Source organism: Eumetopias jubatus, unplaced genomic scaffold, assembly GCF_037043125.1.
Source record: "Eumetopias jubatus isolate StellerSeaLion01/CBP00866 unplaced genomic scaffold, mEumJub1_p1.0 scaffold_10, whole genome shotgun sequence".
In the NCBI taxonomy this organism is placed as follows: domain Eukaryota; kingdom Metazoa; phylum Chordata; class Mammalia; order Carnivora; family Otariidae; genus Eumetopias; species Eumetopias jubatus.
Window position 1 is genome coordinate 119,475,593 of NW_028274816.1, and position 71,719 is coordinate 119,547,311.

The 71,719-nt window shown below is 44.9% G+C and overlaps 2 protein-coding genes and 1 pseudogene across 2 annotated transcripts; 1 reads left to right on the top strand and 2 right to left on the bottom strand.

The window, feature by feature from the left end:
* Positions 1–24,888: 24,888 nt before the first annotated feature.
* LOC114214020 (C-C motif chemokine 4) lies at positions 24,889–26,738 on the bottom strand. Its single transcript, XM_028109445.2, has 3 exons — positions 26,479–26,738; positions 25,855–25,969; positions 24,889–25,278 (listed from the first exon to the last, which is right to left on the bottom strand). Exons 1-3 carry the CDS (start codon positions 26,552–26,554, stop codon positions 25,191–25,193), a joined length of 279 nt encoding a protein of 92 aa, XP_027965246.1. The 5' UTR covers positions 26,555–26,738; the 3' UTR covers positions 24,889–25,190.
* Positions 26,739–36,518: 9,780 nt separating this feature from the next.
* LOC114214019 (C-C motif chemokine 3) lies at positions 36,519–38,453 on the top strand. Its single transcript, XM_028109444.2, has 3 exons — positions 36,519–36,698; positions 37,425–37,539; positions 37,927–38,453. Exons 1-3 carry the CDS (start codon positions 36,623–36,625, stop codon positions 38,015–38,017), a joined length of 282 nt encoding a protein of 93 aa, XP_027965245.1. The 5' UTR covers positions 36,519–36,622; the 3' UTR covers positions 38,018–38,453.
* A 12,173-nt stretch (positions 38,454–50,626) lies between these two features.
* LOC114213874 (C-C motif chemokine 3-like) lies at positions 50,627–51,600 on the bottom strand (annotated as a pseudogene).
* Between the last annotated feature and the right edge of the window lie 20,119 nt (positions 51,601–71,719).

The following is a 71,719-nucleotide window of genomic DNA, read 5'->3' on the forward strand; positions in this document are numbered from 1 at the left end:
AACACAATATACCTATCAAAAATTGGGGAGGGGGATGGAAGGAACACATAAAAAGTAGAGTAAATGTGATGAGTATGTTAGAAAGATTAAATGGGAATGAAAAGATGTTACTTCAAATCAGCTGCTGGAGGTAGCGGAGTGGGGGAGAGGGAAACAAGAAAAGTTTATTATTACTATTACTCATAGTAGGACACCTGTAGATAATAGCCTCCAAAAAAGTAGGGACTGAGAGTAGTATTAAAAATCTTGGTATAAGGTTACCATTACAACAAAAATATAAACCTTTCTAAATACAAGACATATAGTAAAAGAGAGAGAAAGGGACAGAGGGAGAGATCATACAAATAAAAGAGTGAAATAAAATAGTAAAAGACCATATATCTAACAAAGAGGGAATAAAACTATACCAGTAAATAATAACAAAAGGGTAGGATAAGCCATACAATTAAAAGGAGTTCCTATCTTTTAGAGATAGATACAGAAATAATATGTAAAGAAATAACGTCTGGAATTTGCTTTACAATAACACGGGATGAAGGGAAGCAGGCAGGATTAGAGGTGAGAAAATGATCACACGTTGATAATGGTTGAAGCTGGGTGAGGGGTATGGGTTCTATCCTAAAACTAGGGAAATTAAAACTATCCCAAAACTAGGGAACAGAAGACTGTTCTGCCTGCTTTGTGCTTAATATCTCCCATAGTTAAAAGTTTAAAAATAAGATATGTTGAGGGAATGTTCAAAACATTTTAATGAGCAACGTGTTTGTATTCACAGACACAATAAGTATGGAAAAAAATACATTGAGAAATGAACAATGTTTCTCTGGGCAATGATATTGTGGGTGCCATTTATGTATTTGTTTATATAGTTTTGGCTATAGAGTCTTGTTTTTCAACCATAAATATGTATTTGGGGTGGTGAAAGTTATTCTTGTTTTAGATATTTATTTATTTATTTACAGAGCGAGAGCCCGTGCACATGCAGGCATGTGCATGGGTGGTGGGGTGGGGCAGAGGGAGAGTGAGAATCTCAGGCAGACTCCCAGCTGAGCATGGAGCCCAATGCTCAGCTCAGTCTCATAACTCTGAGATCATGCCTTGAGCCAAAATTAAGAATCAAGAGTCGGGCGCTTAACTGACTGAGCCACCCAGGCACCCAAAAAGTTATAACTTGGGGCGCCTGGGTGACTCAGTCGGTTAAGCATCTGCCTTCGGCTCAGGTCGTGATCCCCAGGTCCTGGGATCAATCCCTGAGTCGGGCTCCCTGCTCAAGAGTTCATTACTATTTAACACGTTTTTGGAAAGATGGAGCAGGACCAAGCACGTGTTCCTGCTGGACTGAGGAAATCAGGCAGAGCTCTTACCCTTACCTCTTTCAAGGGCTGGTGAGCAGACCTGGCCACTCCCACTGCTGATGCCCGTCCTCCTGATCCACGGTCCTGGTCTTTGGGGCACTGCTCCACACAAATACTTTCGTTATCAAAAAAGATTCAGCTGAAACTTGCATGATCCTTGTCATACTAAAGTTTGAGAAATACTGCTCTAGTCAGGACAACTGAGTATGTCAATTACACTTGTGGTAGATATAACCATGTAAACAGGTTTTCAAGGGTTAGAGGCAGAAGTGGGGAGGGAAATTGTCAGATGATACATTTGCATTTTGAGGAAAACAGTGGCCTGATTGGGGCTGCGCCGTAGGAAGAACAACCTCCCATTCACGCGGAGAACTGCCTGGAATTCAACATACACAACACACATTTTATGGGAGAGGGAATAAGGGGAGGATGGCAATGGTCCAGGTATGTAATCAGGGCGGTAGCAGTAGGTATGGAAAGATGTAAAGGAAATGTTGAAAGAAGAGTTGACAAAGTCTGGTAATTGATTGCATGGTAGAGGTGGGGTGTGGCAATGCAGCCAGACATTTCAGACGGTACAGGGAGGAAGAAGAGAAAGAAGGCAGAGAAGAGGAAAAGTAGAAATCGTATTAGAGAAGCCTCAGCAGCGTTTCAGGAATGAAAGGGTCCTGAACAATGTCAGATACTGCAGAGATATCAAGGAAGTTGACAATTGTGGAAAATTATTAGATTGTCCACCAGGAAGGTATCGGTGCCCTTGGAGGGTAGCAGTGTATGTGTGGTGGGGGGAGGTATTGGTGGCGATTGTGATGGTGCTGGTGGCAGTGGCTGAAGTTATCCTGTAAGGGCTCAGGAGTGACGGGTGGTGAGGAAGAAAGACACAAAAGGTAGAAGCAGGGTTCAGAAAAATGATTTCTCAGGAATGAGACGATGTATCAGGTGATGGGGAGTAAGGAGGGCAGTTGATGGAATGAGCACTGGGCGTTCTATGCAAATGATGAGTCACTACATTCTACCCCTGAAACCAATAATGCATTCTAGGTTAACTCACTTGAATTTATTTATTTATTTTTAAATAAAAGGTATTCAATCGGCAAAGAAGAAGTCAAACTCTCTCTCTTCACAGATGACATGATACTTTATGTGGAAACCCTAAAGACTCCACTGCCAAATTACTAGAACTCATACAGCAATTCAGTAATGTGGCAGGATACAAAATCAATGCACAGAAATCAATTGCTTTCTTATATGCTAACAATGCAACTGTAGAAAGAGAAATTAGAGAATCGATTCCATTTATAATAGCACCAAAAACCGTAAGATACCTTGGAATAAATCTAACCAAAGAGGTAAAGGATCTATACTCTAGGAACTACAGAACACTCGTGAAAGAAATTGAGGAAGACACAGAAAGATGGAAAAACATTCCATGCTCATGAATTGGAAGAATAAACTCACTTGAATTTAAATAAAATCTAAAAAAGAATGAGCAGATGTATCTGTTTGTAGGTAGAATAAATGGAGAGATTGTGGGGACACACAGTAGCTGTTGGTGCAGGGTCAAGAGCAGGAGCTTGAAGGCCCACAGAGTGCAGTTGGAGAGGCTGACCGTGGCAGAAAGGGAGGGAGAAGGTAGGCAGGCACAGAGATACCAGCCTGAGTATGGGTGGTGACAGTTAAAACATGCCCTGGTATCTACTGATGTGGACTGTTCTCCACGTTTACCCACCTTCACTTCCATCCCCTCTTTTATACTGCACACGGCCAGCCCTATATTTCCCACTTTGTGGCTCTCTTGTTCTAAGACGGGTGGGGCTGGTCTTTGCCTGGACTTATCCACTGCCTGGAGCTCTGTGCTGAGAATGAGGAGGACCCCAAGGGCTCTGTGTGGTTTATACTTCTGAGATATCCTGGCCACTCTGAAACCAGCATCTGAAAGGCCACAAGAACCAGATTCTTAGAGATCTTGCTTAAAGTTCCCTGTATAGTTCTTAAGTTTTCAGAAAGTCGCAAATATAAATGAGAGTCGGTGAGCTGATGCAGGTCATTCGTTACCGACCCCTGTGGCTTTCTTGACATGACCTTATAAAACGTCCAACCCTAGAACAAGAGAGGACTCATGACCCACAGTTTGGGGGTCAGTCCCTAAGCCTCTGGCATTCTTGGGGCTTCCCTGGTGGAAGAGCCGTGACCAGAACTGCCTTCCAAGCATTGAGTTGAAGTCAATTCTGTGTCCTGCAATGGGATGCCGGAGCCACGGCAGAGTAGTAGAGAGGTCCAATTTCAGGTCTTAGCTAAGGCTCTTAGTGCTGTGTGTCCACGCAAAGTTATACCTTATGAGTGCCTGGCCAGGTATTGTTTCCTTTTCACTCTAAATGAAACTGCATTCTCAGTTAAAGTAGTCTTAACTATCTCTGCCATGCCCTATTGACTTCCTTCTCCTCCAGAGCATTGACCCTACAGAACTCCAAGTAATCTGTAGACCCAACAGTCACCCATGTTGGAGTTGAGAGGCTCTCTTCTTGGGCTCAAGAGGAAAGAATCTGGCATAAAGGAGAACTGATGTCACAGCTTGAGTCCAAAGGCAGTCTGAAGGCAGAACTCCTAGTTTCTCAGGGTACCTCTGTCTTTTTCTTTGATGGTCTTCAACTGGTTGGATAAGACCCACCCACATTATTATATCTGCTTTACTCAAAGTCTTCTGATTTACTTGCTCAGGTGAGTTACATAAGGCAATCTACAGTGTCACAGCCTAGAAGGAGTTGCATTAATAACACCCGTGCAGGGAGACAGGTTCTCTTTGCCCTTGGCTGAGAAAGTAGACCCAAATGAGTGCAGGTAGCTGGGCTTAGAAGATGTCAGTAAGAAGGGACTGGAAGGCAGGATATCTTCTTTGCCCTGTTGACATCTCCATCATCTAGAGGAAGAACCCTCCCACATGGTACTCAGTATATCCTTGCTGAGATGCTGCTGATTATAGGAACTCCTGCACAAACCTTAATTAGTCACAATGACCCAAGATGGATAGGGTTAAGCAAGAGTGTATTCAGAATAAATATTCTATAAAAGGAACCACCGGGCAATACTACTGAAATCTTCAGAAATCAAACATTTATTGTCTGAAGAGACATCCAGTGCTGTGGTTCCAGATGCAGAGAAAGGACCAGTCAGGAAAGGACTACAAACTTGGTCATTACACTTTGCTGGCTTAACTATGCCCAGTGGATTCCTATCCACCTTGCTTGGCATGGCAATGAAGGCCCTCCAGATTTGGTCTGGAGCCCCTGTTAAAGCCTCCTCCAGTCCCCCTGTGCCGGTACCCTTCCTCTCCCAGTGCTCCAACCCCCCGCGCTCCCCATCCCCAAGGCCACTGCACACTGGTCCTGCTGCCTGGATAGTTCACCTGGCTCTCCCTTTACCTGGGGACCTCCACCTCATCCCTCAGCTTCCAGCTCACATACTTCGCACCACCTAAACATTTTCCCAACTTCTTGGGAAACAAGAAGCTCATAATTCCCCTTTCTGCTCCTGCAGAAGTTTGCACAAACCTCTGCCATAGCATCAGGCAGGTTATATTATAATTACTTACATGGGTCTGTCTTGCCGAACTTGCCTTGTATGTGTTCTTATTCCAACACCAAGCACAGTGTCTTGGTGGCCGCCAGCAATCAATAAGGCAGAAGGAACCAATCTCAAGGATTTTTAATCAGTGTCCTGGGAACCCAGGAGCATGGTCGTGTGTCTCAGTTGAGCAATTGGGCACAGCTACCTCCCTCCCTAGGAGGAGGGTTCTTTATTCCTTCCCATGACCTTTGTTAGGTCGGACAATTCCAGTTTTCCCGCCTTCGCAACCAGCTGCTCTTCCTCAAGACTTCTGCAGACTTCTGCGTGTAGAGGGTGGGTGGGTGTTCCTTTTGCCTGAGATGCTGACTAGGGGCCCATCCTTCACCCACAAGCAGATCTCCAGTTTCCTTACATTCATTTCTCGGTGGACAGCAACCCTGTAGATCAGTCCACAGTTTACTGTAGTATTTCTTACCCTTTCAGATGGTGGTGTCCCTGGAATAAATGATGATCCTTCTAGAGTCAAGGCTCAAAAGAAACCTATACCTCCTCAGAGGAGATACATATTCTGTCCCTCATGACCACAACTGCAACAAAATTCATTCAACCTACAGGGAGGCTTGGAAAGAGAACATCCATATGGATACGATGAATGGAAACTCATGCCTAATTCTGTGAGATTCACATAGGAAAACCAGTCTCAGGTCAAACGTTGGGTTACCTTTCTTAATCTCCCCCAAGGCTGGCTGCTGGAAAGCCCTCAGCAGACTGACCTGCTGTACCAAGTCTGTAAGCCCAGGCACCTCCACCCTCCCAAAAAGGAAAGCCCCCAGGATGAAGGTGGTGCTTAGCCTCACATCAATAGGCAGTGTGGTACACACACAGAATCCAGCCCAGTTTATAACTTCCATTTTGAGGGAATGCAGCTGGGCTGTGCTGGATATATGAGTGGTACTGAGTAACATCTCATATCCACATAGTAATCTGGCTCCTTTATTCTGTCTCACTACAGAGGGAGAATTTTCTGTCTGGTTCAGATGCCTCTTCAGAGAGATAAAAATGCAAATCGATTTATAGCTGGAAAACTTGTCAGCCAATTTCCTTATCAGTTTACTGTCGTCTCACAAAAGGTTTCCTGGTACCTTTGAGAATTATGTTCAAGGAATTTCTCATGAGGGTCAAAAGTGAAGGTCTATCAAGATGTGGTCCATATATACAATGGAATATTACTCAGCCATCAGAAAGGATGAATACCCAACTTTTGCATCAACATGGATGGGACTGGAGGGGATTATGCTAAGTGAAATACGTCAAGCAGAGAAAGACAATTATCATATGGTTTCACTTTTATGTGGCACATAAGGGATAGCACGGGGGACCATAAGGGAAGGGAGGGAAAACTGAAGAGGAAGAAATCAGAGAGGGAGACAAACCATGAGAGACTATGGGCTCCGGAAAACAAACTGAGGGTTACAGAAGGGAGAGGGGGTGGGGGATGAATATTAAGGAGCGCACATGTTGTGATGAGCACTGGGTGTTATATGCAACTAATGAATCGTTGAACATTACCTCAAAAACTAATGATGTACTATATGTTGGATAACTGAACATAATAAAAAAATAAAATTAAAAGAAGTGAAGGTCCAAGCTATATAGCATTCGAGCCTGTTTCGGCATTTGATAAATAAAACATACCACGTTCAGATTTTCCATTTCAAGTTCCCGGGAAGGCTCATCCACCATTCCCCTTGCCATAATTAATGTACTTACATAAGTAGGGATACAGCCTTGGTCCTTAGCTTACCTTTGCACATTTGAAGGATACTTTTTCAGCAGAAGCTAACCAAACCTAAAAGCTAATTGGAGGTCTTATTTGTCCTTAAAAACAGAGCTCTGTGTAAACAATCTAGGATTAAAACACAAAGTGTGGACTTTCTCACAGGTCCTGTGGGGTCTGTGCTCAGAGTGTCTACCTCACCGAGAAAGTTGTCCTGAAATGAAATGTGTTTTCCAATTCTGTGTCTAGCACTCCCAACCTGAGCCACTCACCAACTCCACATGCCTCTCCAGACAGCTCATGCCCCACATACACCTTACACATGGAGGTTTGGTGAAATGATTATTTGGGCGTAGGGGGAAGGAGGCTGGAAACAAGCCAATCTTCTGTGTAAACTGAGGGGAGCTATTAAGTGTAGGGGTGGACAGGTTTTTATTGGTTTATTGGTTCTATGGGCATTGTTTTTCTTTTTCTCAATCACTTTGCAATGAGTGGTTATAGCTTCCGAGAGAATAAGGCTTTTGGTTCATTCCACCGAGAGAAAGGCTCTTTCAGGATCCGTGATTTTTTCCCTCCTCGAAGTCAAGGGCTCGTTTGGGATTAAAAAAACAAACTTTGAAAGATTCTGCCTCCCAGATGATACCTTCCTACAACAACCTGTTCACAGACTTCCCAATAGCCAAAACCAGAGCGAGGGGAACATCCTAATTTTTACACCCTACAATTTGCACCAGGGCTATGGAATGTTCTGCCTTGAATATGCTCAGAAACTTGGCATTCCAAAGAGGCAAATCAAATAATTACACAATAAGGAGTACTTGGAAAAAATCTTTTCCAGCATGGGTTTTTTTTTTTTAGATGACTTTCTTTTCTGAAGGATGTATGGGCAGAAGGTGAGGGGAGAGAGTCATAGCTACCCAGCCAGACTGGAATCCGAGCCTCAGAATCCTGTGAACCTGTAACACGTTTCTGCTCTATTAGGTAGAGTCAACCATACTTCATACACAGAGTTGGGGAGTGATGGGTGGTCAGGAGGTGACACGTATAGGCTGTGGGGAGAGACAGCCACCCCAATGGTGGTGAATAGCTTAGGCCAATTAAAAAGTGCTGGAGGTATCACAATCCCAGATTTCAAAATATACTGACAAAACTCTAATAATCAAAACAGTATGGTACTGGCACAAAAATAGACACATAGATCAATGAAATAGAGTCCAGAAATAAACCCATGATTTTATGGCCAATTAACCTAAAAAAGGCAAGACTCTATAATGGAAAAAAAGGCAATCTCTTCAACAAATGGTATTGGGAAAACTGGCCAGCTACGTGCAAAAGAATGAAACCAGACCACTTTCTTATGGCATATACAAAAATAAACTCAAAATAGATTAAAGACTTAAATGTGAGACCTAAAACCATAAAATTCCTAGAAGAAAACATAGGCAGTAATTTCTTTGACATTGGCAATAGAAACATTTTTCTAGATATGTCTCATCTGGCGAAGGGGGAGAAAAAAAGCAAAATAAAAAGCTTCTGAGCGGTGTAGAAAACCATCAACAAAACTAAGGCAACCTACTGGCTAAGAGAAGATATTTGCAAATGATATATCTGATATGGGGTTAATATCCAAAATACATAAAGAACTTACACAACTCAACACCAAAAATAACCCCAAATCACCCAATTAAAAAAATAGGCAGAGGACCTGAGTAGACAGTTTTCCAAAGAAAACATACAGATTTGGCCAGCAAACACAAGAAAAGACGCTCATCATCAGGGAAATGCAAATCACCACCACAATGAGATTGGTACCTCAGAACTGTCAGAATGGCTAAAATCAAAAACACAAGAAATAAGTTTTTAGGAGGCGGAGGAGGGACAGTGAAGTATCCTCCAAACTGAGAGGGCACCTTGAGACCAAAAAATGAAGCAAGTTTATAAAGATATAGTTTATAAAGATACTGTAAAGGTGGCTCAGTTGGTTAAGCGACTGCCTTCGGCTCAGGTCACGATCCCAGGGTCCTGGGATCGAGCCCCGCATCGGGCTCCCTGCTCGGTGGGAAGCCTGCTTCTCCCTCTCCCGCTCCCCCTGCTTGTGTTCCCTCTCTCGCTGTGTCTCTCTCTGTCAGATAAATAAATAAACATCTAAAAATAAATAAATAAATAAATAAAGATATTCTAAAGCTGGAAGTGAGTGTAAAGTGAGATAGTACTTTGTATACGGGCCTGTGTGAGGTTGAGTGTTAATTATCTTCCCCTCGTTTATATGGCTCCCCAAATCTGGGTGACCGCAGAGTCTGCTAAGCCTTTATGCACAGCCTTGTCTATAGAGTGAATAAGTAACAGGTATTTTAACTCTGTGGAAGTCCTCTCGAGAGTGCTGCCACTGATGTGACTCAACCTCAATGCTGTCCAGTCTCTGTGTCTCTCCATTCCATATTTCAAATTCCCAGGAGGGGAAAAACATCAGCTTTATCAAAAGTCTCTATCTGGTTCATTCAGCTAATGTCAAGGAGGCAGCCCTTCAGTGGAGGAACCTGGGCACCAGAGGACTGCCTGTGGGGAGTTGCTCTGGTCTTCCATTTACTTCTACCTCCACCTGTGGTGATCTGAAAAGGATTCCAGGGGCACATCTGGATTCTATCCATACTGCCTCCAGCCCCTATAGTGACCAACCACGCTTTTTTTTAAAAGATCTCTCTTTTCCTCTGCTACTCCTAATAGGCCACGTATCTTTAAGCTCAACATTCCAAGATTTACCCGTCCTGGAGAGAGGAAAGGGGTCATATCTTATTTAGACCCACATCCGGCTGCCTGGCTGCCCCTATTTCACACCCATTTACCCCCACCCCATCTCCCTAGTCTTGCCCATGTATTTCCAGGAGTTCCCGAGGTGTCCGCATGTGCTCACCAACAAGCCCACTCGTGACCTTCTCATATGGCCTCTGTGGTATGCTCTGGTCTCCACAAAGCCACTTGAGCCTGCCCCCATTGTCAGGATCCTTGCAGGCATGCCACTCTGTGCAACAGGCCACTCTCTCCAGGTAATTCCAAAGCTAGCAATCCCCCCAAGTGCCAAATGGTGCCTTGTTTCCATTAGTCTTCACATGGTCACACCATGTTCTGGATGGCAGTGGGGAGACTGCCTCTCACTTCCCAGGCTCAGAAGTCCTGTGACATACTGAGTAGAGAGGATAGGTAGAAAGCCAGTTCCTGCATCTCTCCTGCCTGTCTCTAACATGGCCACCCCAGACTTGCTAGCAGGTTCTCCCCTCTGATTCATGTAGACCACCTCCCAGGAGAGCATGGCTGGGGCTTGTCAGACCAGGCAGTCGGGGGCTCCGCTGGGTGTCGTCTAGCCTTGAGGGAGTGAGGAGCGTCCTGGGACAGGCTCACCCTGAGGGAGAGAAGGGACTGGAGTAGAATTCAGCACAGTAAAAATAGGTTGTGGTTGCCGGAGGGGATGGCAATCCATCTGGCTTGGGGACCATAACCTGGATTTGTCCCCAGTCCTTACAGATTATGCCTGCGCCCGTGGGGCCACAGGACTGTAAGAAAAAAACAACAGGAAACACTAAGCCTCTGGTTTCTCTGTTCTCACTTCTGTCCTGAGGTTAAGGGGCAGCTGTTACCTGTGATCCCTCGGGCCTCAGGGAAACTCTAGTTCCATGCTTAGAGAAGACACCCTGTCCAAGCTGTTTTTTAAAGCCTAGGTTCTGTGAAGGTGAAGCAGGGCTGAAGGAGGCTGACCTCCCTCACGCCTACAGAGCTGGGCCAGAGTGTGTCTCTGGAAGCTGAAGCCCTCCAGCAGCTGCCAAAGATAACACACACCTGTGTGTGCCGCCTTCCCAAACAAGCTCTTTGGGCCAACAGCAAGAGCCCTCCCCATTCAGCAGACGAGGCCACTAAAGATTAAGGGCCGCCACGTGAGCAAATGAAAGAACACGGAGTAGGGTGAGCAGAACTAACCTCTAGGGAGCACCTTATCCACACCCAGAACTTCATGGGCTTCACCTCACTGTGCCAGCCCAACCGTGACATCATATTGAGCACCTCCAATTCACAGATCAGGACTCGGTCCCAGCTCAACTTGTTCATAATTACTGAGGAACTTAGTTGCAAGGCTGGGTAGGAGATACACTAGTTCTGTCTAACTTCTCAGGGCATGCTCTTTCCTCCACACCCCCTCCTTGCCTTTTCCTCTACTGCTGGTCCCCACCAGGGCTCAGGGGCACCTGTCATGTTGCAGGGGGTCTGGGGTAAGGAGGAGCTGACATTCCCTACCACGGCCTCCCAAATTCCTTAACTTGACTCACCTGTTGAAGTTCTTCACTTGCCATACCACCCGAGAGACCACCGGTCAACACTTGTTTCTGGTGAATCAGTCTCCTGCTATTCTATATAGGGGGGCAAGGGAAACCATGCCTAGATAGGATTATTTTCTTCCCCGCTTACCAGCTTTTATAAGACATACATAAAGTGAATTAAAAGTCCATACTTCACAATTACACTATGGTCTTTATGATCTTGTTCACGCAGCTCTCACCTATGGACTTGCGTTGTCTCCCACATAGCTGTTGGTGGGAATACTCCTATCTTGGGAGGCTGACTTTGTGGGATGTATGGCCATGAAGCTTAGGTCATGTCAACCCTGATCATGGGAGGCTAGGTATGGGGTGTGCAGGAGAGGAAATATTCTCCTCTATCCTTTTGGGTCCCTGGCTGGGCCTAAGAATTAAACTGACATAAGACAGATTCACAGGAGAAAAAGTATACAAACTTTATTCAAATGTTTACATATAGATGGGAGCGTTCACAAGAGAATGAAGATCCAAAGTGACCAGAAAAGGACACTTTTATACCATTTAGACAAAGAAACAATAAATCTGTCTAGAATTGACAAGACAAAGGAGTTGGGCTGGGGTAGTACATGGTGAGGTGACTATGATGACAAGGGTTAGTTCACGAAGTTTGTTTGCACAGATTTCCCAGATTTTTCCAGTCTCTGATGATGGGAATGTCTTCCTTCCTACTGGTATAGGGAAGGCACCTTTCATCTGGGAGTTTTATCTCCTGCTCTCAGGAAGAAGAAGGAGGGTCAGAGTACATATTCTGTCTTGATAATCTCCTTTCTGATGTAAGTGGAGTTGGATCTCTCTAGGTTGTATTTGTGGTTTAAGAAAGAATGTAAATGCATTAATGTAAACATAAGGGTTTACAATGAAAAGTAATTTTCCTCCCCATCCCTGACTTTCAAGCTCTTCTACCCTGTTCCCTCTCTAGAGGGACCCCTATTGTAATTTCTTGGGTTTCCCTCTAGAAATAGTCTCTCCCCCACCCGTACCCAATAATATTCTGAAAATATTTTAATTTAATGCTTGCATTAATGTCAAGGTCATTTGGAATGCATATTGGGGCTGATATGTATTTGGTTAAATTCAAGATACACACCTGAGCTGTTTTCTGATCTTCTGATTATACAATTTTTTTCTATCCCCTCTATTTCTGTTCCTTGTTTTACCATGTGGCATATAATCTTATGCTAATTGCAGAGATGGGCAATTAAAAGCTTGCATTTCCTAACATCGGGAGTCGTTTTTTTGTTTGTTTGTTTGTTTTGTTTTGTTTTTTTGTTTTTAAGTAGGCTCCACATCTGATGTGGGGCTGGAACTCACAACCCAGAGATCAAGAGTCCTATGCTCCACCAACTGAGCCAGCCTGGTGCCTCAGGCACCTGGGGTACACATAGTTCCATGAATACACATGTCTATTCATCAGGAATTTACCCTTAGTCACAGTCATCTGCATGTCCTTCTTCTGATACACGTTGGTAGAACACAGTTTGGGGGGTAGAAAGCAACAGTTGTAGATTTTGCATTCTCTCAGGAGAGTTGCAATCATTCTCCGGTAACTTAGTCCTCCAGAAATAGTAGATGGATTACTGTATTGTACTTGCATTTGAAATTTCTCACTCTTGTTTATTCTGGGCACTTATTTCCTATCAGCTTGTAACATGGTAGCATTGATTGGTACAGATAATATAATATTCATGTCATCTGATTTCATTCCCTTAGTGTTGTGAACATTAGTATTCAGTCTAAAGGGATACAATTATGTCAAGAGCTCCCTGGTCTTGTTTTACATTTGTTTCATTATCCATGGAAGGGATTTCTTTTGTACAGCAGTCTTTATTTTGTTGGTGTTAACTAGAATGAAATAAGCAAATATGAGGTTGATATAAATGTAACTTTTTAAATATTTTTTATTTTACAAATAATCATTGTATAAACTTTGAAAAATTTGGAAATGTATAAGGAGGAAAATGAAAATCATCTGACCTGAATAGATGTTTCTCAGAGGAAGACATACAGATGCCTAACACATACTTGAAAAGGGGACAAATATCACTAGTCATCAGGGAGATACAGATTGAAACCACAATGAGATATAGTCTCACACCCATTAGAGGGTCTATTATCAAAAAAGAAATAAATGAAAAAAGAAGACAAGTGTTGGAGAGGATGTGGAAAAAAGAAATCCTTGAGAATTGCTGGTGGGAATGTAAACTGGTATGGCCACTGTGGAAAACAGTATGGAGGTTCCTCAAAAAATTAAAAGTAGAATTACCATATGATCCAGCGATCCAACTTCTGAGTATATAGCCAGAAGAAAGGGAAACAGTATCTCGAAGAACTATCTGCACTTCTATGTTCATTGCAGCATTATTCACAATAGCCAAGATAGGGAAACAGCCAAAATGTCTGTCTACAGATGAATGGATGAGAAGGTCACACACACACACACACACACACACACACACACACACACACACTTAAATACTTTTGCAAGGGGAAGGGAAGGATTAGAACACGCTATAAGAGCTAGAAAATCTGTGCACTCATTTGTGTTATATCATAAACCATAGTTTTCTGAAATCATGTCTTTCTTCATTTTTTTGCATCTCGACTAAGGGTCAACAGATGTTTTCTGTAAAGGGCAGATAGTAAGTACTTTAGGCTTTACAGGTCATTTTCTCTGTCCCAGCTACTCAACTCTAATGCTGTAGGGTAAAAGCAACCAGAAACAATGTATAAACTGGTTAAGTGTGGCGAGATTGTGGCGAGATTAAAATAAAACTTTACAGACACTAAGATTTAATTCCATATAATTTCACTTGTCACTAAATATCATTCATGTGAAGTGTAAAGACCAGTCATAGCTCATGGGCTATATACAGAACCAGATGGGGGCTAGACTTGGCCTGTGGGCTGTAGTTGATGGATCCCTGATCCAGACTATCTGAAAACAAATAAAAAATCAAAGTTGTCATCTTCTCTCAATATTTTAGGAGTTTAAAAATAAATATATTTTGAATAGAGTTCAAAAATGGGGGCACCTGGGTGACTCAGTCGGTTAAGTGTCTGCCTTCAGCTTGGGTCATGATCCCAGGGTCCTGGGATCGAGACCCACATCAGGCTCCCTGCTCAGCAGGGAGTCTGCTTCTCCCTCTGCCTCTCCCCCCTGCTCATGCTCTCTCTCTCTCTCTCTCAATAAATAAGTAAATAAGAGTTTGAAAATGTGTTTTCAGGGAAAAACTCCAAACTTACTTTCAGATAGTATTTCATTTGTCTGCCTCTCTTCCTTCCCTGAGACTTCCCCATGGCCTTGGCAATAGCTGAATCTTTGCAGGCTGCTCAGTCAGGGGCAGCAAGTCCAAACCAAGATCTGTTCAGAGTTAGATGCCCTGGAAGCCTAGATGTAATGTGAAAATCCAGTCTGTGTGGCAAAGGCGAGAGTCAGAAAGGAAAGCCCCAGGAGGAGACCCCAAGTCCTAGCAGGGCCAGTCAGAATCCTTGTCAGGAGTAAAGAGGGGGATCACATCCACATTCTAGAGCCATTGTTGCCTTCAGCTTCTAACTAGACCTGTTCATGAAACCCAGACTGTTGCCAATTCCCTGGGCATATTTGGCCTGGGTCCACTCCTGACACCAATTTTCACACAAATTAATCCTTGTGAATGCAAGCCAAAGAACCAATTCTGACCAACTTGAGAGAGCAGGAATTTTGGAAAGATATTTTTACCCAGCTCACAGAAACAGCAGGAAAGACTAGTGAACCAGGCTCAGGTAAGTATCAGGAGCCAAAATGAAGCAAGTAGCAACAACAGAGCCAAGCACGGGTCACAGCAACAGTCTGGCTGGGAGCTGTCGCTGGCACATCTGCTGTCGCGAATTGTTTTCGACTACCCCTAAGTCTTAGTGTCACTCCCTATAAATCCACATGGTCAGAAAAAAACGTCGTAATCCGAAGCCCTACCTTCCAGGAAGTAGGGAGAGAGTGTCTAACTCATATCAATTTCCATAGGGAGAAAATGCAGTTTTCCCCTAAATATAAGAGGGGGTTGAATGCAGATGAGAAAAATGAGAAGTTCACAAAAGAACACCAACAACTTTCTAAGGTCTTCAGAACTATCTGGAAACATCTGTCGAAGTTGTAGGAGGCTATTCTCAAGTATCTTTGCAGGGGAGGGTCATACCTTGGCATTCAGAATGACAGATAGAGGTGAGACTGTTGAGAATATTTTAAGGGTATTCTCATGAACCTCCATAAATGGCCAAATGAGACTGGAGCATGGAGGCGTTTGGGGCAGGGCTGACCAACCAATAAAAGAAGATACCAATGCTAATACACCCTCATTCCGATGCACAGGCTGATGAGGCCATCAGACATGGGAGTTATAAGATGTATTATATGAGAAGCAAGAGAGACAAGAGACAAGCAGATATGGGAAACCAAACTCAGCAGGCTACATTGTGGAATCTAGGTGGAAGGAAGTAAACTCTGGGGGATGGAGCAGTCAGCTCAAAACATCTTATTTTTGTTAGGACTCCTCTGGAAGATCTAGGTTTATCCTCTACTTAGGTAATGTCTGAATCAAAAGCTCCACCCCCAGAGCCTACCTCCTAACTGTATCGTTACTCTTCATCACTCCAGGCAGGAACGGGCACTTCCCAACTTACGCCACTCAAAGTCCCACTTCTCAAGGGTCAGGGTCACTCTGCTGGGTTTAGGCATCCAGTCCTGCTAGGTATCAGTGTGTTGCCTTAGAATGGAGTATTTCCACACTTGCTCCTGCCCCGGCTCCTTCTGAGTCTTGCCCTATCATGACATTTCCTCTTCTTAGCAGCTACCACCAGTTTTCTAAACTCTTCAGCAAGCTGCTCATTCCTCTTTAGACTCTGGCTCAAATGACCTTCTACCAGCCACCCCCCCCCACCCCGCCCAGATGCTACAACTTCTACCTATCACATCACCTTCCCATCCCCAACAGAGGGCCCACACTTTTCCCATCATCTGAACTGCTCTTCCTTCCTCTGGAAAACCTCATTCATCCTTTGAAGCTCTCCTGTAGATGTTCTCCATTCTCTGACAACTTGTCCAACTCCCCAGGCAAAGGCAATAACTCCTCCCTTTGCTCCCATGGAACTTAGTAGAAAATCTGTACAAAGCACTAGTCATGCTGGGTTATAATCCTTTATATAGGTGTGTCTTCCTGACCTGGTTGTGCTTACCTTTTTATCTCAACTCCAGCATAATTCCTGCCTGACACAGAAGATACTCAATAAATTGGGGTACCCTTTCCTTTCCCTCTTCCCTACCAAGATCACCCATTTTCCAGGAAGAGTTAAGCCTCTTTGGCGGGGAAGGGGAGGTAGGAGGAGGAACCCTTGGTTAATAATGACCTATGATTGTGTAGGGTCATGGTGACTTGTCCCACTTGAGCCCCTCAGGGCTGTCCTGGGGTAGGGCTTCTCTTCTAGGAGAGAGCCTTAGATAATGCAGCCAGGGGTTCTGCCATTTGCTTCCGGCCCCTTTCTTTTGGAGTTATCCAGACATCTGTGTGCTATGGACATGTGAGTGTCTGTCTGCCCCAGCAAAGTCCACTGGGGAGTTGTCCACCCCCTTGGACAGCTCTTGACTGATACATACCCACCTGGGGAACAGGATACTTGCAGACATGACCACATCCATTGCTGCAGCATTTCATCGCCCGGGGACATGATAGATCTCCCGAGCACATTTCAGCACAAATCCCAAGGATTCCTTTCGGCACCTCTGGGCAGACGCCGGGTCTTTTTTGCCCTGCAACATACAAGGGTTTCTGTGGGGTCTGGAGTGGTTACTAAGACAGTGAACTGATGCTGGAGGTCTGGAGCTCTCATGGCTGGTGGGACTCCCACCTCTTCCAGTTCTTCCTTCATGTTCTGATGCCCCCTTCAACCTCGGTGGCTACATGCTCACTCTTAGGCCCCCATTTTACAGCTTGGCCCTACGGAGAATGTTCTCCCTGCTCCAAAGGCTGCTCAGTGCCAGCAGGCAAGAAACCTGCACTGCCATAACCCTCTTTATTCCACCTCATTACAAAATCTCTGATCACAGACAGCCACCTCCCTACCGCACACCTACCCCGTGTTCATCCCAGAGCTACCCCTTAACCCAAAGGCAGTGACAGGTGGCCGTGAAGTCAGTCCTTCAAGGGAATCAATGTTCAAAGATCCCAACTGGACAGGACCTTGGGGGTTGAGAGAGGATCCATCCTGATGGTTGGTGGTCTCTGACCCCGCTGCTCTGGAAGCAGAGGTTCCTGGAGAGAGGGCTGTGTGGGTGAGCAGGGTGAGCTGAGCTACAGGAGAGTACTAAGTGTTTGTAGGGGCCTGAGTAAGAGGTCCACTCTCTTTCCTATCCCAGTTACAGGATCTCAGAGAAAGGAGCATAGGGGTAAAACCCCAATGACCATGGGAGTGAAGACAAATCCTGCTTTGTCCTTGGTGGTCAGAGCAGGGGCAAGCACCTCAGGACCACCTCTGGGGAGGCCTGGACAAGCTACCCTATGAGCAGAGAAATACTAAGCAAGCCCAGGAGAGGAGGGCTCAGACTAACCCAGGTAGTTAGTTCACACCCAGCATCTCAGAATATTTCAATGCATAATGGGTGCAAGCACCAGGAATGACTCTTCAGTCTGGAGGAGGGACTAGGGAACCTGGAGAGGACAGGGCAGCTCAGTACAGGGCACAGATCAATGGACCCGGGCACACAGAGCACAGAAAGGGCAAACCCTGATCACAGATCAATGGACCCGGGCACACAGAGTACAGAAATGGCAAACCCCGATCCAGCCCCAAGGTGGCTGGCCGGATCCCAGGCTGCTGAGTAGTGTGACCTGGGTGAGTGCAAGGAGCCAGGTCAGACAGCCCCAAAGAACTTGCAGCGGAAGCCTCCAGTATGCTGTTGGCAAGGGGAGGACTCTCTTTTCCTCCTCTAAAAGGGACCCGGACATGACTCTTATCATCTACCCCCATAATCTTTGAAAGTTCATTTTTTACAGAACCCAACTCATGTATTAACTCTTGTGATCAATAATTCAAACAATATAGAAATATCCAGAGTAATGTTCCAAGGGAGGTACTGAAATGTTAGCAGTTTGTTGTGTATTTTTCTAAGGTCTTTTTCTGTGTTTTTATCTACACACATATGTGTATATACAAATATATCATTTTTTTGCAGAAATAAAGTTATATGTATTATTTTGCTTTATTCACTTAACATGATATCTTAGCTTTCCAGGTATCTTTTTTCTTTTTCTAAAAATAACTACTATCTAAAATTCCATTATTGAATGGTTCATAATTAATTTAACCAAGATTCAATTGTTGAACATTTAGGTGGTTTTTTGGTGGGGTTGGGTTTTTTTTTTTTTCTGGTTATTATAAACAATTTGCTGTGTATATACATCATATACTTTGTATATACTTCTTTGTTTATATATGTCAGTATTTCCCCCAGATTAGATGCCTAAGGATGGAAATACAAAGGATGTATCTACTGCAGCATTGGAAGATATTGCCAGATTGTCCTCCAAAGAGACTATACAACTTACACTTCCTCCCACAGTGAAAGAGACATCGATTCCTCCCAAACTGACCCAATACATTTGTAATCTTGCTTCCTCAAGTTAAAATTTTTTTTAAAGATTTTATTTATTTATTTAAGAGAGAGAGCATGAACAGGGGGCAGTGGGTGAGGGAGAGAGAGAACCTCAAGCAGACTCCACACTGAGCACAGAGCCCAAAGTGGGGCTCGATCTCACGACCCTGAGATCATGACCTGAGCCAAAATCCAGAGTCAGAAGCTTAACCAACTGAACAACCCAGGTGCCCCCTCAAGTTAAACGTTTAATGGACTATTTCAAGCTGTGTGTTCTCATAATCCCCATTGCATGCATCCCAATTGGGAATGTGGAGCAGGGAAGTCTCACCACAGTCACGCAGAAAAATTTAATTAATGGAAATTACATAAGACAATATAATCTCTGGTGTTGATTACTTCGAGTTTCCAGTAAGAAGCAAAGGGTAATGATGGCCTGAGACAGTTTTGCACAAGCATGCATGTCAATATTGGCAGCTGTGAGGTTGCTAAGGAGGGCCTCTTCCATAATAATGGGAGTACTTGACCTTGGTTAAGCAGGACTGTTTGTCAGGCCCTGTGTTTGTCTTCACATCCATCCTCTCAGCCATCTCTCCAAAGCCTGTGGGGTTACTTCCATTGGCAGCCCCATGTCACAAATGAAGAGTCTGAGACTCAAAGAAAATCCGTGCCTTGCAAACACTCCAAACCCACTTCAGACCCACGGCTGTGTAATCTCCAATGGTGGGGTCCAGAAAAGCTCCCCAGATGTCTTTCATGCACATGGAAGTGAGGAACACATCACCCACCTCATAAAACCCGATTCCTTTGTGAAAAACAAAACAATGTCCCTATGAAAAGCTGCTTTCTACTGCTCTAGTGACGATCACAAATCTGGGAATTTGGCAAGTCCTCATGACGTACTATCACTTGAAAGGGCCAGGTGCCTGCATCAGCTGTCAGACATCCATAAAAAATTAAAGGAAAAGACTGAGTCTAGACATTGGGAATTCTCAGATGTCCTCAGTCTGCAAAACCCATCCTTTATACCTGTAACCATCAGTTTTATTCCTTGGTGTGTTGTTTTGTTTTTTTTTTTCCAGGATGGCATGTGAGATCCTGGGGTACAGCTGCTTCTATGTCTAGACTCCTAAATTGGCTGGAATTCCATTTTTCCTAGAATTCCATATCCCAAAGAGTCATTTCTCATCCCTGCCAAATCCTTCAAACACCTAACTGCACACTCAGCCCACCAGTCCCAGGCCTTGTTCATGGTGCAGTTTTGTCCTTCGGCATGACAACCCGAGGGTGAACACCAAGACATTTTGTTACAGAGCACAAGACTTGGCTAGGTCAGAGATGATGACACTTAAAGTCAAATGGCACAGATCCAGCACAGATTCAGCCAAGGACGTCTCTTTAATACAGGCGGGCCTGTTTGCCTGTCCACATCACTTTAAGTGTATGACACATAATATTTTGAGGAATTACCAGGTGTCTTCCCTCCCTTCCTCACTTCCTTACACTCACTCCCATTCCCCTGTAGGGAAAGCAGTGAATTATAACCTAGACTCACTGCCTTCGGGGGAGAGTGGACACCGCTTAGAGAGACAAGCCCATTGAGTTCCTCAGTGGGTTTTTCTTAAAACTCTAATTGACATAATAGTTCTGAAAGCACAGACTTTCCATTTCAAGATCTGGGCTTTCTGAGAGAAAGGGGTTTGAGTGTGTGTGTGTGGGGGGGGAGTGTGTTTGCAAGGCCAAGCCCCAAAGGAAACTGGGTTACTATCATAAATGATAGATGTAGTTTTAAAGTTCATGATTTAAGAGCTAGTTTCCCACATCCTGGGAGAGAAAACAAGATAGACACTATTAGCAGAATAAAGTGAAAGGCATGAGACTAAGAGTTAGCCATCTGAGAATGATCCTAATAGGGCCCAGCACTGCCCAGGAAGAGGCTGGACTGTAGGGGAGGGGGAGGGGAGCTGGACTGGGAAGAGGAGTAGGGGAGGGAGGCATAGTCCAAGATGGCTGGCAGCCTTCCCAAGAAGTCCCAAGCCCTGTGGGCTCAGAGGAGCTTAGGGTGAGACAGAAAGGACAGAGTCATGGACCTGACCCCAGAGGCCATGACAAGACAAGGGACCCCGCAGAGGGTCTGATGCCCAGTGGCCAGAGGCCTGAGACACACCTCTGCAGATGTCAGCAGAGGCCAAGGGACAACAGGGAGCTAGATTCCTGCACCCTCCAGTGTGATGAGCCTAACCACACCAGTGTTCCAGAATGACGATGGACCCTGGGAAGAATGGGAGGGGAGAACGGGAAGAAGTATGGCTCATGGAAGACTCTCAACTGGAAAAAACATCAGGAAGTAATTGTGCTTACCTTGTGGCCAGATTAAACTTTCTACCATCAAAAGAAACAGGCGCTGAGGGGTTGGGTTCAATTATGGAAAAAATAAAGTTACACTTTTGTACCTCAAAGTCTGTGACTTTGAAATTTACAAGCATCACAGTCACCAGGCAGGCTTATGGAATTTACCAAGGATGTTTCTAGAAACCCTTTGTATAGGGAACTGAGTAATGGGGAGGAGAAGATAGCATTTGCAAAGCTCAAGGAAGTGTTTTATGTTGGAATTAAATTTGTCCAGCTGGCAAGAACTTTGTAAAGCCAGAAGTGTAGGGGTGCCTGGATGGCTCAGTTGGCTAAGTGGGGAGTCCCCAGACCATCCTATTGGGATCAAACCTGTCTTCCCCTAAAAAAAAATGTGATTTTCTCTTTTCTTCTGAATGTATATATTTCACACAATTTTCATATATCTAAAAATGAAACTACTTAAAATATAGAAAAATGCATTCACAAATTCGTGTCTCAATTCCTACATCTTTTTCCATTTTCCTGTCTGCCTGGACTCAATGGGAACCCAAGAGGAGAAGCGTTTAGAAGGGAGGACGGGGGGAGACAACTGGAAAAGAGAGAGGACAAGGTCCTCAGGTCTGTGAAAGGTGTGTGTGGAAAGCAGCTCAGAACCACCATGGGGCGGCTGGGCTCAGCCATCAGGAAGAACTGTGGTTTCTTCCACCATCTGTGGCTCATTTTATATCCTCGGTCACTGTTTCTGCTGGGTCAGCTCCTGGCCTCCTAGGAGGAAAATGCCTATGTCATGGGAGCATAACCGAAGACTCTGGGTTGGAGTGGGATGGGGAGAGAACATAGAATTTGCATGAACCAGAACATGAAGGAACATACCCCTCCACCCCCATCTGGAGAGGGACATGGGGGACGCAGACAGTGCAAGAGAGAAACACACGGGGCTGCATTTTTCCAGAAGTTGCTCCACAAACGGTAGCTCTTGTCTCCTGTCCTTCATCTGTTCCAGTTCTGGTCTCTACCCAGAAACCGGGCAAAATAAGTGGAAAGTCAGATACCAACTCCCTGGCCTCAGGCTAAGAAAAGGAAGTTTCATGAAGAAAGGAGACAGGAAGAACAAGTCTCTTATTTCGCAACAGGTGAAGTCCCACATTACCTTATGGAGAGGATTTCACGCTGTCCTTGGGAATTCCAGGCTGAAGCGCTTCTTCACTGGAGTACTCGGGTCTCTGGCAGCCTTCCCTGGAGCTCTGGCCTCTGAGGAGCATAATTCTTCCCTTGCAATTTGCGCAGGGGCAAGGAGGTGTGGGGCAAAGGGCTCCGTGTGAGCGAGGAGACCCAGATTCTGGCCCTAACTCTGCCTCTCTAATGGTGAAACCAGAGACAAATTGTGGCTCTGCTCTGGGCTTCATTTGACAAATGAGAGGATGGACTCCTCCAGATAGGAACCCAAGACCCCCATCCCCACCCCGCAGAAGGCCAGAGTGTCTCAAGAAGAGTCAGGCTTCCTCGTAAACGAGCTGGGGGCGGTGTACCCTTCGTGAAGCTTCAGCCTTCATACTTAGCTGTGGGAGCAGACCCTCCTCTTGAGATGCCTCACTTCATTATAGTGCATTGCCTTGGAATGTGTCCATTGCACCTTGAGTTTCTCCTGCAGAGAAATTGGTCTCATCTTCTAGAATGTTCCATTCCCTTCCACACTGAGGAGGGGGTGACTCTTCAGCTGGTGATTGTATCAGTTTTCTATTGCTGCTGTAACAAATTAATACAAACTTGATGCCCTAAAACCACACTTGCCGGAGTCCAGCTCCAGCAGGGAAAGGGTCCTTGAAGAAAAGGACGGCGTCGACGAGTGAGGAGACACAGACATAGGATCAGGTTGCGAGCATCTCCTCCCGATAGCCTCGGAGGGACTTTATTCACACATTAGAATATTTCCTTGTTTTTTCCATTCTTTCATTACATATGATTTTATTTTTTACATCTTATCACAATCATCTTAAATCATTTTGGATTTAAAAACAAAGGTACTAGACAGAGCGTGACCGTGCGAGACGAAGCGTAACCTATCTGCTATTGTGTGCTAATGCGGAAAAAGTTATATTTTTACTCTTGCTTAAAGATTATCTAAAGTTTATTCTTGCTCCCAAGGCAACTTACAGTGTGTGCACCCTATCCTATCAAAGTAACATGGGGAGGTCCCTGTACTGTGGGAATGACATGAGATTTTCCTTTCCTAGAACTCTGATGTTTCAGAGGTGCCTGAGGAATCTCATCAATAGGGACTTTTACTAGGCCTGGATCCAACAGCTCCCTTAAGTGAAACTTATTAAAGAGCTCCGCATTGCTCATGTTAGATGAATTACGGACTGGAGGACATTGGGTATTTTTACTTCTTGGCCCATCATCAGCCTTTTTGGAATCAGTTTCATTGTGATTGCTTACATAGGCATAACTAAATTTATAAATCATTTTATCATGAAACCCCAGAAAAAATCCCATGATTATAAAGGTTGCCACAAATAAAATGAAAGGAAGTAGCAGGAGCCAGCTGTGGAGTCTCCTGATTTTCAGGATTGTCCCCCATACTTGGACTTTGTCAAACAGCATGAGTAGCTTGGCTCGCGCCACACACTCATTTGTTCTCTTAAAGTTCTGGAGTTCAGAAATCCAAATCCGGAAATCAAGGGTATCAACGGGGCTGCACTCCACCTGGAGGCTCTAGGGGGAAAGCCATTTCCTTGTTTTTTTTTCCAGCTTCTAGAACGGCACTCTTGCATTCCTTGGCTCGCGGACTCTTCCTCCATCTTCAAAGCCGGCAGCATAGTATCGGCTGTCAGATTGCCTTCTTTTCTCTGTAGCCAAATCTCCCACTGCCCCCTCTTATAAGGATACTTACGACTACATTTAAGGTCCGGTCAGATAATCCAGGAAAATCTCTCCACCTCAAGATCCTTTACTTGATCACATCTGCGAAGTCCTTTTTGCTATACAAGGAAATCTTCACAGCTTCTGGGGATTAGGATGTGGACATCTTGGGGGCCATTATTCTGTCTACCATGGTGATGTATACCTTGTCTCAGGCCCGGGGATTATCCATTTTCTCTCTCAACCCCTCCCCTCAGAATCGAGTATGTGTATCTTTCATCCAAGACCACACCCTACCTTCCACCCTACTTCCAACCCCCCCTCCCTTCACTACTTTAGCCTCTGTGCCTTTAGGACAGTGCCATCCAATGGAACTTTCCACGATGATGGAAATGCTTTATATCTGCACTGTCCAACATGGCGGTCATGAAACACATGTAGCTAATGAGCACTTGAACTGTGACTAGTGCAACTGAGGAAATGAATTGTAAATTTTATTTAATTTTCATTAAATTTAATAAAAATTTAAATAGCCACTTGTGGCTAGTGATTAATATATTGGACAGCCCAGATGTAGGCAGATGAAAAGCAAAAGCCAAGCCTAGTCAGGCTCTGGGATAATGGGGGTGGCTAAGTGCAGGACAAGGGACAGAATTGTCTGTTGGCCCCAGAGAGGGGCCATCAGATAGTGATGATAGGGCCATCCTTTCATGATGCTCCCCCAGCAGACCTACAAGCCTTAGCAAGGCATGTCACATCTCTGCCTCTGTTTCCTCCTCTGTAAAATTGGAGATAACCAGTAGGGACTTTAGAAGGGTGTTAAAATCCCATTGAAAATGTTAAGTGAGATCATGTCTTTAGACATATTAGCCCATAGTAAGCACTCCATAATTGCTCGTTCTTATTGTGTTTGGAAACGGTAGTTTGTCCCAGTCATAATACAAGGCAATCCCCTTCAACCCCAATCAAATTAAAATGCAAAGAAATTGTCTATTGTCTACAACTTTTAAGAAGTTTTATTTTGAAAACATATGGAATCAGTTGCATCATCCATACATCTACAGTAGCAGAGAAACAGTGATGGTCGACTATCCCCATGGGGGACAAGTGTGCTTTGACAAAACAAATAATAGAAATAACTCCAAATACAATAACACAGCACAAAATAAGATTAAATTAAGAGAAGGAATGGGCTACAAAGAAGAGTCACGAGTGTGGAGAAGGTGCGTCTCGTGAGAAGCGTCGGGCTCAGGTGACGTTCCCTGGAGACCTCCTGCACCTGGAGCTGGAGCAGCTCAGTTCAGTTCCAGATCATTCATGTATTCCTGGACCCAGGGCTCACTGGGGTTAGCACACACTTGTCTGCCCCTTTTGGTTTGGAATCTGTGGGACAAGGAATGGACAGATTAGAATCCCATGGAACCTTGCCTGTGGAAGCTATGTATCTTCCTCTGCTTGACCATGGTTCACGTTGGACAGCTCTAATAGATGGGGAAACCCTTCCTGGGCTGGTGCTAGAACAGGACTCCTTATAACATCTACTCTGGATTTAGCTCCACCTCCTGTGTTGCCCAGATTAGGAACAAATGAGTTTTGCAATCAATATGGGTACATCACCCTACTCATTCTCTATTGCCCCTAGCAATGACATTTCTGTGTGTGTTTCTAAGCATGGTTTAGGAAATCAGCCCACATCTCCTGTCATCCTTTTTACTTTCCCTGGTTTCCTGGCTTCTGGCTAACTTCCTCTCCCAGAAACCCCCTTCCTCTCCCTTGGATCCTACCCAGCCCCCTCTGGACTCCAGGTGACTTCATGACTTGGTCCTCACTGACTTCTGGAAGGGCTTCAGCCCTGAGACTTGCCTCCCTACTGCTTGGTTCCATCTTCCCCCAGAGGGCCCCTTTTCTAATCCTGCCCTCACCCTTGCCTCATAGAGCAGCCCCAGGCTTGATACTCACACCACGGCTGGCTGGGAGCAGAGGCTGCTGGTCTCGAAGTAATCGGTCACAAAGTTGCGAGGGAGCTGCCTCAGGGTGTAAGAAAAGCAGCAGGCGGTGGGAGGGTCTGAGCCCACTGGAAAGAAAGGCAGGGGTGAGAGAAGCTCTACAACCTGTTAATTTTGGCTTCTAATCATAGATATTCAGTGACCATTTCTGTAGGACGACCAGATCCCAAAATATGGTCCCTTGTATCCAATCCCACTCACCCTAAGTAGGAGTATTATTCTGAATAGAAGACCATAAGAGAAAGCCATGAAAGAATTCTAGAAGATTGGAGCTGGACTGAGTCTCAGGGCATGTGTCTAACTCCCTCCATTTTACAGATGGGGAAACCAAGGCACAGAAAGAGTCAGGAACTGGCTTAAATGAGTCTACTGGTTGCCATTTCTTAAGAAAACAGGAACTTGACTAGTCATTACTGAATGTCTACTAGATTCTACATTTAAGAGCAGGCTACTTGGAAATCTTCCTGTCTCCCTTCTGTCCAATCCCTAGATTCACTGTTAGATCAGCCCCAACTAGAAAAGTCAGCACTGCCTACACCATGACTCTAGAAGTTAGCGGCTGGAAGAGCGGACTTACTTGGTGCTGAGAGCGCCGGGGAGCAGAAGGCAGCCATGAGCGCAAGGAGAGGAAGGACAGTCACACACAGCTTCATGGTCTTGGCAGTGGAGAGGCTTTCCTGGAGCTGAGACTGCAGAGCCCAGAAGCTTCAGAACCCGACTGTGTTCTGTGCTGAAACTGATTTGGGAACCCCTCTTTATAGGAACCCTGAGGCCTCGGACAGAGTTGGAGGCACAGGAGGGCAAATGGAATTTCCAGGGTAGAGATGATGTCATGGTGCCAATACGGAAACTAAAGCTAGCTGACAGTGAGAAGCCCTTCACAGCTTCTCTTCCTCAGGGCCATGTCATCACAGAGGAGGGGGGCAGTGGAGAAGTGGGCCGCACCATAGAGGGAAGTGGTACACCAAAGGCAGTGATCAAGACTGTGGAGAGAGTTGCAAACCCAAGAGGAAGGATGAAACATTCACACCTGCCAGAGAGGCTTGTAGATGAGGACTGTGCTGCTCTCGGTGGTTGGCGCCTCCAGAAGCTGGAGGCTTCGCATCAGTCTTTCCAGGGCTGCCTGGCCTTAAGCAGGAAGGGGTGGCCAGGACTCCATGTCCCATTTCTGGGACTCCTTCTGCTGAACTGAGTGACCTTGGTGCCCCGTACATTTTCTTGGACGTAAAGAGAGAGTCCAGCATTGAATGTGCAGAGGACCCAGCAGGGCAGCTCAGGAACATTTACAACTTCTACCTCTTGGAGATTTACGAGGGGCCAGGCACTGGGCAAGCTGCCACATACACATGGCATTGAACCTTACCATACCCCTGAGCAGGACTGGGATTCTTCCCCTGGGGCCATGAGGATCACACAGCAAGATTCACTATCTCCAGGCCACACGGCTGTTAGGTGGCAGTGCCAAGATTTGAACTGAGATTCATCTGATGCTAAAATCTGTTTTTTTTCCCACCCCATTGCCTCCAGTACAAATAGAGAATGTGACCACAAAGAGAGAAAATGTTGGCCACTAGGGCCAATAACACACACAAAGACCCATCTTATTAGGGCTGAAATCAGGAAAGGAGTTTGGGTCAGTCTGTTCTCAAACAAGAAGGGAACAGAAAAGAAATAAAGATTTCAGTATGTTTACTTGACTCATAATAGAAAAGGAGAAAAAGCTCAGGAAGAATCAAGTTTGGAAGACCCAAATAAAGAATGTTCCTCTAGTGTAAAAATGGGATGGGATATACCTAGCAATGAGCTTATCCACGTTATGGATAAAATGTGTAATCTGAGCACATGGTAGTTGCCCAGCCATCCGTAGGGAATTCCTTGCATTCATGGAAAGCTCTGCCTGGTTGGGAAGCTGCTGTTGACCTGTGGGTGACCACCTGAAGTTTACAAAGACCAGGAATACAGTAGTGCATAGAGTGGGACACGTGGGGCAGTTAGAGTGGTTGGATCAAGATCTCTAGCCACTGTCAGCTCACCCACGCTGACCCATCTGCTCACCCCCAGCCTCACATGGTTACCTGCCTCTGCCCCGAGAAAGAAGAATGAAGAGGGGAAAGGGGAGAGCCAGGCCCCCTGGGTGCTATAGAAATGTGGGCTAGGAGGAATCAGGGCAGCATTTTGGAGTACTTTGGGGGCTACTAAATAAAGTTCAATGTTATCCTACCTCGTCACTCCCCAACCACCACCACCTACATACGCACAAACTCTACTTCTCTCCTCCATCCTCTCTTTGTCCTTTTTTTTTTTTTTTTGTGCAAGTCTTGCTTCAAATGTTCCAATCTTTACATGGACCTCTATCTCCAGCTCTAAATTTCTGCAATCCCTTGTATCACATATGCTAGTATCTCTCATGGTCTCTCCTGGTTGAGGAAGTTTCATGTTCATGCATCAAGCGCCTTGCTTTAAGGGAAGGAGGATATGTCTTACATTCCCCCAAATCTACGGACTTTGTTATTCATGGCATTTCCATTCAACTCAATTGAGTAATCATCTGCTGTTTGTCAGGGCAGACAGAGCTGAATGAAGCCCCAAATTTGCACTCAAAGAGTTCTTAGTCTAGTGATGGTATTGATGGTAACAGAAATAACAATGCCATGAGATGGAATAAGATAAGTGTCACATTAGAGGTAGAAACAAAATGTCAGAGAGCCCAAAGGGTGGAGAAGTCCATCTCTTAGCTGTCAATGAATGGTCCCCAGTCAAGTCTAAACTCCACTGTTCACTAATAAGGAACACTTGACATGGAGTCCTCTGTCTAAATGAGTGGGGTGTGCTGATCTTCAAGCTGTGGAGAGATTATGAATGTGCTCTGGAACAATGGGACAATGATGATAGATAAGAATGGATAATTAGTCTGCATTGAGCCACACAATAAGTTTGACTGTTGACTTTGGCTTCCTAGCCTTGATTTGATCTTTGGCTCATGGAGGTAAAATGTTTTGTTTGTGAAGGTCCCAGCAAAAATGCTGTGTTCACACCAGTGAAATTCCACACCAAAAGTATAAAGGCTTATATCAATATGTTAAGCTGAGTCAGTGGCCTCTGAGATTTATACACTGAGGCTATTTCTAAGTAATAGTCGATAGAGAATGAGAACAAATTCCTTTTGAAGACACAACAAAAAAAAATCGTTCATCTTTAAAAACCTTCCCCAACCTCTCTTCCAACTGAATTCTGTATCTCCCTCTATGCTCCTACAGCCCCCCCACAGAGCTCCCTCCATCATATCACCTATAACATATTTGGTTGTCTCTTTCACTAAAAAAGGAGCTCCTTGATGCAGAAACCATATTATGCTTATCTCTGTGTACACAGTAGGTATCTAATAAACACTTGCTTAATAGTGTGCAGAGGCAGCCCAACTACCAGTTTTAATGGGAGGGGAGGTGACGGGTAACATGGACTCAGGGTGTGAACTCCATTTAGCTAAATGAAGTAAGAATAAACTGATCATTTTGAAAAACTCTATCCAAAATGTGATTCCCCACCCTCGATGGGGTAATTCTCTTCTTTCTTCTGCCCTCCACCCACATACCCAGTAGTTTTATCATCAAGGATACTATTCTAGACTCAACTCTTTCCAGCTCAGGGTTGTGAGAAGGGGCAGCAAGAGTCAACCATGGTCCCACAGGTCTCTGTGGTCACCTCCTCACTCCTGAGCAGGGAAGCCCTTCACTTCCCCTCACTCGTGGTAACATAGAGGTTTCCCCTTTTATACCCTTGACTAGCACTGTGCTCATAATTCCATTTTGGGCGCTTTCACATCTCTTTTCTCATTTTGTGCTCCCACTTCCCAGGGCTGCAAGCGGGACCACTAGCCACAGCAGTAATAGGACCTTGCAAAGGTCCTGATACTTTTGATTTCCCCCAGCATCTCCTCATCCATGGTTTTATTTGATCCTGATCTGTTTTGCCATTATACAGATTAGGAATACAAACTCAGAGAAGTTCAAAGACTTAATCAAGGTCACACAGGATGTGGGTCAATAACCAAAATCTTCCAACTCCTGGGTCAGAGATAACCAAACTTCCTTTACAGGTGTGACCCTCTGAGATTGCGCATGTAGGAAGTCTCAGAAGGTACCAGACTTTCCAAAGAGAGTACAAAGCTGCGGAGGGGCAGGAAACAGACGTCATCAATCCTGACATTCTGTGAGCCCCTAGAAGGAGAGTACTGAGATGCATGGGCATTGGGGAGACCACTGGGTGTCAGGGCCAAGAGCACTAGCCTCTAGGATGTGGAATGCCCAAAAGTAGAGAAGTCCTTGTGAGCAAATATTGAGATTGGAAAGCCCAAGTAAGCTAGGTGGATGGTCACTTCGCCAAGATAAGAAACCAATACAGATAAATCCTTTGGTCTTGCCAATGTGATAGCCAAGTCACTTGGGGGAAATGGGAGCAGAAACTGGATTATAGATTGAAGAAAAAGTACATCATTATCCAAAGTGTCGGGGTTCAGGATGGAGTCTGTAGGACAGGGATGTGAGTGAAGCAGTTCATCAGAGACAATCACTCCACTCCTCAAGCCAGCAGCCTCACTCTTCTTAAAGAGGAAATGGGTCTTCATCACCCACCACAGCCTGCTCTTTGCGGTCAAGGGTGGAGGTCAGTGACTTTAGGGATGTTAAATTCCTGAGAGAAGGTTAAAGCCTCACCAGTGTTTGGAAAACTTTCAGTATTCTTTAGGAAGCATCTTTCTGCCTTCCAACAGTGCTTTTTAGTGCTTTTATACCTGTTTCAAGCTCTTTCCTGTTTGGTCACAGAGAATATCCAACAAGAGAAGAAAAATAATTCAATAAAACTTTATTGAGTGTCTACTATATTCTGGGCACTGTTTCAGGCATTGGGGATACCTGCTTTGGAAGGTGGTGGTGAAATGTCAAAAAAGGTAATGCCTGAGTTCTGGGTTTGTTTTTTTTTTTTTCATAGAAAATAGACATCACCACTCTACAAAAATTAGAAAACATAGGAAAGCATAAATAAGAAAATAAAAATGACCCAGGTTTCTGTACGTGGTTTTGTATTTTACTATTGTCACTTACTCTTCTTTCTTGAACTAGTATATCTTATTTTTGTTACTTTATATTCTTTCATGTCATTCAAAACATAGAAGTTACTCGAAATTAGCATGCATGGTATTTCATTGCATGGATATACCAAAATTTTGTTAAAAATTTTATCATTAACCATTCTGTTGCTGAGGTCAGCCCATTTGAGTTGTTCTAACTTTTCTCTATTATAAATTTAGCTGAGATCTGAAGAATGATTAGCCAGGTGAAGAGTATAGGGCTGGGATTAATCAGGCAAAGAACAAGAGACCTGTGCTTTTTTTAATACACGAAATAGATTAACTGGAATATTTCAGTAATAATGACAATAGTAACTAACACTAACATAGCTCTTACAGGAGCCAGTAATATCCAAAGCCTTTCATAGATGCTAATGTATTTTATCCTCCTGGGGGTGTTCTGAGGCAGATACTATTATCCCCTTTCACACACAAGGAAACTGAAGCACAGAGAGGTAAGTAACCTACAGAAGAACACACAGCTATTACATGTTAGATTTGGAAATGACATCAAGGAGGTCTGGCTCCAGAGCACAAGTAAATCAGAAAAGGGAAATGTGCTTACTACAAATTTATGTTAAAAAAAGCTTAAAAACCAAAGTTCTGTTATTATGATGTAAAATGTCTTTCAGTTTTGCATTCTGCATGTCTTTTTTTTTTTTAAGATTTTATTTATTTATTTGAGAGAGAGAGAGCACAAGAGGGGGAAGCGGGAGAGGGAGAAGCAGACTCCCCACTGAGCAGGGAGCCTGATGCAGGACTCGATCCCAGGACTCCAGGATCATGACCTGAGCCGAAGGCAGGCGCTTAACCAACTGAGCCACCCAGGCACCCAGCATTCTGCATGTCTTTGAAGAGTAGAATCCATGGGTTTCCCTTTTCCTTAGAAAATGAAGGGAATTAATTAAAGAGTGGCTTTCCTTATTGGTCCTAAATCTCCACAGGTATCATGGGACGTACCTGTGCTTATAGGAATTCACTCTGCCCTGTGATCTCCAGGAAGGATGAGCTGACACCTCATTCATAGAAAGCAGAGGAGACGCCTGCACTTTCAAGGAATTACATGTCGTTCAGAGGGCTGAGTCTAAGTTTCCAGGAAGTCTGAAAGTGGCAAGAAACAGACCAAGGAGGGAGCCGGGAGTCAGGTCACAGAGGGGAAGCTTCCATTTCATGCTGGAAACCATGCAGGGTATTTGAAATATTTTAAACAGAGAGAGAAAGAGAGAGAGAGAGAGACTGATTTGAGCTTTAGCAAAATCACTTCGGTTGCCATGCGATGCGACAGATTGAAGAGAGCAAAACTGGAAGGAAAAACAGTTGACAGGACACTCTTCTACAGCCGTCCTGGCAAGAAATGATGAGGGCCTGACCTAAGACCGTGGCAGTGGGAACGGTGAGAAGTAGATATACTTCATTTCAAATATACAATAGATGCAGATGAGGGGGAGGGAGAAGTCAAGGGTGATTCCCAGATTTCTGGCTTGGAAGCTTCATAGGTGGGGATGCTTTTTACTGAGCGGAGAACATAGAAGGGGGAGCAGGGGCAAAGGGATGGATCTAATCCAATACCAAAGGTATTCCCTAATGTATTACACATTTAATATGTCCAGAGGAGAATGACAAGAAGAATCCAAGATCGCAAAGGGCCTGGCTGTAGGAAGAAGGGGCTGCATCAGTGAGACATTGTCTCTCTAGGATGCTAGAAAGGGGCCTCCGGGATACAGTTTCTGCCTACCTGAAAGATGGGACCATGCCTGAAAAAAGGGTCTTGGGTCAAACAGGTTGTCATTACCAGCGAGCCTGTCCATGGAGCCCCTGCTGCTGAAGGGAGTGAGCTAGGACCGATGATGCCCCGGGAAGCAGAGCCACAGAGCCAGAAACTGGGAGGAAACCAATGCAGCAGGCCTAGGGCATGGGAAGCAGTGAGGAGGTGAGCAGCGCAGGACAAGGCAGTGATGTTGCAGAACATGAATTGTTCAGCCAAAATTCCCTGCACTCATCACTAGGATGCTCTATTGCGCTGGGGTGGGACCTCAAAGAGGCTGGAATGAGCCAGGAAGCGAGGACACAAATTAAGCCCCTCCAAACTGAAAGATCCACCATGCAGTCTGTTAGCTACTTTCTGTCATCACCATCCAAGAGGTTTTGGGTGCTCCACCAAAGATCAAGACCTCGACACCAGCATCTTTCTGATTCTTTCCTTCCTGTTAGTATGTCAACTCCATAGTGAGACTTTGGGCATAACACACACTGTTAGTCAAGTCAGTGATTTATTCATTCATTCCTTCACCAAGTATTTATTAAGTTCAACTATGTGTCAGGCATTGGGGTTATCATTGGAGATAACCTGCCAAATAACAGACAGTGAAACATAAAACGACCAACGCCATCTGTGTGATCCCGGGAAAGTCACTTTTCCTGGGAACATCAATTTACCACCTAGGAAATTTCTAAGACCCACTCAACCAACTCAACCATCTGAAGGCCCCCTTATGTTATTCATTCAACATACACACATTAAGCACATACTTTGTATACAAGTATGTTATTTTCCGATCCAGTAAAAGCACATATGACAAAGGGCTATTTTCTGATTTGGGGGTTGACATGGAAAGACTTACAAATATATAAGCACTAAGATAAAATTTTATATTCAGTAAAGCACCTTTAATAAAAAGAACAAAAATATAAGGAATAGATACGACATCAGACAATTCATCATGTTACAATCATCATGTGCTAGAGTTTGGTTTAAATTAACCAATAACACATGATATGAATTTGATTTAAAATTATCAGGACATGGTCTAAATTTTTGGAGAGAAAATTGCATAAGTAACTAATTACAACGCAATGTGGCCGGTACTGTAATTATAGAGATGGATAGGAAGGTCCAATATCAGGAAAGGGGTTGACTCAGCAGTTTCCAGTTCCTTCTTCTGGCCCTCCCAACTCATAGCATCCAACTCTCAAAAACTGAATCACAAGTTTGAAGGGGGTTCCCCAAGAAGTGAATGAGAGAGTGCAGTTCAGGGTGTCAGCTGCAGGCTGGGGAAGAGGGGGCGGGCAGAGGAGGCACTCTATGTGATCTAGAGTTTCCACTGAAACAAGTGATAGACTCCTTTTTTGGAGTTAACAGTAACAAGGCAAGACACTTAGATGCTGAAGCCTCAGCGTAACCTGCCATTGTCCTTGATCTCGCCTTTGCCTCTCTCAGGACCAGCATTAGCAATCCTGTGATTAGCAATCCTTCCTAGAAATGCATTTTCTAGGCTACAGGGTATAAATAATTTTAGGTTCCTGACATATTAACACCCACATCGAATGTATCTTTCAGATCCTCATCTAGTGTTAACCCAGAGCCTCTAGTCACCCGGTGACTGTCTGACGACAGGAAGAACAATGGAACTGTGATCTCATGTAAAGAGAGATGTAAAGAGAGCCCATGTGGTTGTTTTGTTTGTTTGTTTCGCCAAGAGTTTATGTATTTGTTTGTCAGAGAGAGAGCACAAGCAGGGGGAGCTGCAGGCAGAGGGTGAAGCAGGCTCCCCTCTGAACAGGGATCCTGATGAGGGGGGCTCCATCCCAGGACCCTGGGATCATGACCTGAGCTGAAGGCAGACGCTTAAGCCACTGAGCCACCCAGGCATGCTGAGAGCCCATGCGTTTTAGGCAGGAACCCTACAGACATAGGAAGGACAGAATTCCTAAGGTGTGACCTCACTTTGCTCAAGTCTTATTTCCACCATTGTTCTAGCCCCTTCTGGTTTGGCCCCAGTTTAGCTTCCTCATCCCTGTTTGCTCCACCACAGTGCAGCTACATTGAATTACTCGCTCCTCCCTCTGAACTGGCAAGTCCACACCCGTGACTGCACCAGCTGGGACCTCTACTGCCAACCCCCGCCCCCCGCCATTTATATGTGTTCGAATCCCGTGTACCTTTCAAGACCCAAGAAAAGTTCCATCCCTTCCGTGAAGCCTTCCCCAGATCCTCCTGAGGCAGGTCATTTCTGCCTCCTCCTGGTGCCGTGAGCCTCCATTAATTTTTCTCCTAGGAACCTTGGGGACTTTCTGCTAAGTTCTGTGGTTACCTGTTTATATACTCTACCTGCCCCTATCAGACTGAGAGCATCTGGAGGACAAAGGCCAAGTGTGATTAGGTTTATTAGTTATGTGATAATAAAATAATAAAAGATAGAAGAGAAGAAATATGTAAATTTGGCTAAAAGGAGACCCTTTCACACCACTGAAATTATGAATTGAAAAGAACAAGAAAACGGCTTTGAATTTGTCACTATTTATGTAAATATCACACAGGTTCCTTAAAAGAGTTCAGAGAAATGGAAATCAAAGCTTCATGTTAACAAAGGCCATTGGACAGAAATTTTAGCATATCAAAAATTTCTTTCAAACTAGACAATTGATAACAACTACTTTCCAAATGGTGATGTTGTAAATGTTTTAAAACAAATGTGTTCATAAATTGGTAGGCTGACCAGGAAGGTAATACATTCTCACTTAAGAAAAAAAATTGAGAAAAAGGGGAAAACAAAAAAATTAATCACCCAAAGACCATAGACACAAATGCAGCTACTATTGATGCTTTGGGACATTTATTCCCAGTGCTTTTTATTTCTGATGTTATGATATATTTATGCTATTTCACTTCATTCAGTCTAACGAATGAAGTGAACAATCTAGCATTTCCTTTATCCTTCCCTAACAGAGGAGAATTTAGGTTTTCTTATTTTAGAATCGTAAATGATGCTGAGTCAGATATCTTTATATTTAAAGATGCCTCCGTGTTTGGGTTTGTTTCTTTTGAACGTCTTCCTAGAAAAGTTTCTTTAGAACTTCTTCCTAGAAAAGTTTCTTTAGAACTTCTTCCTAGAAAAAATATAAATATTTTTAGGCTCCTGACATATTAAGACCCACATCGAATGTATCTTTCGGATCCTCATCTAGTGTTAACCCAGAGCCTCTAGTCACCCGGTGACTGTCTGACGACAGGAAGAGCAATGGAACTGTGATCTCATGCTTCCAAGTCCCCCAGCGAGAATTCCCCAGTTCAGTTCCTCGCGTCCAAGGCAGGTGTGCGGCACCCTCTGCATCACGCCATCTACCCTGTCCGCATGGCTGGAACAGCTCAGGAAGCACAGAAGTCGCAGCTCTGTGGGAAGGACAGGGCTGGCAAGTTCATGTATACATCAGTTCTTATGGGAAGAGCCTGGCTAAGAATAGACTTGTGTCAACACATACCCCTCTCCTCCTGCTCACGGGGGAAACCATTTCCTCACAAGAAACCAGAACAAGTCATGAGTTTCGGGCTGAAACTTAGAGCTCAGAGAAGCTATTCTTGGATATCCTGAACCCTTTGTGGTCCCCTAGGACCCCGAGTTGTGCAACACTCAGCGTGATGACACCACTGTGCTTAAAAATTTCCCTCCACACCCCCTTTCCATTTCCCTTTCCACCCGGGCTGCCTATAAAGAGCAGGGGAGATCTGTTCGCCCTCCAGAAGGACGCAGGCAGCAGTGAGAGCCCAGGCCCACCTCTGCAGACAAACGAGCCCACACGCCGTGCACTGCTCAGCATCATGAAGGTCCCCGGGGCTGCCCTCGCCGTCCTCCTCTGCGCCATGGCCCTCTGCAGTCAGGTCTTCTCTGCACCATGTGAGTCTCTCTTGTCGCCACAGCTGTCCCCACTCCCTGTCCTCTGCAGTCTGTGGACCACACCTATTTCTGTCTTGTGGCCTTGGGAGCCCCCAAGAGAAAATGGGGTGCTTCTCAAAGGGCTCGAAAACATCATGGCTTTTCTCTTCAAGACTCCTACTTTGGTCTTTATAAAGGAGTCTTCGCTATCCCTGTCCCCAGATCTGAGAGCCAGGGGGAGGTAGGGGAGTTGGAGTTCCATTTTACAGATGGCAAAATAGAGACCCTAAGCAAATGAGTTTGCAAGAGGCAGGATCCAAGCCTGGTGACTTCCCGATGGGGTCATTCTCCCCCTCACTCACCCGAGGTCCCCCCAGCACTCTGTGCCTTGGATGTCGTCAGAGAGATGTCCAAGGTTTCTCTTTTGCTGGGGTATGACTTCTTGAACCACGCAAATTTTCCAGAGAGAGGTAAGAGCAGTCTGCTTGGATGTTTGGATCATATCAAGAAAGACAGCCCACCACAAAGAGTCAAGGAGAAAGAAGGACACAGACAAAAGCCAGAACAGAGACAGGCATATTTCTAGGCAAAGACGCCCAGGGCCTTCCAGTGACCCTGTCCCCCAGCCCGCACCCGGAGCAAAGCTGTTTTCCTCCGAGGCTTCCTCACCCTCCCAGGGATCCAATCTCAGATCTCACTTTTCCTTCTGAACTGTGACTCGGGCTCATTCTCGCTCTTCCTCCACAGTTGGTGCTGACACCCCAACAGCCTGCTGCTTCTCCTATGTCTCCAAGCAGATTACACGCAAGTTCATAGTCGACTACTTTGAGACCAGCAGCCAGTGCTCCAAGCCTGGTGTGATGTAAGTGCCAGTCTTCTTGCCCACCTCTGGGGGAGACAGGGAGGGTCTGGAGCGGGGGCATAGAGTGGCCAGGGGCACCATCCTGGAACGGCACAGCCCTCCGTCTCTGAGGTCTAACCTGACCTGGCTGGGGGCTTGCAAAGTCAGGAAGGATTGGCCCAGCGCAGAGGGAAGGGAGGGAGAAAGGAGGTGGCAGCAGGATCCCCTCGGGCGGGGCGGGAGAGGGGGGCCTGAGCCAGTGAGAGCCGTTCTCTAGACTGAGATGGGCAGAGGGTCCCTGAGAACGTGCTCATGCCCTCAGCTGCCCAGGACAGAGAGTGGGGTGCATGGGTCCAGAATTCTCTTGCTGGATCCCTCAGTATATAATTTTTCCACCCCTCTCGGCAGCTTCCAGACCAGAAAAGGCCGCCAGGCCTGTGCCAACCCCAGTGAGGCCTGGGTCCAGGAGTACGTGACCGACCTGGAGCTGAACGCCTGAGTGGCCTGGAGGCTTTGAGAACCCAGTGACCTCAGTGGGCTGCCTGGGGAGCAGAGGTCCCAGCCTTGGAAACACCTCTGCAACCTCCACAGCTACCTCTCCTGCGTGCGGGTTGTTGCCAAACAGCCACACTCTGGGACTCTAACTTAAATTCCAACTTATTTATGCTATTTAATTTTTCTTATTTATTTTCAATGTCATGTTCTGGGACCGTTCGCTCCGAGAGACCCCAAGATACCTTCCTCACCACCCTCCCCTTCTCCCTTCACTTGCACTGTGATTGATGACGATTGCGTGACCTAGTTTATTTAGTCTTAGTTTATTCTAAGCAGAAGTGGCACCCGAGCTACCAGACTGACATATGTGTATCGGATGTTTCTGTACAGTGCCGTGTCCAGCCCCGAGAAATAATAAAGATGGTCTTTTCAAAAGGGAACTGGCTTTGAGTTTGGTTTTGTTTGTCCAGAAAGTCAGAATCGCTGGCCGAAAGGACTAATGGGCAAAAAATAGGCAGATGTGAAATGGAGGGAAATTCGGATTTCTGGATCACTGAAATTATGAATGTTTCATAAATCAAATCATAATATACATGCTGTAGGAAAATTCACTATGCCAATGGATATTTAAGAAGAGTATTCATAGTGCATATTTACCATAAATCATGATTTCTTAATAACAATCACTAAGGTACTCGAGACCTACTCCAGGTTGAGTGCTTTTTAAGCAGGGTCCTTTGATCCTCACAATGAAACGGTACAGTTTAAATACTATTAATATCCTCATGTGATACAAGAGTAAACTTTAACCGGGCTCAGAGAGGTTAAGCAACTTGGCCAAGAGCACACAGCAAGTACATGGTACGGCTGAGTTGCAAAACTAGACTTTGATATAACTACAGACTCACTCATAAACACTAGCAAAGTTATGTCCCAAAACACCATCCAGCTGTCCCCAAATCACAAGCCAGGATTGTTTAAGACATTCACATCAGAGGGGCACCTGGGTGGCTCAGTCGGTTAAGCATCTGCCTTCGGCTCAGGTCACGATCTCAGGGTCCTGGGATCGAGCCCCATGTTAGGCTCCCCACTCATTGGGGAGTCTGCTTCCTCTCCCTCTGCCCCTGCCCCTGCTCCCTCTTGCTCACTGTCTCTCAAATAAATAAAATCATTAAAAAAAAGACACTCATATCAGAATCTTCAGGTGTGGACCTGGGAATTGATACCTCTACCAACCTCATCAGGTGTTCCCCATGCACGTTAACAGCTGAGAACCATGGAAATACTACAATTCTCCACTCCCCTCCAAATTCAGTGTTTTTCTGCATAGAGTAACAGGGATATTGTACCATATTTCTGTAGAATCCGTGCTCCACAAAGTAAATGACTAATGTTAGAGGAGGAAAAGACAACCAGCTCACGTGTGGAGCATGTAGGTTTATACTATCAGCCTGTTTTTAGGTTAACAGTGAAAGCTGAGCTACTTAATAAATGGGTTGCTAAGTCATAGTTTTAACTATAAGAAATGTACACTGAGCCAGAGCCCTTTCTGCAGAAGAGAAATTCAAAAGACTCATGCAAAACCAAACATGTATTCATTTTTGTGATCCATGATTATTTCGTTTAGTGTAAAATAATCTAATTTTTGTATCCAAAATCGGTTTAGAATTGTAGTGATAAAACTCTTTAGAGTACAATTAAAATGCTACTATGAAGCAAACATTAAAAGGTACATAGTATTTGACCTAGATAGCACCGGCCCTGATTTCATGTCTAGGAATGCATTTTGTAGCAACACTACTAAAGGACAGGAATATGTAGGCACAAGGACATTCTTTGCAGCACGGCTTGTAAACAGCAAACTAATAGAAACAACCATCAGCAAAGGATTAAGTCAGTAGAGGATTGAGATCCCCATCAGTGGAAAATTCTGCAATCAGTAAAAAGAATAACATATCTATGGAAATTATGCATCCTATCATGTGCAAAAGGTGTATGTGCTTACATCTAATATAAGCATATCTACTCGACATGCATGCTACAGAACTGTATATATAGAATAATGTTACTTTTGTTTTATTGTTTAAAGCCATATATACATATATATTTATGAGGGCAAATATTTGGCAAGATACATGTCAAGTAGCTAACTGTGGTTTCTTAGAGGAAATGAAGATTATTATTTTTTAGTAATGGATACTTCTATTTATTTCCTGTAGTTCTCTTTTGTTTTTCAACGAGGACACATTGCTTACCTCGCCTTTCTTATTTGACCCTATCCTTTGATTGGTGATACTTCATCCATTGGAATAACTCTCTGGTGATTCTGAGTTGACACAGAAGATAGAGCTCATCATGGCCAGTCATAACAATCTTGATGCCATCGTGGCTTTTATATAGGGAGGGCAATGAGACAAACAAGTCATTTGCCCAAGACTTTCATATCTCACACACACGCGCACACACACACACACACACACACACACACACAGCTCCTCTCAGGCAACATTTTACAATCCCCTTCCACTATGAGGAGCCCCATTCCCCTAACACCATTACCACTCACACCCATGATAAGTGTGTAGGTACTATCAGAAGAATGAGGGGCGCCTGTGTGGTTCAGTCATTAAGCATCTGCCTTTGGCTCAAGTCATGATCCCAGGGTCCTGGGATCGAGCCCTGAATCGGGCTCCCTGCTCGGCGGGAAGCCGGCTTCTCCCTCTCCCACTTCCCCCCTGCTTGTGTTCCCTCTCTCGCTGTCTCTCTCTCTCTGTCAAATAAATAATAAAATAAAAAATCTTTAACAAAAAAAAAAAAGGAGAATGAGAGGAACAGCCCTTGTCCCCAAAGAAGCAGTGAAATTGTCACCATTTCTTCTCTATTGGTGTCCAGCATCTTGAGACAACGAAAATCTGCTTATTTACACTGAATGATTTCTCAAGGTCCAGCGACCCAAAGCCAAAGGAGAAGCTTAACCAGGTTCAGCTTTCCCTAAACACAAGCATTGTCAACAGCATAAATAGAACGAGGACCCCTGCGCTGGAAAAGAGAGCATGGAAATAGCATTGCTAGCCAGCTTATGGGGCACTACAGAGTCCGAGACGTGGCTGAGATCCTTGGTCAGGCTCTCTGGTCGACCTCCCTGGCGAATGTCCTCCCTGGACTCGTCTGAGATATGCACGGGGGAGGAGCCCTTCTCTGGGGGCTGCCTACTCCTGTCCGTGTGAACTAAGAGCCCGAGCTTTGCCTTAGGTGTTGAGCAATCAGCGGTCATTTCTGGATGGTCTTACGGTTTCTTTGGCAATGCAACACCCTTCTCACGATAGGAGGTTTCTGATCTCTCTGCTTCTGAGCAATTCCATGAGTTATCTAAAAGCAGAGAGCAGAGAGCTGGTCCAGTCGTATATTTTGCACGTTAACTGGGGGGGTGAGAATGTGAGCTCCACAGCACAGGCCTCGGTCCTGCAGCCACCCCTCCACCTCTACCTCCCAGCTGGCTGATGACAGACCTCTGCCTCCACATCGCCCCCGCAGAGGTGGGGCAATGTGGGGAAGTGATGAATAACTGATCCTCGCCCCAAGCCACGTCCTCCCTGCACCCTCACACAGAGCTGACTGTCCTCGTTAAGTAAGAGAGATAAACATTTCATAGCAGAAGGTGGGGAGTGGGGGGTGAGGAGTGCAGTTAGACCCCAGCTTCCTCTCCTGTGCATTTTCTCACCTCCCTGCCTCTGCTTCCACTAACTTTAGCTTCAAGTAGAAAATTCTGCATTTACAGCCCTTAGAGACTCCAGAGGTCTGGCTCTCAGTTGGCAGGTTGGAAAACGCTTTCTTAGCAAAGATGAATTGTTTCCTTTTCCGATTTCAGGTAAGGCTGTTTCCAAGTTTCCGATTTCAGGTAAGGCTAAACTCTCCTAGAGGATCTCACTGATGAATGCAAGAAGTAGCTATTATATTCCAATATTTAGACTCTTCCCTACCAAATTCCTCAATGTTGCAGACTTAGTACTTGGCACAGGGCCTTTAGCACCAAGAGACAATAGGGCTCAGTTCAACCAGCAGCAATACCACCTAAGGGTGGTTCTCAAATGCGGTGTGCTGAGACAACAGCATGAATATCACCTGGGAACATATTAAAAATGCAAATCCTAAGCACCCCCTTCTCCTCCCTTTAGGGGGTGGAGCGCAGCCATCTGTTTTCACAAGGCTCCAGGTAATTCTGATGTTTAAATATCACTTCTATTTAATGAGGTCGTTGGCAAATTTCCTCCTACTTCTTCAGGTCAGACGATCCCATGCTTCAGTCGGGGGCTGTTACTGTTCACAGACCCTCTATCTCTGCCCAGACACAGGTCTCTGCATTTCTCAGGATGCTGGTAGTTTGGAGGGGGAGAAAGCAAACAAACCAACCTAACTCAAAGAGGCCTAAATAAATGAGCCTTGTGGCCCCAAGACTGAAGGGTGCTGGCTCCAGGCAAGGAGCCCATGGTAGACCCCACATCCTGTTTTCTTCCCTGACCTCCGTCCATGTCAGAGTCCTGGGATGGCTGCTGGTACCTTCCAGAGTCACATGAATCCTTGCTCATTGTCTGCAGTGCAGAGAGCCTGTGTCCCCATTGAAGAAAATCTCTAGGTTCTTTTGGATTTGACTGACCCTTAAGTCAGAAACCCAATTTCTAACCAATCACTGTGGCTATGGAGATGCGTTCCATGGATTTGCTTAAGCCAATCAAGGCACATACCTGGATCTGTGAAGTGGATGAATGTCACATAATCTTAAAGCCTGAGAATTATGGGGAAGAGAGGCTTCCCAAGGGAAATGTGGGTTTCTGGTATCAGGAGCAATGTTGGTCAGCAAAAACACGTTCACTATAATATGTCCTTTTGCAGCGGACTTTTTTCCTACTATCCGAAAGGCACTAACTCCTTTTCCTACTATCAGAAAGGCACTAACTCTCTCTCTGAGTTAGAAACTGTTAGTCTTCCATCTTCCTGAATTACTTTATTTTTAAGAACATGCTGACTTGTATACTTCCTGTTGCCTTATAAATGACTATTCCTCAAATCTGAGGCTAAAGAGACATGAAGCTCTTCATGTGCCAAAACAACCACCCAAAACTAAGGCTGCATATCCACCCCAGGACATACTAAGAGGGGTAGAACTAGTCCTACCACGAGCACCGCTGACCCTGAAGCAGAAGACTGGGAACGAGAAAATGAACAAACTCCCAGAATAATGAGCCAACATTACTGACCTTGCCCGTAGTGAAGAGAAGAGGAGAGTCCTTTAATACTGGACGAACAAAGGGGTAGATGACAGGGGACACCTCATACTTACTTCTATTCCTCTTCCTTTCTGGGAATAGCATTTGTGAAAAAAAAAATATGTGAAATTGACCACATTCCAACACACTGAGTGGGTCCTGATTAAGATAAAGCAATTTGCATTTTGTTTTTTTTAACTTATCATAACATAAGCATTTCCCATGACATTGCATTATTTGTAAAGCTTTCCTAACAGCAAATCGAGTGAAGATACCATAACTTTTTTCATTATTTTCATACTATATGTTATTTAAATGGGTCCAAGTTTAAATTGCTATCAATACGCTGGAGACCAAATGTTCTAATGTATAAATATTTTTTCCATATTTGAATTCATCTACATAGGAAATAGATTCCTAGTCATGGATTATCAAGGTCAAAGTCAAAGGTCACTTTAAGATTCCTTAGGTGCATTAGTGCCCATATCCAACACATCTTTAGGCTGTCTGCCTTGTACGTTTTGAGCCCTTGATGAATCTCTCTAGAATGAGCGGTGTCTGAAAGGTTGCCTGCATGTTCAATCACTCCTGAAGCCCAGGCTTTGCTAATACAGCTCTGTCCACTTGGGTGCGACTTAAACTGGGTGTGCTGGTCAGGACTCATGGCATCATTGCATGTTATGTCTATTAGTGAGAACAGCTATGGAATCACACAGAAGTTTCTGCTCTGCTAGGGGAAACTGTGACTACAGAGCTCTAATGAGAAGGACCCAGCTACGTGTGGTCCCAGGATGACACCAACATCTCACCTTCTCTCACTGTGGAAACCACTTCCCCATAAACAGCCCTAGTCAATTGAGCACTTGAACCATTCTTGCAGATACCCTGTGCCTTGTGGTTACCCAAGACCCCTCTTGTATTTACAAGTCAACAAGGTGCCACTGTGCTTAAAAACTTCCTCTCTCATCACCCTAAGTTTCCATCTCCCCAAGGTCCAGAACCTACCTGAAAAAGAATAGGGGACCCCAGAAGAAGGCTGGCAATGGTGAGTCTCATTCTGGCCCACAATCTTTGGGCCCCGAATATCCTCCTCACCATGGCTCTCTGTTCCCAGGCTGCCTTTCATGAATCTCCTGCTACCATTTCCTGTTGTTCTCCTGCTCTCTGTGGGGTCAGACCACAACGCCAAAGTCCTATGGGTACCCAAATGAAATAGAGAGCTTCCCAAGGGGTTTTCAAAATGCCCTGCACTACCTGTTAAGGCAGCTATTCTTTCCAAAGGAGTTTTAGCATTCTGGTCTATGTACCTGGAGGGTAGGATGGGGACTTGTCTTATTTTGGGAAGGGGGACACTGAGTAGGTTTTCAACAGGGGGCAGAATCCAGCTTCACTTGCTTCCCAGTGATCAACTGAGTAACAAACTCATCCCAGTGCCACCTTATAGGTGATTTACAGAGATGGTCTCTTGCTGGAAAAATCTCTTCTTTTCCCCCAATAGAACTGGAACAAGCACGAGACTGTTCCATTAGCTGCATTTCCTGCAGAGGGGAAATAGAGACCAAACTTAAGTCTAGAGCAAGAACATGAGATAGAGGAAGTGGTCCATCCAAGATGGCGCCATAGGAAAATCCTGAACTCCCCTCCTCCCACAGATACATGGAGTCTACAGCTAGATGGGGGACAATTTCTTCTGAAAAAGACCAGAAAACTAGCTGAGCAGCCACTTCACATGAGCAAGTGAGAAAAGAGCCCCATGGAAGTGGGTTGGAGAGACTGAGGGGCAGCCTCACAATAACTCCCTGCATCCCCCTCTCACCCCCACACTGCAATGCTCAGTGAGGAGCTTCTCCCTGAGGAGCCAAGGGACCCTAACCCATATCACGCACGCCCCACTCCCCACTCCCCACCCTCCGTTAAGAACTGCACCTGAGAGACAAGCCCCAAACACTTGGCTTTGAAAACCAATGGGGCTCGAGTCCCGGAGACCCAAAGCACTGAGCGAACTGGGAAACCTGATGAAGCGCCCAGATTGCAGGGCCTCTCGGGATTCTCTCCCAGATGGAGGACCATTTTTGTGCTCTCCCTCTACCTCGCTCCACAGCAGCAGTACCTCCAGGAGGGGAGCTTTTTCACATGTCTGGTGCCCCTGTTTTTGTGGTGCATTTCTGGGTCCAGTCTCCAGTTACAGGTCCAGTCTCTGTAAGATCAGAGACTAGTAATCAGGGAGAGCAGCCTACCACCCCAGGGCACTGCACAAACAGTGGCTGACACGCACCCCCTCTCTCCGCGGAATGCCTGTTTCCTGGCCCTGGCTTCCCGCCAGCCTGAACCTAGGGGCTGACTGAGATCTTCTCCCTCGGGACACTGACAGGTCTTGGCACACCCTCAACAACCGGGAGCTATCAAAAATAAAACAGGCTGCTTGGACAATCACCACGGTTCAAGAGATAGGGAGAGCTGGGATGAAGTTGAACTCTAAGGTTTTCCCTCAAAACTGAGAGAGGTAGCTGTTTCATCCAAAATGTAGAAACATGGAGTCAAGCAAAGTAAGGAGACAGAGGAACATGCCCAAAACAAAAGAACAAGATAAAAGCTCAGAAAAAACTAAGAGCTAGAAGATTCTTACTATTGAACAATGCTATCTCCATCTTCTTCCTTCTGACTTTCTCATTGGGCAGAAGGAAGAAACCAATTCTATCTGTGGGCAGATGGGGGAGCAGGGACCTGAGCCCAGGGAATGTTCCTTCAACTCCTGAAGCTACCTGTGCTATGTGCCCGTTGTCAAGCAACTACACTCTGGGCCTCTTTTGGATGTAAATTTAAACTTACTTAGACTCCTATTTGTAATGTATTTCCATGCATTCTTGACTGCCTGCAGGGAGAGATCCTACAACACTCTCTTCACCATGCCCCAGCGCCCCTCCAATCACACAGTGGTTGACACATACTCAAGTGTGTAGGTGAGGGCTTATGTTTAGCATTTTCTAGGGGAAATTATTTCAAAACCATCAACCAACAAATATGTGTAGAATGCTATTTACCACTTCTGTGTTCAGAGGCATGAAATAATGGAATTTCTCAAAAGCAAACCCATCTTTTGGGTGCTTCTAAGGGTTTTGTTTTGTGATGAAGTCAGGATCTCCAGTTGGAAAAATGATGGGGGCGGGCAAAGAGTAAGAAAACCTGAAGAGAAGTCAGCAGAAAGGAAATGACAGTAATACCTGTATCTACACATTCCCGAGAGTTAAAAAAACAAAACATTAGTTTAGAAAACAATGATGATAAAATATTATGTACCTAGCATATAATAATGTATATGCACGAGGTATATTCATTCTTCATATATATTCATGCGTTTATTTTTCTTGTGAATCAAACTTTCCTAAAAATTATGCATTGTCCTTTTAAGCCTAACAACTTCACCAAGGTTTCCATTTGACAGAAGAGGAAATGTTGGCTCAAAGAGGTAAAACAACTTGCCCATGATCAGGCAGCTAATAAATAATATAACGAAGATGCAAGCCTATGCCTATGTGTCTCAGAGCATCCCAGAACCATCAGGGATGATTGTTTAAAATGCTGGCAATAGAATTTCTTGGGTCTGGATCTGGAGACCCAGACTTTTGCCAAACCCTCAAGTGATTTACATGCAGACGGAAGACCAATAAGGTCTTTGTCAATAAGGTGACTTTGTCAATAAGGATTTACCACTCGTTTCTTAATAAGGTGCATATAGCAATAGACATGTTACCTGGATATTAGTTTCCTAGAATCTGTGCTCCACGGAAGCCATGGCTAACATTAGAGAGGGAAAAAATAATCAGCCAATATTTGCAACAAGACTTCTACCATGAATGCCAAGTTATTTATCAGACCAATTACTGAGATCAGGGTTAGCAAGCTATAGTTCTCAGAGTAAATCCATTATGATGCAGTCTCTGTAAATAAAGTTTTATTCTATTACATAGTGTCCGCTGCTTTCCTACCACTGTGGCTGAGTTGATAGTTACAACTGAGACTATATGTCTACAAAGCCAAAAACATTTACTATCTGACCCTGTATAGAAAAACTTGCTGACTTCTGGCCTAGGTCATGTTTTAAGTACAAGAATGGCAGACTTAGCCAGGGTCTTTGTTGTAAAATTCAAGAGGGAGAAATTCAACATACTTAGGAGAAACGAAAATGTTTATTAAATTTTTGATAAGGCATATTTCCTTTTGTTTAAAACTATTTTTTAGTATCAAAAAGTGGAATTTTGATAGCTGGGTTTGTAAAGAGCAATAACACAGTTCCCATCAAAATTTTAAACGTACATACTCTTCAAGCCAGCTATCTTATTTCTAGGAATCCAGTGGGAAACCCAGTCCATGTGGTGGGAACACATCTGCCTCCTTTTTCTCCCCAACCCCTTCCCTCCTCTCTCTCTCTCTCTCTCAATGTCTCTCTCTCTGTCTTACTCTCTGTCTCTCTCTCAGGTCCTCTGTCTGCAAAGTTCCCTGATGAACAATATTAGTTACTAACTCTCAGGAGACAGTGAAAGAGAAAAAGAGAGAGAGGAAGGAGAGAGGCCAGCCTAGTGGGCTCCACCTTTGTGGAGGTAAGGTCATTACCTCAAGAGGAGGTAAGGTCCTCCTCTTGAAGCCCAGTGAAGGGGTCTCAAGGGGGTAACTTGTAAAACCTGGAAAGTGCCTACTAGCAAAGTGACTCACTTTACAGTGGGATGTCCTAGGATGAAGCTCTCAAACTGAAGGGAAATCAGAAATTCAGAAGGAACCATGGTTTATCATCATACTTGAGGACCAAAGATCCAAAGCTTTGGATCAAGCTTTGCTTGAAGCTAATCTACTTCTTGAAGCTTCAGTCACGTGAGCTAACAGGTTCCCTTTTTCCATTAAGTCAGCTTGAGTCAGGTTTTCTGGTACTATAGCTCAAAGTCTCCCTGCAGTGCTGTAAATAGCACACCCCACCAAGTGTAACTGACTGAGGGCAGAAGCTGAGGTCACAGTCAGTGAGGACACCTCCTCCTAGTACAACAGCTGGTCCCCTTCCTGGCCTGTCCTGTATCCTTAGTATGGCCATCTGCCTAGCAAGGTTGCATCAAAAAGGAAAATTCAAGATGTTGGAAACTGACTAATTCTTGCACAAATCAGTAAGGCCCATTAAGAAAGAGACTAACTCACTTTGAAATTGGCTTGTCTGATAGCAGAGAGGGGAAAAACAGTTTCCTTAAGAAAAGCCCTTTTTGGGCGCCTGGGTGGCTCAGATGGTTAAGCGTCTGCCTTCAGCTCAGGTCATGATCCCAGGGTTCTGGGATCAAGTCCCGCATCAGGCTCCCTGCTCCTTGGGAGCCTCCTTCTCCCTCTGCCTCTCTCTCTCTCTCTCTGTCTCTCATGAATAAATAAATAAAAAGTTTTTTTTTTTTTTAAAAGCCCTTTTTTACTTGCTGCCCGCGCACCAAGCTGGTTGGCACACCAGTGACCTGGAGCTTGCAGACTAGAAAAGCAGAACTCTCCATGGCAAGGTGATGTTAGAATGAGCAGAAATGGGAAGATGGGAGACGAGGAAGGATGAAAAAGTGGGGTCCAGAAACAGCCAGATCCACCCTCTCCTCAGACCTCCCCCCGCCCCATTTTAAATATTTATCCTGTGGACAAAACCATGTTCTTGCATCACAGCTGGGATGCAGCCAGAGGCTGGGAGCTGATCCTAGTGACCCCCGCACCCATGGCATTGTTTCAGCAGCAGAGGGCACTGTGGGGACAGCAGTCAGTGGCCTGGGGGAGGGGATGTGACTGTGAAATGGATGACCAGCACGACCAGGGCTCCAGCACTGTGCTGCGAGAGAGGCGTTCTGAACCCACTTCTAGAAGTGACATTAGCCGACAGATTGTCTGCTTCTAATTAACCATCCAGTGGAAGCGACCAAAAACAGATCAGAAGCCTTGAAAAATGAGAAGGGAGCTGCACTGAAACCCGAAGGCTGGCCAAAATAGCCTGACTACACCCAACGGTGGTTTTCAAACTGCCTGTGCATTACATCACCTTGGGAGTTTCAAAATTGCTGACGCCCAGTCCCCACCTAACTAAACCTGAACTAACTTCATAACTTTGGAGGTGAGGTCTAGGTACTGGAGTTTCTAAAAACTTTCCCAAGGGATTCTAACGTGATTTCAAGGTTGAAAAGCAAATCCTTAGGCACCCACTCCAACAGGCAATAGCCAGCCTCTATAAAAGTCTTCACCCTAAGTGGGATTCCCGGATAAAATACAGGATTCCCAGTTAAATTTGAATTTCGGACACACACCAAATGATTTTTTTGTAAGTTTATCCCAAATATTGCCTGGTACACACTTATATTAAAAAATCATTCATTCTGTGCTTTTATTTGTTAACTCTGGCCACTGTTAAGCCTCCAACCCTCACCTCAGATATAGCTATGGAGAACATTCTCCCAGAAAGCAGAGCACAGAAGCCCTGAGACGCTGACCAGGCCTCTCAGCCAACAGGAGTCCTTGCTAGACTGCAGGCAGGTTCGCTAGACCGTCACTAACAGAAGTACCCAAGCACCCAGCATTTGCTAAACACTCGACAAATGTTAGCCATCATTCTGAGGAAAGCTTCACTTACGAAAATGAACGTGTGCGCACAAATATGCATCACAGGATGCATCATCTCGGGACCCATTTAAGCAGAAAAATGTCTGAGAGAGTATCAGTCATGACTTGGTGATAAAAGAATGCGCCAGTTTCAGCTTTCCAGGAAAGTGTCTCCAGCGAGAGTCTGGCACCCCTGTGCTAGCACTCTGTTCCTTTCTGGTGGTTTCTGCCCCTCTTCAGATGTCTCTCCTCTTCCCCCAGTATCCTTCTCAGCCCGTGGTTCTGATTAGTCGGGAAAACAAAATCAATGGAGTCATCGCAAGGAAAAGGCTGGTTTACCTTTTATCGAAGTACCTTCAATATCTTGAAACGCAGTGCTGGGTAAACTGTCCCGTGAGCATTTGTTGTTTGATATGTATGAAAAGACTGCTACAAGAGAGAGCTAATCCTGCTGATGGATCACCCACAGATTGAGTGTGAGGAGAACTGAAGAGGGGAGCAGGTGAAGAGAATGTCATGAGAAGTCCGAGAAAATACTTATTACATTCACACAATTCAAGAAGGGAAATAAATTACAAAAGTTAAATAAGCTAAAATTAAAGTTAAAGAGGGCTGCAGAGTGTGGCTGGGGGTGGGGGTGGGACCCGTCGAAGAGATGCCCTCCAGAGTTCCAAGGTCATTGCCCCAGCTCAGGTGCCTTCTCTCCAGTCTGCACATAGACGTTAACACCTTCCTTGTAGCTTCCGGGCCACTCAGGCATTCAGCTCCAGGTCGCTGATGTACTTCTGGACCCAGGCCTCCCTGGGGTCGGCACAGATCTGCCCGGCCTCTTTTGGTTTGGAAGCTGTGGAGAGGTGTGAAAGGGCTACACGCTGAGGAATCTAGCAGGGGAATCCTGGGCCCACTGTGACCCCCTCCATCCTTCTCTACTTCAGACCTCTCAGGGCCTGTCCACATGCTCATAAAATGCACCCTCCATGTTAGGGTTCATGACCTCCTCTGGGTCTCATACAGGGGTCCGCTCGGAAAGCCAACTTCCTGCTGTCACCTCAACAGCAGAGGCAATTCCTTCAGGACTCCCCACAGGCACCAGACCAGGTCAGAAAACATGGCAGTGGCCTCCCCTGGTGCCCTGTGCTCCAATGGGCCTCAGAAGGCTGAGTCCTCCAAGGGCGGGGGGCTCATCCCAGCCCTCTCATCTCCTTCCGCAAGAAGACTGGGCCTTACATGACACCGGGCTTGGAGCACTGGCTGCTGGTCTCATAATAGTCGACCACAAATTTCCAAGGAATCTGCCGGGAGATATAGAAGAAGCAGCAGGAGGTCGGGGTGTCAGCACCGACAGAGAGATCCTAAGTCACTCTTCAGAAGATGGGGTGAGCCGGCCAATCCCTGAGGGTCAGGAAGAACTGGAAGGAGGCAGCCCTGCGCAGATGTGGGGGATGTGGGGACAAACACATCCAGAAGGAAGCTGGTGTTTCTTCTTTTCCTTGCCATTTTTATTTCTGTGTCTCCTTCCGTGTTTCTCATTCTCTGCCTGTCTTGGTTTGGCGTCTCCGTGTCTCTCCCCTGAAGTTCGGGAACTGAACTTTCTGGACAAACTGCGCCCTTTCTGGCTCTCCCGGGGCAGTTCATTTGGAATTCATGAGGAGAGCAAAAGCCACAGCCCTGGGAGCCAGTCGGACACAGATTCTACCTCTTCTCGAAGTCCCAGGTGGGCGCCCATTTTTCCATCCTTAGAATGGGACTCCCTCCCACTCTCTCGCGGAGCTGGACAACAGAATGGCTAAAGCACTGTGGGAAAGAAACTCCTCCTCGGGAAATAGTCTTGGAAATCCCTCTGAAGTTCTCTACTTAGAGGGGCTCAGGCACAAGACTTTGGCCCTGGGGTCCAAGCTAGGGCCAGAGAAGGGGAGGGCAGCGGCAAAAGGAGGAAGGGAGGACAGACGCACAAGAGGAACAGGAGGTCTGGGAACAGAGTGTCGCGGTGAGAAGCAGGACGGGCAGGACAGCTTCGGGGACCTCCCGGGGTCTGGGCAGCAGAGGGTGTAAGCTCCAGCGGTGGCCAAGTGGAGCTGGGACCGGAGACCTGCAGCTGCTGCCTCCTTCTGGGGTCTAAACCCTGTCTTTCTCTTTATAGGCAGCCGCGGGGCATTAGAAGACAGAAAGTTGAGGAAACCAAGGGGGGATATTTAAAATCGCTGGTGTTGGTGTCATGCTGTGAGTTGCATAAGGCAAGGGAGCTCTGGTCGCCACAAAAGTTCAGGCTATTTGCAGCCATGGCTCGGTTGCCTCTTGAGGGGGAAATGGTTTCTATAGCGAGAGGAGGTGAGATGCTGGTGTGACCCGGTTAGCAGGTGACTTCTCACAAGAGCAGATCCGGAGATCAAGCATTTCTGCCCCAGAGCCTCCTGCTATGTGCCCCAGCTGTTCAGATAGCATCGAGGTGACACAGATGATAATGCCATGGAGTCTGGAGGAGCACACCCCAAGCTAGAACACACCCCAGATGGAGACAGCAGAACTGGGGAAGCCTCAGCTCCTCAAGGGGCAAGGCGGAGGCTGGCCTTGCAGACTTCCGCTCCATCATCAAACACGCACGGGTCCGTGCAGTCTGCCGGGGAGTGGCAGTGCCTGGCAATGAGCCCTACTGATTGTAATGTCAGCTTTGGATTGCCGAGGCCTCCGTGTCAAAGACATATTGCCATTTAAAGAGCTAGGCTGCCCCGTCCATAAGTTATACAGCTGGCCACTTGAGCAACCCTGCTTTTCCCTTCCTGCACTCTAATTCCTGCACTTAGGCTTTACATTTACCAACAGGGAACCCACAAAGCCCCAGGCACCCCACCCTTAACCCCAATAAAGGCAGAACCCCAGGTCTATGCTCTCCCTCTCTCTTTACCAGTGACCTCACTGGGGGGGGGGGGCGCGGGCATGCTGTGTACCCCTGTGAGTAATAAACCTTGTATTTTAAAATTTCCCTGACGGTTGCTGCTGAGGTGTGAGCCTCACAATCATAGTAAGAACCACAAAGGCCCGTCGGGCCACAACCTTGGCTCTCTTCGGGGAAATGTCTGGGGAGCTCACCACCAGCACTAACTACATAGCCCAGCATTTTGAGCACATAGCATCACTATCAAGAGGCTAAGACCCCCACAAAAGAGCTGGTCCCTGGGTTAGTTGGGCTAACGGGGCAGGGGGGAGGCGGCTAATGTGAATGATGAGCCTTAAACTGTTGTTACCCTTTGACCAGCAAAATACTCTGCCAAGGATCTGTCTTATGCATAGAAATAGAAATATTCTATTTCTATGCATAAGACAGAAGAAAACTGAATAAAAATAGAAATATTCTATTTCTATGCATAAGACAGAAGAAAACTGTATGCATAATGGTGTTTGTCACAGCTTATTTGTAACAATTTAAAAGGGACCTATAGGGTGTCTGGGTGGCTCGGTCGGTCAAGCGTTAGACTTGATCTCAGCTCAGGTCATGATCTCAGGACCGTGAGTTCCAGCCCTGTGTTGGGCTCCACACTGGGCATGGAGCCTACTTTAAAAAATAATAATAATAATAATATTTTTTAAAAAGAAATAAGTAATTTTTTTAAAAAGCAAAAAAAGTAATAAATTAAAATTAATACAATTAAATCATTTATGATATATTCACCTCTTATGATAATAATTAGCCCTTAAAAACTGAGAAAGTGAAGAAATGTTCAAAGGAAGTCCTTGTTCCTCAAAAACCCTAGAACATTTCCTGTGTTCTTATGACAAAGTCAAGATGGCATTTCCAAAGTTTGTCTGGCAGTTCAATGACATCATCAGGGACTCTTTTCTTAAAATGTTTCCCTTTCCCCCAACATTTTGTTGGCTTTTCTTTGGGGGAAAGGAGGTTGTCACTTCATGGTTACAAAATGGTTGCTACTGCTCAGGCATCAGGTCTTCACAAAGTCTTCTCCACAGGCTTAGAAGGGAGTCTCATAGGAGTAGAGAAAAAGCAACATTACTAGTGTTTTTAATTCAAATTGGGGCTTTTTTTTTTACTTGATTTGTAATGTGAACTGTAGATCACCCCCCAAAAGTAGCAAAAGCTAGTTTTATTTTAAAGATTTTATTTTTAAGTAATCTCCACACCCAACGTGGAGTTTGAACTCATGATCCTGAGATCAAGAGTCTCATACTCTTCCAACTGAGCCAGCCAGGCGCCCCAGCAAAAGCTAATTTAAAAAATATATAAAATAGAAAAGATTAAAACTTATTTTATTTCTGAAAGCTAGGTAAACAGCAGGGCAAATGTCAGTATAAGGATGTGGGTGGTTTACCTCTACATTCTTCCTGTCTTATTGTGGCATATATGAATTCTGAGGCATAATTTGAGTAAAATTTCCTTCCTGGAAGGTAGGAAAAATGCTATTACCCAAAGCTAGCCACTATTAACATTTTGGTTTATTTCTCTCAAGTCCTTTTTTTTCTAGGCTTATGATAGTTCTGTTTGCTTACTTGCTTTCTTACTTCTTTTTACTGTATGTCTGGGGGGTGAGGGGCATTATTGTAATCATGATATGAATGTAATTTTGTATTTTTATTATTTATACTTAATATTGTAAGACTTTCCCAGATCGTTCCAGTATTTTTAAGAGCTGCCTAATTTACTCAATCATAAGCCTAGTGCATCAAGATGATCATGCACTATTACAACTCACTGATTACAGCTCAATGATTACAGACCATTACGCTATTACATTTGGACTAGTTCCAGTTTTTAATTTAGTTTTTAATTATTTTATAAATAAACTGTACCAAACATCTACATCCATAAAATGTACTCCATAAGTGAGGTTATTTCTATTGGGTACTTTCCTAGCTGTTGACTTTCAGGGCCGAAAAGTAGGGACACTTAAGCTTTATCTAGATAAGTTTATATAGATACCCCATATGCAATATGTGTTTTCATTCCCTATTGTCAAACCCAGTGATGGCATATGATAGAGATTTGTGAGTGTTCGGTGAATGAAACAGTGATTAAAAAGCAGGTTTTGTCACTCTTGTCATGCTTGGGGTCTGGGGTTCCCCAATTCGATTCTGTCCATCTGGGTCTAGATCCAACATAGATCGGGCTACTCAAGCCTCAGCGGCATCATTATGTACATCACATCGGTGTAGCCAAAACACCAGTGAAGAACATTAGACGTGTCTGCTTTGCGGATGGGAGAGAGAATGGTGCAGTTCATAGATTGGTTTTGGTAGAAGGAACCAGCTAAGCCTGGTCCCCTGGTGACAACTCCTGGTTTCCCCCTCACTGGTTAATCATTTCCTTAGAAACACTCTGATCAACATGATGTCTTGGTGTGGTTTACGTGTGACTCGGGTGCCCAGGATGCTGAAACATCACCACAGATGTCAGCCTACGCGGTCGGAAGAGCTGTAGCAGAACATAGATCTGCTCTGTGTGAGGAATCATTAATCTGTAGATCTCGCCATGCCCTTAGAGCTCTAACACAAACATCATCTCACCTCCTGTCACTGTCCAAAGTGTTCCCCCACAGTCGGTCCCAACAAGTAAGCAACTGGGCTATTCTTGTGCACCCTGCACCTCCATGTGCGACCTCAGGTACCCCAACATATGTGACTCATAACATGACACCACACAACAGCTTCTCCTCTGGCCATCCCCAGCTGTGGGCTCCCCATGCTCCAGAGTTGCCTATAAAGGGACAAGGACATGGCTTGGACCCCAGAAGGATATAGGCAGCAGTGAGTGTCCGGTCCTGACTTGGCTTTGCCCACGCTCCTCCAAGTGCAACATTGTTAAGATCTCCACAGCTGCCCTGGTTGACCGTCTCCTCACACGGCTCTCGGTTCACCGTCTTGTCCACACCACAAGACTCTCAACCCTTATCTTTTCTTGCTGTTAAAGTTGTGTCCCAATGCTCTGGATAGATGCCTAAACCATATCACTTTCCTATAGCTGGAGCGTCCCTAAATGAAAGCAAAGAACTTCACAGAAGGTTTCAAAATGTTCTAGGCTGTTTCCCAAGGAGTTTTATCTGTCCTGGTCTCTGGGTCTAGGCAGCAGAGGAAAACCAGGACCCACGTGTAGCTGAGAAAACTGAGGCCTAACTCGGTCTCTAACAAGATGCAGATGCCCAGGGGCGCCTGGGTGGCTCAGATGGTTGGGCGTCTGCCTTCGGCTCAGGTCATGATTCCAGGGTCCTGGGATCGAGCCCCACGTCGGGCTCCTGGCTCAGCGGGGAGCCTGCTTCTCCCTCTCCCTCTGTCTCCCCCCCTGCTCATGCTCGCTCTCTCTCTGTATCTCTGTGTCTCAAATGAATAAATAAAATCTTAAAAAAAAAAAAAAAGATGCAGATGCCCGGTCTATTTGGCTCCTAGGATGAGCCAAATGGCAGATTTCCCTCAATTCTCCCAAGGAGCTCCACGTTTTGGGTGACTTACAGAAGATGAGGTCTTCTGGGAAATATCTCTGTAGACCAGACGAAGTTTCCCTGAAAGAGGCGGAAAGAGGGCCCATGGTTCCAATAGTCAAGACTTCCTCAAGAGGGAGCTGGAGACTGAGAATAAGACAGAGATTCAGAACAAAAATTTAAGATAAACAGGAATGGTTGGCTCCCTTGGTTCCTTGTGTGCCTTACTCTGCAGCTCTGAGCAGTGACAGCTCTGTCAACTGCCCCCCAGGCCTCTCAGAGGATGGAAGAAGTTGACTCGGGTTTTCTCAGACGCTTGTTTGCTGCTTCCTCACAGTGAGGGTAGACACCACACTGCTCCTACTGTTTCTCTTCTTTCCCTTCAGATCGGTCCCGGATTTGTTGATATTCACGGTGACACCAGCAGCCAGCGTCCCTCTCCTTGTTTAACATCAGAATCATTCCTCCTTCCCAGAGAGAAGTGGGTCATGTAGAAGAGAGACAACCCATGGGACGTGGGCTGAGCAGCAGATAGGCAGAGGCAGAGGGTTTTCTTTCTGGATATTTTTTTCCTTCCTAGGATTTTTGAAATAAAACTACACTTGACATTTTGCATCTATCCTTTTAATATTAAATAGTAAAAATCAAGTATTTTCATGTCATTCTATGTGTTTAAGTGGTCCATCCCTGGATTAACTTTATTATTCCAACACTGTAGAGTATGTAGTTTGGGGTCAATTATTTGATTATAGATAAGCTGCGCCAAATAACATGGTCCCTAAAGTTTTTCCCATTTGTGAGTTCATTTCCATAGAGTAGATTCTGAGAAGTGACCTCTGGTTGAAAGAGTATGGACATTTGTAAGGCTCCCGACCTTCATCCAGGATTAGATCGGGACTTCATTATAGGTCTATGATGAATATTTGATAAATAGACCAATTCCTGGAAAGCTAATCCTTATTTTTACCATTCTTGTGCCTCCAGGCTTTCCAATTCTGTTCTTTCCTTAGGATGTAGTTGTACATATGTACATGTATATATGTAGTATAAGCTTGGCTTCTACTCTGCTTGAGACCGAATGACATGATTACCCCTGTCACGTTTATACGGTCAGAATTACTGTGGAAGTCCATCAGAGCACTCTGCTTTGTGGAAGGAGGCTCATCACCCATCTGGAGAAATGACTTCTTCTCAAGCACCCCAATCAAATTAACAATTGAAACTTTCTGGTGTGCACCCTGAACTTCTCTTGTAACTACAGGCAACCTTGGGTTGTACAACTCACATGACAACACCACCACACTTAAATTTCTTGCTAGGCACCTCTAGTTTCTATGTTCCCATGGCCACAGGGCTGCCTAATAAAAGGACATGAGACAGCTCAGATCTCAGGAGTCCAGCAGTAGTGAGTTCCCAAGCCCCACCTCAGCTCTGCCCACACTCGTCCACCTGTCCAGTATCATGAGGGGCCTTGTGGCTGCCATCTTTGCCCTCCTCTGCACCATGACCCTCTGCTCCTATGCACAAGGTGAGTCTGTTGTCCACATGCCTTCAACAGTTGCTCCCACACTCTGGCCAGAAGTCAGTCCCCATCTTCCTACTGCTATGGCCTGAGAACCCCGATGTGAAATTAGAGAGTCTCGAGTGGGCTTTCAAAGTGACACAACTGTTTTCTTCAAGAGGGTTCAAAAGGAGCTTATTGATCTGGGCTGTGGAATGGGAATTAGGAGAGGTTTGATCTTATTTTTCAGATGAGATCACTGCAGCCTAGTTTATTGGGTTATTAATATGCGGTAGAATCTAGGTCTTCTATTTGGATCCTATTGCTGCTGGTAAGTTTTAGAAGAGTTATAAAATTGTTCCTACACTCACTCAGTATCTGTATGATCTAATGGATTCGAAAAAAAAGTCCCCAAAGGAAGTTAGGAGAAGAGAGTAGAACTCTCTATAGGCTGGTTCCTTGTAGAGTAAGACAGAGCCCAAAATAGACAAAACCAGAGACAAGACGAGGGAAATCACAAGAAACAAACAAATAAATAAAAACGCCAAATTATTTCCAGTTTCCTTTTCCTCCTAAGCCTCAACTCTGAGCTATGCTACCTCTCTCCACTTCTTCCAGACCCCCTCGGGCTTGCCTATGCTCCTGAGCAACTTCTGCTGTTCTTGCTCCCTCACAGATAAGGTTTACACCACATCTCCCTGCTGCTTTGCCTACACATTCCTGCAGATCCCCCACAACCTTGTGGTCGCCTATTTAAAGACCAGTGGCCAGTTCCCCAAACACGGTGTCAGGTGTCATTCTTCCTGCCCAACCCTGGGAAGACACAGGACATGGGGGTTGGGACTGTCCCTAGGAGTCAGAGCAGGGATGCTCCAGCTGGTGGATAAGGAGCTGTCCTGAGAAGTCCTGGCCCTCGGGGGGCCTTCTGTGCATGCAGGACACAGGGAGAGACCCCTGAGCTCTTTCCTGACATGGGATGGGCGCGCAGGGAGCCAGGGAGCACGTGCCCAGAAGTAGAGGGAAGAGAAGGAAGAAAGAGACAGCAGAAAGGAAGAGGCCTGAGGTTATCGCCATAAATCACTCAGGGAAGAACCAGGAGTCCCTGAGGTTTGGGAAATGATGCCTTGAAAAGGTGGACCAGCCCTAAGCTGTCCACAGGGACGAAGATGAAGGGGCCACAGGCAGTCAAGAATATCCTTACTCAGTCCCTATATAATACTTCTGCCTTCTCCACAGCTTTGTCACCAAACAGGGCCAGTATTTCTGTGCCAACCCCAGCAGTGCCTGGGTCCAGGAATACATCAGGGACCTGGAGAGAATCCAAGTGGTCCAGAAGGAACCCATTAGAGGTATGGGTAGATTGAGTAGCAGGGACCTGAACCAGAGAACTGTCTCTACAACTCCAGAAATTCCCTCTCTCTTCTCTTAACCACATACTGAAAACTAATTTAGTTAAGCTCTTTAAATATTATAAATTGTTTTATTATTTGGTGTTCTTCTCTTATGTGACGCCCTCTTATCTGTAAGCCCCTTCCCAGTCAACCATACAGCAGTTGCCATATTTGAGGGTGATAGTGAAAGACTGCTCCTCTCTCTGGGTAGACATTGGGCCAAATCCATCAACAGACGCATATTGAGTTTTTATGAGCCCTTCATTTTGTTATGCATGTCAGAGTAATAAAGACTCTTTTTGTTCTCTTGAGTGAAACTTGGGAGTTTTGCCTATTCTTTGGTTTGCTTTGGTTTCCCTGACAAAGCAGTTTCATTGGCTGGAAAGAAGGAGAGGGAATGATTAGGGGCATCTGAGTAGGAAGGGAAGACGAGAAAAGAAGGGTGAGTGTCATTCTAATGATACCAGGCTTTATGCTGGTGATACAGTCCTCATAGGCTGAAGAATAAGCAAAGTATTCAAAACAATGCAAATTTATATGCACCCGGGAAATCCACCACTTAAATGAACTATAAAGCAAGGCATTCTATCATGCATGTTTGTGCATTTTCATGAGTTCAGCTTTTTTAAGAATAAAGGCTAACAGTTTTCCAGGATTTACTATGAGCCACAGCCTGTACCAAGGAATTTATGTGCATTGCCTAGCCTTCAAAATATCATTGTGTTGTATATACTGCTTATCTCCCTTTGACAAGAGGAAACAGAGTCTCAGTATGGTTAAGAAACTCGCCTGAGGTCGCACAGCTAGTAATGTTGGAGTCAAACCTGCAGACCAGAGCAAGTCCCACACTCTTAATTAACCACTAGGGAACAGTCTCTCAATGTGCCCATGTTCTACCCGAAACAGATTTACTAGGAATACACAATTCCCTGATACGAGAGTCTACACTAGGCAAGCAAGAAGTAAGGAATTTTTGGTCTAAGATCCCAGAAAAACAGAAATCCATGGATGTGGAAAAAAAAAGGGGGGGGGGGCGCCTGGGTGGCTCAGTCGTTAAGTGTCTGCCTTCGGCTCAGGTCATGATCCCAGGGTCCTGGGATCGAGCCCCGCATCCAGCTCCCTGCTCCACAGGAAGCCTGCTCCTCCCTCCCCCACTCCCCTACCCCGCTTGTGTTCCCTCTCTCTCTCTCTCTCTCTCTGTCAAATAAATAAATAAAAATCTTTAAAAAAAAGAAAAAAGAAATCCATGGATGTGAGCCTGGCATTTGAGACCTCTTCTAGACTAAAGATGTTTGCAATTAAGAAGAGGCTGCTGGGGAGGTAATCTGAACTTTTCACAGCATGGATGGGCTGGAGGAAAACTGAAAGTCCAGGGCTGACAGTCCCAAGGAAGGGGTCTTAGGAAACCATCCTCTTTTTGGGTCGATGCCTTAGAAATAAAAGTAAATTAGAAATGAACCAGCCCCTGAACAGACTGGGGGCCAGCTTCAGACACCTGCATGGTCTAAAATATCTCAAACACTGAATTTTTTTTTAAAGATTTTATTCATTCATTTGACACAGAGAGAGGGCCTAAGCAGGGGGAGTGACAGGCAGAGAGAGAGAGAGAGAGAGAGAGAGAGAGAAGCAGGCTGCCTGTGGAGCAGAGAGCCCGATGCAGGGCTCGATCCCAGGACCCTGGGACCACGACCCAAGCCGAAGGCAGACGCCCAACTGACTGAGCCACCCAGGCGCCCCCCCCCCCTTTTTTTTTCCACATCCATGGATTTCTGTTTTTCTGGGATCTTAGACCAAAAGTCCAGGTAACTGGACTTTTTAGAGATGCTGGTGTCCCTCTCAGTAGTGAGTCCTGATAGCTTTGGTAGATAGTATGTTCTCTGGGATTTCCCATGGAACATAATCTGGTGGGTCTTCCAACCTCGCACAATATATCCTTTCCAGCATGCTCACTTCCATGAACTTCTTTATCCCTTTCTCCTCCATCTGTCATGGCAAGCCAGGTATTTTAACTTCACCCAGTGTGATCCATTGCTTTCTCCAGGCTTCTGGAGCTTTCCTGGCAGCAAATTTTTACCGACCCTTGGGATCCTTGCCAGGTAGTTATAACCTGTACCCAGAAAAAGTGCTCCCAAGTCAATAAGCTCCCCCTTATCCAGTCTCGTGTTTCAGGTTGCTTCCTCAAGCACCCTCGGATTCCAAACCCAGGGTACTTCCCCAGCTCAGGCTGGCACATGCTTGCTAAATTTTCCTGTTCCTTTCCACCCTTCTCAGATATACAATTGACTGATATAAGAAGACTATGAAACAAGGAGATATGGAAAATATGAATGGTCCTATTTGTATTAATGAATTAAATCAGTAATTAAAATCCTTTGGGGGAAAAAGATCTTCCTACCTAGCTGGTTCCATAAGCAAGCTCTGTCAAATATTTATGGAAGAAATAATAGAGGAAGTATAGCCTTTTAACAAATGGTGCTGGAACAACTGAACATCTATAGACCAAAGAACATGACCTTGACCTCAACTAACACCTTATGCAAAAAATTAACTCAAAATGGATCATGGACCTAAATGTAAAACATAAAGCCATAAAGCTTTTAGGAAAAAAAAAATAAGAGAAAATCTTCAGGACTTAAGGCTAGGCAAAGAGTTTTTACATTTGACACCAAAAGTACAATCCATAAAAGGAAATTCTCATAAATTGGACTTCCTTGAAACTTTATAGTTTTGCTCTTCCAAAGACCCTGTCAACAAGGTGAAAGACAGGCTACAGAATGAGAGAAAATATTTGCAAACCACAGATTTGGCAAGGGACTTGTATTTGGAATATATAAAGAACTCTCAAAACTCAACGGTAACAAACAAACAGTCCAATTAGAAAATGGGCAAGAGGCACGAAGGAACATTTCAATGAAGAGGATACACAGACCACAAATAAGCAGTGGTATTGTTGACTGTGGGTTTTTTAATCCTTATTTTTAAAGATACAGACTGAAATAATGAGGTAGGTAAAATACTGTCACCTTCCCCTCCCGCCCCCACAAAGATGTCCATGTCTTAATCCTTGGAAGCTGTGAACATGTTATGTTACGAAGTCTGGAGGAATCAAGATTGCTACCCACTGACTCTGAGATGGGGAGATTACCCTGGATTATCTGAGTGGGCCCAACGTAATCCCAGGGATCCTTATAAGGGAGGCAGGAAGGTCAGGGTCAGAGTGACGCAGTGTGAGAAAGACTTGAGCAGCCATTGTTGGCTATATTCAAGGAATGTGGGCAGCTTCTAGAAGCCAAAAAAGACAAGAAAATGGATTTTCCCGTAGAGCCCCCAAAAAGGAATGCAGCCCTGCAGACACCTTAGTTTTAACCCATTGAGACCCATTTCAGGACTTCTGACCTCCAGAACTATACAAAAATAAATGTGTTGCTTTGAGTGACTGAGCTTGTGGTAATTTGTTACAGCAGCAGTAAGAAACTAATATAAATATTTACAGATAAAATGATATCATAGAGGTTTTAAAACGTAGCCACAATTTCTCTGACATTCCTCTCAGGAGAGGTGGGCTCTAGTTCCCCCCTCCCTGAGTCTGGACAGGCTTGTGACTGCTTCCATTACAGTGGAGGAGATGCAACATGACTTCTGTGGCTAGGTCGTGGAGAGCCACGCACCTTCCCCCTTGCTCACCGGGAACAGTCATCTTGGAGCCCTAAGACTGCCAGCCTGGAAGGGCCACATGTAGACAGCTCCCGTTGACAGTCCAAGTTGACTATCTTTCAACTACCGCAGCCCAGGTACCAGACATGTGACTGAGGAAGCCATCCCAGAAACGGACCTTCCAGTGCAGAGGTGAGGGTTATTTATGATAGGATGGCTTGTGACATCATAATTTATATCACATTGGTGTGGTCAGAGCAGTTGTAAAATAGCATCAGCACCTTCTGCTCTATGGGAGAGAAACAGTCAGCCCACAGTTCACAGATATATCTGTCCTTGCAAGGGGGCCTGTGGTGATACCAACTCCTGGCCATGCACTAACTACAGAAATAATTTCTTTAGAACAATCTCAGTGAATTAGCAAACAATTTTCTGAGATGTGCCCCCAACTGATGGAGAAATCGAGCTACATTTGAAGAGCTGTGTTAAGCAAAGGGTGTTGACAAACCGAGTTGGGCAACTCACAGCATGACACCAACATTATCATTAAAATCTTCCCTGCCCATCACCCCCAGTTTCCATCCTTCAATGCCATGGGGCTTTCTATAAAGAGAAGGGGTAATGGCTTGAACCTGGTGCCAGCTGCAAGTACCCAAGCCTTGTCCTAGCTGTGCCAATGCTTGATCTCAGAATCTCCTACCCACCCAGCATCATGGAGGCACTCAAGACTCACCATGATGACCTGCTCAATACCATGTCAGTCTATCATCCCTTCTGTCTTTTTCAGATGTCACCCTCTCTGGTCCCAGGTGAGACTATATCAAAAATGTCCTGATGACAAAGATCACTAGAGTGAAAATAGAGTACTCAACATGGGGATTTGAACCACCCTGGTCTCTTTCAAAAGGGTCCAGGCTATCATATTCTATCAAGTAGTTCAGAGAGAGAGGATAGAGAACAGAGGAGGTAAGTTCCACTTTATAGATAAAATAATTGAGGCCAAATTCACTGAATAACAGTTGGCAAGGGGCATACTCCAGGTCTGTTCACTTCCCATCGGTGTAGGTAAGTTTAGATGCATGTCAGCTATTCTCAAAAGCCCAGCTGTTTTGGTGACATAAGAGATATCCCAGTTTGATCTCTGTTCTATTGTGACATCTTGGGCTAGATGAATTTTCCTCCTAAAAAAGGCAGAAGGCCAGATAAGACATTTTAAGTTTCTTAAAGAATAAAAACCAAAATGGTGAGGTAGACAAGGAAATTTCTAGGGAAAAAAAGCACATGCCCCAGTTCATCTGCGTTCCCCAACTTTAAGAAATGCTACGACTTTCTAGTTCCTTTTGACCTTTTTTTGGGATTAGCATAAGGGAGAAGAAGTTGATCTTCTTTGGCTTTTAAATGACTCAGTCTCATGCTGTGCCTTCTCCTACAGTTGGTGTTAACTCTCCAGCCTCCTGCTACTTCCCTTACACCCACCAGAGGATCCCTCAAGATTTTGTAGCAGACTCTTAAGAAACTGACAGCCGGTGCTCTAAGCTCAATGACATGTAAGGGCACTCCTCCTACTCACTCCTGGTGAGAAACTGGGGAAGCCCTGGGGGAAAAAGCAGTCCCCATTGGTATAGGGAGGTAGACGGGACACCATCCTGGGACTACCCAGATCTCTGGCCCATTACAAGTACAGAAGAGACCCTCAGCTCTTTTCTGAGCTAGTCCGGGGCCAGGAAGGAGCCAGAAGCAGCTCGCCAAGTACAGAAGAGGGGGGAGGAAGTGACAGCAGAAGAGAAACTGTTAGGAGGAGATCCCCATGAAACTGTCAAGGAAATTGGGGGCCCTCAAGTATGAGAGCTGATAACTAAGCAAGTGATAGACCCTGAGATGTCAAGTCAGAAAGAGGGAAGGAAGGGCCACTGTGGGCCCAGAAATTTCCCTGCTGTCTATGTCCTCCTGAATCCTTCTGTCTTCTCCATCCATTTAGCTTGACTAAAAGAGACCAACTGGTCTATGCCAACCCCAGTGATGCCTGGGTCCATCATGAACCTGGAGTTGAATCTGAGGGGTCTAGAAAGAAAGAGCCAAATCAATCAGTAGATTGAGGAGCAGGGACCTAAGCCAGAAGAACAGCACTTGGAACCCCAGGAGCTACCTCTTCTATGGGTTTAAACCCCACCTCCCACTAACCAAACTCTGGAGCCTTCCATACTTAAATTTTAATTTATTTTAATTATTTCATCTTTATTTTTATTTTGAATTACGTTTTCATTGAATGGTCTCTCTAAGAAATCCCATAGCGCATGGCATTCAAGGTGATATTGAATGATTGTACTAAATTTTCTCTTTAGATATTTGACCAAATCTATATATACACAATGGAATATTATGCAGCCATAAAAAGGAATGAGATCTTGCCATTTGCAACGACATGGATGGAACTGGAGGGTGTTATGCTGAGTGAAATAAGTCAATCAGAGAAAGACAAGTATCGTATGACCTCACTGATAGGAGGAATTCTTAATCTCAGGAAACAAACTGAGGGTTGCTGGAGTGGTGGGGGGTGGGAGGGATGGGGTGGCTGGGTGATAGACATTGGGGAGGGTATGTGCTATGGTGAGCGCTGTGAATTGTGCAAGCCTGTTGAATCACAGATCTGTACCTCTGAAACAAATAATGTAATATATGTTAAGAAAAAAAGAAGAAGAAGAAGAAGATAGCAGGAGGGGAAGAATGAAGGGGAGTAAGTCGGAGGGGGAGACCAACCATGAGAGACGATTGGCTCTGAAAAACAACCTGAGGGTTCTAGAGGGGAGGGGAGTGGGGGGATGGGTTAGCCTGGTGATGGGTATTAAAGAGGGCACGTTCTGCGTGGAGCACTGGGTGTTATGCACAAAAAATGAATCATGGAACACTACATCAAAAACTAATGATGTAATGTATGGTGATTAACATAACAATAAAAAATAAAAAATAACAATAAAAAATTTTAAAAATAGATATTTGACCAAATCCATCAACAAACAAGAATTTTTAAATACCTATTTTTTCAACAAGAATTTGGTCTATGCACTATGTTTTAACCTTGTGAATAACAAAGATGCTTTCATTGGTTTAAAAGAAAGCCTAGACCTGCTAGCCATTGTGTTGCTTGTTTTCTTGGGATGAAAGGGGAAGTTGAAGAAAATCAGAGAAGTGAGAAAAGACAGAAAAAGAAATGGGAAGGGTATGGGCTATGGTGAGCACTGTGAATTGTGTAAGACTGATGAAACACAGACCTGTACCCCTGAAACAAATAATACATTATATGTTAATAAAAAAAAAGAGAGAGAAAGAGAACATCCCACTGTAATCTGTAATGACAGCTCACCTTACAATGGAGATTATCAACCGGAAAAGCCAGAGCTGAAATGTATGTTTAGATTAAACCATAATCTATGTTCTCTAAAATAAAATCAGCACTTGACATGAACAAAAGAGCAAGACATTCTTTCATATGCATCTTTGCATTTTTTAAATAAATCAAGCTTTCTTAAGAATAGTAACTTACATTTATTGAATTTAATTTGAATTAAGAACTTTCAGGCATTGGCTCGTTTTGTCCTCAGATAACTACCGTGATGCCTATTCTGTTCTTGTGCCAGTTGACAGATGAGGAAGCAGAAGTTCAGGGAGGTTAGGTTAACTTCTACATGGCTATCAGTTAGCCGTGCTGGGATGTTCATGTCCCACGCCCTTAACCACCAGACCCCTGTCTCTCAAGGTGTGGTTGTACCTGGAACAGACTTAACCTGGCATTCCCTGTTCTATGATGTGGGCACTCTGGGCCCAGCTAACCAGGAGATCATTGTCATGGTGTGCAAAAGGAAGACGATTTGAGTCCCTCTACCTGTTACTGCATCTTCACTTTGCTTATGCTTAACAAGCCAAAAGTCAGAGTGTAGGCAGTCTCTCTGCTTGCCATCTGTCTCCCTTCCCCTACTCAGATATATACTCAGGGCACGGCAACAAATATGCTGTCTAGGTAGACCCTAGCTAAATAGTGAGAAGACTCCCTCTTTCCCGGATGGCACCCCAGTTTCTACAAATATTTCCTTTGGAGTTGTCTCATCCACCTTTAGGGGACCAGTGAAACTATAATACTTCCTGCTCTGGGCAATGATTCTCTCCTGTCCCCTCTCTTCAGTCTCCTGCCTCAATAGAAGGGAGTGATGGGGAGAGGTAGAGGGCTAGTCCTGCCATCATCAGGGGGTATCTTAGCTGAAGGGGTCTATGGCATTGTCTTTTTTTGAACGAGACAAAAACTTTGCAAGAAGATAAATCCCAGCCAACACCTTGTTAAATGACACAGAAAATTCCAAGACAACATAGGGCAGTGAGACTGCCTAATGCTGGAAAATAAAAGAGGACAATTACTCAGAGGATGGGACCAGAACTCCACAATTTACACGGGGAATCCACAACTACTTTTTCCATTTTATCTACTGATTTATTTCTAAAGATATATCTATTTATTTTAGAGAGCGAGAGTGAATCTTCAAGCAGACTCTCAGCTGAACGCAGAACCTGACACGGGGCTTGATCTCATGACCCTGAGATCATGACCTGAGCCGAAATCAAAAGTCAGACACTTAACTGACTGAGCCACCCAAACATCTCTATTTCTTCAATTTTAGAAAAAATACACACGATTTATATAAGGATTAATATTCATCATATATCAAGAACAAATTGGTAAGAAAATAACAGACATATTACATACCTAAGTGTATTGAACTCTATAATTTTGCTTCTAAAAGAAATTAAAATTTTCCTTTTCCCCATTATCTTTCCTGATGACTCTATTAGAATTAAAAAGAGTTAAGAGCAGGTCTTGGTGGCACTGAATACAACAGGTAGCCAGGGAGCTTGGCGTGCAAATGAAAAGTGAGCTCCTCACCAAGTTCTCCTATATGAAGACATGGTCAAGGCTCTACCCACAAGGCTCAGGACCTTTACATTTGCTCCCTCTGATTTCCCACAATTTTCATCTCTATGTCCAAAGACTTGTACACAGTCTTTATAACAGTTTTATTTAAAATATCCCCAAACGGGGGCACCTGGCTGGCTCAGTTTGATAGAGCATGTGACTCTTGATCTCAGGGTCCTGAGTTCAAGCACCAGGTTGAGCAAGGAGCCTAAAAGAAATAAATAAATAAAATAAATAAAAATAAATATATATATATTTTTCATGTATATACATAGATATATACATCAGATGTGTATACACACACACACACACACACACACACACACACATATCCCAAACTTCATTCAAAATAGTACACAAATGTCCATCAAGTGGTGAGTGGATAAACAAATTGTGGTACGGTTAGTTCTGCAAGACCATGATGTGTGCATTCTTAGAAAACAATTGCACGCTGCAAAATCATGCAATAAAAACCACAGGGCTTGGGGAAGATGGAGTTGGGGCACACCACTGAAACACACACAAAAAAGAAATAGGAACAGAGTAAAAGCACAGTTTTACACATCTTAAATAGTTAACATAAATACAATACATATGGCACTTGACTTTGAAAAAGGCCTGAATCAAGGAAATCCAAATCAAAGCCACAATGAGATACCACCTCACACCGGTCAGAATGGCTAACACTAACAAGTCAGGAAACGACAGATGTTGGCAAGGATGCGGAGAAAGGGGAACCCTCCTACACTGTTGGTGGGAATGCAAGCTGGTGCAGCCACTCTGGAAAACAGTATGGAGGTTCCTCAAGATGTTAAAAATAGAGCTACCCTACAACCCAGCAATTGCACTACTAGGCATTTACCCAAAGGATACATACATAGTGATTCAAAGGGACACCTGCACCCCACTGTTTATAGCAGCAAAGTCCACAATAGCCAAACTTTGGAAAGAGCCTAAATGTCTGCTGACAGATGAATGGATAAAGAAAATGTCATACACACACACACAAACACACACACACACACACACACACACACACACACAATGGAATATTAGCCATCAAAAAAAATGAAATCTTGCCATTTGCAATGACGTGGATGGAACCAGAGGGTATTATGCTAAGTGAACTCAGTCAGAGGAAGACAAATACCATATGATTTCACTCATATGTGGAAAATAAGAAACAAAACAGATGAACATAAGGGAAGGGAAGGAAAAATAAAACAAGATGAAAATTGAGAGGGTGGCAAACCGTAAGAGATGCTGAACTCTAGGAAACAAACTGAGGGTTGCTGGAGGGGAGAGGGGTGGAGGGTTGGGGTAACTGGGTGATAGACATTAAGGAGAGCACATGATGTAATGGGCACTGGGTGTTAGCTGCAACTGATGAATCACTAAATTCTACCTCTAAAACTAATTAAAAAAAAAAAAGCCTGAAGTTTGTTTACAGAAGTGGGAGTATATTCTCTGAGCATAGTGGAATTTAATTAGAAATCTATAACAAGGGTCACCTGGGTGGCTCAGTTGGTTAAGTGTCTGCCTTCAGCTCAGGTCATGATCCAAGGATGCTGGGATCGAGTCCCACGTCGGGCTCCTTGCTCAGCGGGGAATCTGCTTCTCTCTCTGCCTGCCGCTTCCCCTGCTTGTGCTCTCTCTCTCTCTCAAATAAATAAATAAAATCTTAAAAAAAATCTATAACAACAAGATATATAGAAAATGCCCAAATATTTGGAAATAAAGAATGCAGTTCCAAACTGCTCATGCGCCAAAGATGAAATCACAAGGGAAATAAGAAAACATTTTGAACTAAATGGTAATGAAAACATACATAAAAAAATCGGCATTGTGAAGCTGAAGCAGGACGGAGAAGAGGATTTACAGCTTTAAATGTTTCCGAGCGAAAAGAAGAAAGGTGTGAAATAATGAATAACGCCTCCACCTCCAGAAGGTAGGAAAAACTGAGCAGATTAAACCCAAAGTAGGTAGAAGGAAGAAAATAATAAGAATGGTAAGCAATGAAACAGAAAACAGGCAAAAGAAAAAAGTCAGGAAAATAAAACATTGGTCATTTGGAAAGATTATTGATAAACCCTTGCTGCCTCTTGTACATTTTTCCCTGGGCCCCTCACAAATGTCCTGTTAGAGACCAGCCACTCATGCTCCCAGCCTGGTGCTATGTTTGGGCCGGTCCTCCTGCCATCCTGGGGAGAGAGAGAGAGCCTGCTGGAGGAGGAGTGGACAGAGACACAGACAGGTGGGCCCGGCCAGGTGTGCAGAACATGGATCCTTGGGGTGTTTCTGCATTGACCCAGGGCCCCCAGGGAATCAAGGACGAGCTACCTCCATGCAGAGAAGAGAGAGGAGGGGAACTCAGCTTCCAGAGCAATGAAAAAAGGTCTAGGGACCTTGAGGGCTGGGGGGTATGCGTGGCTCTGAAGGAGACTGGCTCTGAGATCCCCAGAACAGAGAGAGAATCCCGCAAGCATTCTGCTATAAAATTGTTCCTTTTTAATATACTTCTCCCTCTCACCGTGGCTTCCTCCGTCTGAGAGGCTGGAAAGGTCTGTGCTGACCCCAGCAATGTGTGGGTCCAGGAATCCATCCGCAACTGGAATTCGATCGCAGAGGAGTCTGGAACCAGCCAGGAAAGCGCCACAGATGTGAACAGATTGGAGCACAGGGACCTGAGCCAGGAAACATCAGAAGCTGCTTCCAGACATACCCTAGGGCTCTGTTTGACATTTATTTTCAGCTTAGGTGTGCTGTGTTATGGTTGTAAATTCCTCTTCAATTTCGAATTCTGTTACTTACTAAATGTTTCGAGAGGTCACGTGGCTCGATCTTAATCCCCCTCCCCCTTCCCCCTTCGGTCACTCAGAGGATTTCAGTGGCTGCCGCGAGCAGGGTCTAGGCAAACATTATAAGGAATTCATCAAACCAGCAATACGTATTGACGAAGGGTACCCAGTTCTAGATTCTAAGTTTGGAACGAATAAAGTGTTCCTTCCTTCCTCCTGTGTCCTTCCCTCCAAATTCCATTAAATATTAAATTTGAGAGGTATCAATATTGGAGAGGCTATGGAACATCCGGCACGTCCCAGGGCTCCTGCAAGTGTGAACTGGTCCCATCATTTTGAAAAGTACTGTTGCCATCGGGTACAGTAAAGGTGTGCACAGCCAAAGACCCAGCGCCCGGCTCCTGGATGCCTCCCACAAACACCCTTGCACTCGAACGCCAGGACCCGCGGCAACGCTGTTGGCTTTAGCAAACAGGAAAGGAGGCAAATGAAAACATGGATACACGGCGTATACCCATACACTGAAATGTCCCCAGGAATGAAAGTAAATGCAGGGCAGCTACACCCAGCAGCGCGGGTGAACCTCAGAAGTGCAATGTGGAGAGAAAAAAAGCCATGCATATAATGATTCTATTTATATAGGGTTCAAAAACAGACAAAACTAAAAATATGTTGTTGAAGATTCAAATATGCGTGGTGAAACTATAAGACGAGCCAGAGTGCAGTATAGACAATATTTGGGAGAGAATCGCTCGGAGGAGGAGAGGCAGGGGATGGAATTGCCCAGGGGCCCACAGGATGCCAGGTCCCGCGATGTTTGTTGTAGTGTGTCTCTTTATTCTCAATCCATATTTTATGCTACTCAGTAATAAGTAAAAATAATTATAAAAATCCAGTTATAGAAAAGAGCATTTAAGGGGCGCCTGGGTGGCTCAGTTGGTTAAGCGACTGCCTTCGGCTCAGGTCATGATCCTAGAGTCCAGGGATCGAGTCCCACATTGGGCTCCCTGCTCAGCAGGGAGTCTGCTTCTCCCTCTGACCCTCTTCCCTCTTGTGCTCTCTATCTCTCATTCTCTCTCTCTCAAATAAATAAATAAAATCTTTAAAAAAAAAGAGCAT

Bases quoted from the DNA above. Each gene is read 5' to 3' on its own strand.
- LOC114214019 (XM_028109444.2), top strand. From the start codon at position 36,623: ATGAAGGTCCCCGGGGCTGCCCTCGCCGTCCTCCTCTGCGCCATGGCC. The intron at 36,699-37,424 runs GTGAGTCTCTCT...CTTCCTCCACAG, and splicing joins TCAGGTCTTCTCTGCACCAT to TTGGTGCTGACACCCCAACA. The intron at 37,540-37,926 runs GTAAGTGCCAGT...CCCTCTCGGCAG, and splicing joins TGCTCCAAGCCTGGTGTGAT to CTTCCAGACCAGAAAAGGCC.
- LOC114214020 (XM_028109445.2), bottom strand. From the start codon at position 26,554: ATGAAGCTGTGTGTGACTGTCCTTCCTCTCCTTGCGCTCATGGCTGCC. The intron at 25,970-26,478 runs GTAAGTCCGCTC...CTTTCTTTCCAG, and splicing joins CCCGGCGCTCTCAGCACCAA to TGGGCTCAGACCCTCCCACC. The intron at 25,279-25,854 runs GTGAGTATCAAG...CTTGTCCCACAG, and splicing joins TGCTCCCAGCCAGCCGTGGT to ATTCCAAACCAAAAGGGGCA.